We start from the raw sequence: 72089 nt of genomic DNA on the forward strand, positions 1-72089 counted from the left end.
AAGTGAAAATAAGACATAAAATTTGCTCTAGGGATTGCTGATATTGACTTAGCATTGCGTGAGAATAAATCTGATAATCTAAATAAAAAGAATATTATTTTATCAAATAGAAAAAATCTAATAGGCTTAGCTTGATTGCTATTAAGAGATCTATTTTTGAGTATTTTCTGAGTGGCCTGTCAGAGACCAATAATGCTAAAAAACTTTTGATGCTATAGGATAGAGATACCTTATGTCTAGAAATGCTGAGTCTGGATGCCTAATGAAAGAATTGACCTACATAAGAAATGATAATTTTGGGGGTGTCAGAAAATATATTCTAAAAATGGTTCATCTCCAAACCAAGCTTAAGGGTCTCAAAATTGAACTGCATAATTCTTTTCTTATGCCTCATGCTTTGAATTCCTTACCTGTTGAATTCTCCCAAATCAAAACTACCTATAGCACTCTAAATAAAATTTGGAGTGTTAAAGACTTGATCATCAAATGTGTTGCTGAGGAAGAAAAGCTTAAGAAAGAAAAAAGTGAGAGTGCCATTTTTTCCTTCCAATCCAGACCTCATTCTGACAAGGATTTTATAAATCAGAAAAGACGTAAACCTATTGCTTCTAGATAGTCTCAGGATACTAGAGGATATTGTAACAATTCTGATCAGAATTATTCTATAGGAGGCCCCAAAGCTACCATTAGAAAAAATGTTAAATATTTTTATTGTAAGAAGAAAGGCCACATAAAAGTCAATGCGATAAGTTTAAGTCTTGGATAGAGAAGAAAGAAATACTAGAAGGTAAGCCCCTAGCTCTTGTTTGTTATGAGTCAAATGTAGTCAATGTCTCCATTAATTCCTGATGGATTGATAGTGGTGTCACAACTCATATTATCATTTCTTTGTCGGGGTTCATAAGCCAGTGAAAACCAAATCTGAAGGAGGCTAAGCTGAAAATAAGAGATAATCTTAAAGTTAAAGTAGAATATATAGGAGTAGTCAAATTATCTTTAGAGTTTGATTTTGAAATTTTCTTAAAGAACACCTTTTATGTACCTTTTTTTAGAAGAAATTTGATTTCTATTTCCTTTTTAGATAGGCTTGGATTTGGTTTTGATTTTCATGATGGAAAAGTTAATTTGATGTTTAATTCTCAAATTATTGGTTATGGTATTTTGAATGATGGATTATATAAATTATATTTAGCTTGTGATAATCCTTATGCTTCTTTAAATATTGAGAATGTAATTGTAAAATATTCTAGAATTAAAAATAGATCTTCTATATTGTGGAACAAGTGCTTAGGGCACATATCTAAGGAAAGAATTGATAGATTGATTAAGGATGATATTCTATCTACCTTAGATTTTGGAGACATAGAGACTTATATTGATTGTATTAAAAAAAAATTAACAAAGATGAAAAAAGGGGTGATTAGTAGTTCAGACCTTTTGGAAATAATTCACACTGATATTGGTGGATCTTATTCCTCTATATATAATCTATATGTTTTATCTTATTTATTGATGATTTTTTCGATACGATTATTTTTATTTAATTAAAGAAAAATTAGATGCTCTTAAAAAATTTAAAATCTTCAAAATAGAAGTTAAAAAATAATTAGAAAAGATCATTAAGATTGTGAGATCTAATCGTGGGGATGAGTATTATGGCAAACATGATGTAGCAGGATAGCATATGGGTCTATTTATCAAATACTTATAGGATTGTAGTATTGTTGCCTAATATACCATGTCTGATAGCCTTAAGTAGAATGGTATAATTGAAAGGCATAATCGCATCCTTAAAGATATGATAAGGAGCATGATGAGTAGGTCTAACTTTTCAAAATATTTATAGGGTGAGGCTCTTAAAATTATCTTATACATCCTTAATAGAGTCCTCATTAAATCTATGCCTAAAACATCTTTCAAACTTTGGACTGATAGAAAATAAAGTTTAAACCATTTTCGGATTTGGATATCCTACAGAAGTAAAAATATATAATCTGATATAGAAAAAGACTGATCGTAGAATCAGTCATTGTTATTTTAATTAGGTATCCAAAATATGCTAAAGGATACAGATTCTATAGTCTTGGAAGATGTAACAGAATTGTAGAGTCACTGACTATAAATTTTTAGAACTTGATATGACTGGTGTTGAATTTTTTTAGATTGTTAATATTGACAGTAGTCAGACTGAGACTGTCTCCATTTTTAGGGTTGTTCATAATTTGGTTTCAGATCGAAAATCAATGCAAATCGAACCAAAAAATCAAATCGAATATAGTTCGGTTCGATTTTCATTTTCAGGAATTTCAATTTTTGATTTGGTTTGGTTAAAAATCGAGAAGCCCAAAAATTGAATCAAAAACTAAAGTCAACCTTGTTCAACTTTATGAAATGATTACTAATTCTTATTTAAATTTATGTTGTTTATTATGTTGAGAATTTGTTAGTTATATAGATGCATGATTGGATATTTAGATTTGGTCTATTATTACAATTTACTGTGATGCTTAATTACTTGTTTGTATTGTAGATGATGTGATTTTTGATATGTTATATTTTACTTATTATTAATTTATTATTTATCAATTATCAATATACCATTACTCATCAATTATTAATTTTTAATGTAAAAAATTATCAATCAACAAATTCAACAGATCTTGAATTTAATTAAATATAATATAACAAACTAATAATGAATCCACAATAATTATTTGAACATGTTGTATCAAAAAAAGATAATTAAAAAAATTATAAAAAAAATTGAATAATTGAATCGAATTGAATCGAAATTCTCGATTCAGTTTCGATTTGGTTCCTCTCTTATTCGGGTTAGTTTTTGATTTTTATTTTTTTGTTATTCAATTTTTAGATCGGATTGATTCGGATCGGATTGGGTCGATTAAAATCAAATGAACAGCCCTATCTATTCCTATATCCATATCACATGAAAATGTAGTTCCTACACCCATTAATAGGGTGTATGTTTAGGTCCCTGATTCTCCTGCTCCTATTGAGAATCTTCAACCAGTTTAGCCTATTGAGGAGGTGCTATTAAGGACATCTGTCAGACAAAAGAGGTATGCCATTCTCGAAGATTTCATTATCTACTTTAGGGAAGCTGACTATAATATTGGGCATGCAGTTGATCCAGTAATATATCATGATACTGTGAGGTGTCTCCAGTCAGATTTGTGGATAGATACTATGAAAGAGAAAATACAGTCTATGGCCAATAATGAAGTGTAAGTGCTTATTGAGCCTTCTGAGAATTGTAAATCTATTGAGTGCAAGTTGGTGTATAAGACTACGAAAGATTCTAAAGAAAGAATTGAATATTTCAAGGCTAGGTTGGATGCTAAAGATTTTACTCAGAGAGAAGGAATTGACTACACTGAAACTTTCTCTCCAGTATGCTTAAAGGATTCTTTCAGAATTATTATGTCTTTTAGTGGCTTGTTATGATCTCAAGCTTCATCAGATGGACGTTAAAATTACTTTTCTTAATGGTAATCTCAATGAGAAAGTATATATAAAATAATTTGAGGATTTTCAAGAAAGTGAAAGAGAACATTTAGTCTACAAATTGAAGAAGTTTATCTATGGCTTGAAACAAGCATCTTGACAATGGTATTTGAAATTTGATGAGGTGGTAACCTCTCTTGGCTTTAAGAAAAATAAAGTTGATCAATGCATCTATCTCAAAATCAATGGAAGTAAGTTTATATTTCTTGTTTTATATGTTAATGAAATTTTGCTGGTCAGTAGTAATTTAGGTTTGCTTAATGAGACTAAACAAATGCCATCTAGGACTTTTGATATGAAAGATCTTGGAGAGGCAATTTTTGTCTTAGGTATTAAAATTTACAACAACAGATCACATCATCTATTGGGTTTATCACAGAAGACATACATTAACAAGATTCTTGAAAGATTTAATACACAGAATTGCAAACTATGTGATATGTCTACTGCCAAGGATGATAAGTTTAATAAAAATCAGTGCCCCAAAAATGAGCTTGAGGAAAATCAGATGAAGAATATACCTTATGCCAGTGCTTTAGGGAGTCTGATATATATTCAGATTTATAGCAAACCTGACATTGCCTATATAATGGGAGTTCTTGGTAGGTATCTGTCAAATCCAGGCTTCCAATATTGAGTTGCTGCAATAAGAGTAATGAGACACTTACAGAAAATCAAGGATTACATGATTGTGTATAGAAGATTTGATAATCTAGACTTAGTGGGATATCCAGATTCAGATCTTGTTGGGTGCCTTGATGATTGTAAATCAACTTCAGGATATATTTTTATATTAGCTGGAGGTGCAGTATCCTGAAGGAGTGTTAAACAGACTTGACTGCTTCTTCCACTTTGCAAGTTGAATTCATTGCCTATTATAGGGCGCTACTTAAGCTATTTAGCTAAAAAAATTTGTTATAGGGCTTTGGGTTGTTCATTCTATCACTAAATTACTGACAATCTATTGTGATAATAGAGCTACTGTATTCTTCATAAAGAATAATAAATCTTTTAGTAGATTTAAATATTTGAATCGAAAGTACTTGACAGTAATAGACCTTACGAAGAAAAAAGACATAACTGTTGAGCACATAGATATAGAGTCTATGTTGATTGATCCATTGACCAAGGCTTTGAAGCCCATATACTTTACAAGGCTTATTGAAAATATGGGTATATCGAGTTTTTTTGATATACTTGGTTAGTAGGAGTGACTTTGAATTTACACTTTATTGTTATGGATCTTTTTCATCTCATAAACCTAAGATGAATATTAATATACATTGTTGATATGATAAATTGATGGTACATTTATATTAATTCTTTTAGTTATGTGTACATATTTGTTTTAATACACTTATAGATATTTCTTGTTCATATAAATATTATATGAAATCTGAGATCGAGTGTCGAGTCTCAGATATATTGTGCTGTCTCGTCATTGATACTATATTGAGTATGTGAGACAGAATGACTTATTGTTGAAGTCGTTAAACTTTTTCTTACTTATTTTGTATCCAAGCATGTTGAAGAGAAACTAGAGGACTGATAATAAAAATAGCATGTATTTGGATCACTTTTGAATGCTATTTTCTTGCTACACTGCGACACCAAGACTTATGTCGATAGTGTTAGTGATGTTCGTAACTATAGATAGATCTTGTATCAAATAAAAGATACAATACAATGACTCCCATGATTCAGCATGATTGATACTATTAGATTGAGTCAATTCTAAGGTGCTATTCATGGATTATATACATATATTTTAAAAAAAATCATGGCCATATACTGTATTTTTTATTATTCAGTCTGAGAGTCATTTTTAAAAGTAAAATATTTTTAAAAATTTTAAAATTATAATTAATATTGTCTGAGTGAGAGAATGTGAGAATTTTTTTAATTATGGGTTGCTATTAATTATTTATTTTATTTTATTAAAAATAGATTGATTATATGATCTGAGTTAATCGACATGCATGTAAACCCAATATTGTTAATGATCCTTGTGCTTTTGGGCTATGTGGGGCTTATATTGGATGGTGTGGTTGAGGCAGCACAGTGTAGGCCTGAATCTGATGCAAGCCCATGATGGAAGGATCTGTTAGGATTAATTTTGGATGGCTAGATCTCCTCTCCACTTTCTATAAATATCATGAGATTAGTTCTCAGGCTTGTCCCATTGAATAGCCACTTGTTGAGAGGAAGTTGGAGAGAAGGACTTAGCTTTTGATGTTCGTCTAAGCATCTGTGATCAATTAATTATTCAAATTCATGACGAACATTGGTATGCATCCTAAATCTTAGTTTATGAATCTCTTACATGTAGAGAACTATTCTTGAATTAAGATTTTATATTATAATCTTCTGTATGAGATCTATGAAAAAAATTCAACAAATCCATGCAAATATGTATTTAGTCTCACACCAGTTATTTACTAGGAAGAACTTTGATACTTTTATAGGATCAAAGAATCTAAATATTATGTTTTGGATAGTCCTTATGTGTGTGATTTTGGCATGTTATAAATAGTATCAGAATCAATCTAGCTTATAGTCTATGTGGATTCGAAGATACTATAGTATGATTTCATTGGGATTGATCATGGGCTAATCATGGTGTCTTTGAATGGATACATCAATTTGGACCCTTAGCCTGGCTAAGACGTCGAGACTTAAATGAGAGGAGTATATAAGGAGTCGTGCGAGTGTGTATTTAATCCTATATCGATTATTCATCGAAAAGATTTTGAATATTTATATAGGACTAAGAAACTCAAATAATATCTCCAAATTAGTCTTTTTAGATGAGGTCTTGATTCATGACAAATGATATCAGAGCCGATCTAACACATAATCTATGTGGATTATGGGATATTATAGTGGATTTATTGGGATTGATCATCGATCAATCATGATATTTGTGAATGGATTTGTATGAATTTCGACCTTAACCTAGTAAGGACGTCAAGGCTTAAATGAGGGAGTATATAAAAATTTATGTGGATATGTATTTAGTTCCATATTGATTGTTTACTAAAAAAATTTTAGATACTTATCGAAATAAAAATCTTTGGATTAGTTTTTACAGTAACCCTTTTTCTAATCTCAATAGCAATGTCCTACACATAAAGGAGCAATGCCATGGTATGCTTGCAAATACTAAACCTTGGGCAAAAAGAACAATTCAGCCATACATGCAAAGCAATGTATCTTGAATTATGCTGGCTATGCTGTCTATTGTATATCTGTAATCGGTATGAACTTTGGTTTAATTTATAATTAAATATCAATAACTAAACAAAACTACAATATTAATATTTTTTATTGGCAAGGTACAACATTCCATCAATAATAAATTACATCTCAATTATTTCCTCACCAGTGTAGTATTACATTGATATATTACATTGATATGTGCCACAGCAGGGAGTTATTATACATGTATGATTATTGTATAATACATGTTAGTTAGTATTGTTGCTTTGATGTTTATAGTGAATCGATAAACCAAGTCAGTTTTTAATTCCGCTTATTAGTTGCTTCACCATGGATTAATTAGTAAAACTATTTCAATACTAATTATGTGTTTCTAGCCACCATAGTCTCGTTCCTCATTTACCCACATGGGTCTTATATTGCTCAGGAAATTTAGATATGAATTCATATATATTTCTCTTTTTTGCAGTTATAGATTAAGATTATAGTTAGCAACATATATCATTGAGACGAATTACTATTTGAAGAAGTATGCCAAGACTTATAACAAAATTTTTAATAATAAGCCATCCTCCTACCTGTCATCGTCCCCACCTCCTAGGCCCCCTCCTCTTTTTTCTCTATACAAAGATTACTTTTTTACAATTTTATTATTTTTAAAGTAATTTAATTTAAATTTGACTCTTTGTAAATAAAAAAGAAATGCAAATTTCACTCTAATGTTATACATTTTCCATATTATATGGAAAGTGAAGTGATCTTAGTTATTTGAATAAGTATTATTTTGAGCAATTTATTTTTGACATTCATTTATTTAGAGCACGTAAAAATCGATTATGAGACTATGCTCAAATGTTAGATATAACTAGGGTACAATCAAGTCAAATCGAGTCAAATTACTGGAAGCTCGAGTTTGATTCGACTGAAAATAGTCGGATTCGAGAATCACCTCGAGATCAACCGAGCTTTGATATCTCAAACTCAAACTTAGCTCAATAAAAAATAGATAAAATTCGAGATCAATTCGACTCAACTCGAATATCAATCGAACCATACTCGAGTTTAAAATCGAATCTTAGTCTACTAATAATATATATATATATTAATATATATTATAAATAAAAATAATATTATTAAATTGTATATAAATTTGAATAGACTTGTAAGTTTTCGAGTTGAATATTTTACTACTCGAGTTTAATTTGAAAAATTATTCGAGCTATTCGAACTTAATAATAACCGAATGGAGTCGAATTCGAGTAGCTTGTGAACGATTTGACTCATTTATATTCCTAAGCATAATATTGCCAAGTTATCATATAGTTCAATGAAGGTATTTACATAAACCACAGCTACGACACAATAGGAGTAGATGGGGTGACATTCATTTTATCCTATAATTTTTTTAATAAAAAAGAAACAGAGCAATATATGGCAAAACATGCTTTAAAGAGCATATGTGAAAAGAAAAGGAGGAGGCCATATCCCAGTGTCCCACATCCGTGGTATAAAATATATTGCATTAAAATTCTAATGATGGATAAACAACTTGCTTATATAAATGTTATGGACATAAAATAAATTTTTTTTTATATATGTAAGATATTATATATTTCTATATTTGTTTGTATTTTGAGATATAAGGATGTTAGTTTGGCATTTTTTAAGAAAATGAAAGTTTAAATAAATAAGTAATTTTGGCATGTTTGATATTGTTGTTATTTTTGCATGTTTATTTCCATATAAATCAGAAAAATATGGCATAGAATTTAGTGTTGAAAGTAATAGTAAGATGAAATTTTTACTATATTTTTCTTTTTTTTTTTTTACACCATACAAAAATAATAAATATTTATTTTTATGAAATTAAAAAGCTTTACGAACAATTTGAGAGAATAAAAAATTTTCAGCGTATACATCCTTCAATCTAATATTCATTCTTAAATTTTGAGAATAAAAATAAAAGATATAAAAAATATCAAATGGATTACTCTCCCATTTTTGCTACACATGAAAGTGGCAACTTTCAACCTGTCCTATTTTCATCCCCCAATTTTTTTAAATCAAACTGTACGCAAGTGGAATAGGCATGATTTATCTTCAAGTTCAATCATTATTACCATAGTGCTGAATTTCAAAAAAAATTTAATCATATATGATTTTTTTTTGGATGAATTGTTTCTGATTAATTTAGGAAACTCCGTGCATTATTAACTAATAATATCATAAATTGTTTCTAATAATATATATATATATATATATATATATTTTTTGCCTCTCCCACGGTCCTACACTTATTTTTAAATAAATATATATTAAATAATTTAAAAACCCATATTGCTCAACTGCCCCCAACGCCAGGTTCGTGCCTCGCCGCATAATCGTCTGCTTATTTTTTTCAGTGAAAATATGGATTGCAATAATAATTCAAGAGAGGGTTTATATATAAAAAATGCATTTTTGACATTTTTCTTCGCCCGGTAATGTTTCTTGCAGCGCAAACTAGCTTTCGGGAGCTCTCTCTTTACAAGCCAGCGACGCTCGCTCACCCGCCCGCAGAGAAAACCCTAGCCCTAGTCTCGATCGAAGGTATCGCACGATGAGTCGCGGAACCGGAGCCGGCTACGATCGCCATATCACTATCTTCTCTCCCGAGGGCCGCCTCTACCAAGTTGGTGAGTTCTAGGATTTTGAATTTCCGTCCCATGTTTCTCCGACTAGATCGATCTCCTTCAGATCCTTTTCTCTAGGTCGTACTTAGATCAGTCGTGGGAGTTTCGAGGGTATTTATCTAAAACGTTGTTTCCGTTGGGGGAAAAAATTGGGTTTTTGATCGTTATGTATGTGTTTCTGGGTGATTGAAACAGAGTATGCGTTTAAAGCCGTGAAGGCCGCCGGGATCACGTCGATTGGAGTCCGAGGGAAGGATTCTGTGTGTGTCGTCACTCAGAAGAAGGTCCCGGTGAGTATTTCTCGATCTGATTGCGCATAATATGGTTCAAAAGATGATCTTTGGTGCTGTAATTTTGTGTGATTTGGGTTTGGCGATGAAAAATCGAATGTAGGACAAGCTGTTGGATCAGACGAGCGTCACACACCTCTTTCCCATCACAAAGTACCTTGGACTGTTAGCTACTGGGATGACAGGTTTTTCTTGTGATGCCCCTTCTTTTGATTTATTGCCTTGATTTATACGATGTGTATTCCAATTTGTGTTTTTTGGTCTTCCGAATTACTTGTAAATTCTGCTATTTTAAAGACATTAAACAAGTATACTATCAAATCATCGAATGAAACTACTAATTTTTCCTTGGCTTAATTTTATTATTATCATTTCTTTAGTTTTTGCATCACACCGTGACTCTTGCATACATAGCATCTTTTTTCCCTGGATACTCTCATCCAGCATTTTATCTGCACCGCAATATATAGATAGTAATTTAGCAATCGACCTAACAATGAACCAGTCTCTTTAAGTCATCACATCCTTAGCCTTTATATCTTAGAAAGTAAGATTTGTTGTACAGACCACAATTGTGTTGCCTAAAAGAATAATGTATGGAAGAAGGAGAAGTTTAAAGAGGAAGAGGAACGTGAGGCAGAGAAAGAGTAATGGCTTAAGACTATGATCTTGCTGAAAGATAGGTGGTTGAAAGAAAGTTGGATAAGTTTACTTCCATGAATTAGTAAATGTCTATAATTTTGATTTAAGTATTAAAAAAAAGGATAAGACATCCGGGATCAGTGAAATGTGAGTTCTGTTACAAAAATAGAATTAATTGTTACAATTGGGTTAATTTAGTAAACTAACTTGTTTGGTTATATATTGAAATTGAGAAAATGCTGAAAATGCTATACAATTGAAGGCAAAATATTCAATATTAACCAAGTTCATCTATGTAATAAAGATGGTATAGAAAACTGGACCAACTGTCATGGAATTAATCTTAACAGTCACTTTATAATATTATGGAAGAGGGTGATGAAGATGTGTTAAGGAAGTGATATCTGTTATCATAGCAAGATGAGTTCATACCTTCTGACATTAATAGGTAGATCCATGTTTTGATGTCTGCTAAGTTGATTGTCAAACCAATTCTTACATTTACATCTTTCTGTTCATTTTGATTTCTGTGGCAGTTGATGGAAAGTTATGTCATGAAGATGTATGTTAAGAACATCCCATATGTGCATTGATGTGTGATTATTTTAGAGTCAGATATGTGTGACTAACATTCTTAGTGGCTTTATACATACCCTTTTCTATTTAGCAGTACCAAATCTGAGTTCTTTGGTTATTCCAGCTGATGCAAGGTCTTTGGTCCATCAAGCAAGGAATGAGGCAGCTGAGTTTCGTTTCAAATGGGGATATGAGATGCCTGTCGATGTATTAGCCAAGTGGTATGTGTTTTGGTGCATGATGTTAAATATTTCTGCTGGTGATTGTCACTCAATTTAGAATAGCATGACCTTTTCTTTTGTTCTGTGCTATATGCTGTGGGCATACTGTTTGTGCATCGCCATTAGGATTGCACCTAAAAGTATTTGCTAGTTTCAAGAGATTTTTTTGCAAAGCTATATAATGGGTATATAAGTGTTTTTATCTGTGGAACATGCTTGGATTATATGCTTGTATCTGGGAACACCTTTCTTGTGAAAATTGTGCAATCATGCTTGTTGACTTATGCAGTTAACTTGCCTGCCAATTTCAAAGCCCATATATTCTACAAGGCTTACTGGGAGCTTAAATGCTAGTGTCATCATATAGTAAGAGGTGAACTGTGGGCTGTGAATCAATTTCTATTCAAATATGTGTAACTGAGAAATTCTTTTCTACCTATCCAGAACAATCTGGAGGCACTTCGCATAAATATTGATATATAATATGCTTGATAAAACCTGAGTTTGTGATCCTTCTAGAAGAGGCTAAGGAAATGGAGATTTGGGTGTACCAACTGATCTTTCTTATTTCACGGAACCCTGTGGGTGAATAAATGTGGGTTGGGGCTTTCTATTGGGAGAAGCTTGTGAGTCACTTACCACAAAGCTGACATTCCATGAGATAGTCAGAGCAACTCGTTAGCCTCTTTTTCTCTATCAAATTTTCTTTCTTGGAGCTTATGTAGAGTGAATGGTAAGGTTTTCAATGCCTCTGCATTGTTCCAATCATGTGTTCCCATGCTCACCTGCTGTTCTTTTACTCAAGATGTGCATCTCCAACATCATTCAGTGTCTTTCGGATAAACCAGTTTGCCATGTAGTTTTGACCTAGTGTCTTGTATAAAATAATAGGAAGGTTTGATTATTTCCAAGAATTATAATATTGGTTGCTGCATGTGGGGGTTCATGAGTTGTGCTTACTGAGGGCAAATTCTTAGTTTTGCACATGCCGTGGTGCAACTTATCATACTAAGTGCAAATTCTTCGATAGCTGGCCAACACATTATAGAAGTACTAACCTTTCCGTTTATCATTGTTGGGCTCACTATATGCATTCGTGAATCCTCCTCCTTCACGAACTCTCTCTTCTATGAAGAATACAAGCCTTATGAGTAGCATGTACAGGATCTTTAACCCCCCTCAGAAGGTTTGTTTCCTCCCAGACCCTCGAGGTAGAATCAGTATCAGCAACACAATGGCACCACCAACATGATTACCCTCTCTAAGAACATGCAAAACAAAATCCAGGGAGCGGAGTTTGAGTTTGATATCAAGCAAATAGGGATGGTAAGAAGTTGGAGCGGCAGCCTGATGAAGGATCCATCATGAGTTCCTCTTCTTTGCCATGGAATATTTTGTGTGCAATTGTACTTCATCCTTTTCTTCAAAAACCATTTCACCAATAATAACTGCTTTCATATATTTTCACATTTTGTGGTCGATTCTAATTTTGAATTGAATATATGTATTTTTTTAAAATATAATGAGTTTGAATTAAAATCCTTTTATACCATGTTAAAACTATAGAATCTGAGAAAGCTGCTGAAGGTGAAGCTTAAGCAATGTCTTTGCTTCCAGATGTTGTTTTTTTATGTCATTTGGTTTCTGATTAGAGTACTCAGCTATTAAGAATGAAATATTGATAATAATGAAACTCTTTTTTCTTCTCTGGAATCTTGTATGGTATTTCATTTTTCTGAAGACAGTTATCAATAGTCTTTTATCTTATATACTTTAATATATGTGCAGGATAGCTGACAAATCTCAAATATATACACAGCATGCCTATATGAGGCCCCTCGGAGTAGGTCAGTTTCTGAAATATTATTATTGACATTGTAAAGCTTCAATGTGTTCAAAGAAATTTGATCCAGACATCTGGAGTAGGATGTTTTCCCTCAGATCTGTCTAGATTGTTGTTTTTTCTTGCTATTTCTTTTTATTTGTTTGTTCCTCTTATCTTATTATTATTATTATTATTATTATTATTATTGTTATTCTTTTTTACTTTTTCACTTTTTGCTTTTTTTCCTTCTTATCTTCTTCTCTCTCATTTTTTGCTTGCTACGTCTCTTTGGATTATGAAGCTGCTATGATCTTGGGCATTGATGAAGAGAAAGGGCCTCAACTCTTCAAATGTGACCCAGCTGGACATTTCTTTGGACACAAGGTATGCAAGTTTTGTGAGCTGCATCTTTTGGCTTGACATTTTCATGCAGGAGAAGTCTTTTAGGGAATGCTTGTAAGACTTTTAAAAAAGTATTGGCTTCAAGCCTTAAAGATGGTCACTGGAATAGGGGACATGTTTAGGATTGGAATGAATGGAGGGATTACGATTCAGACGTATGAATGGAGGGATTATGATTCAGAACTCAAACCTGTCACCGTTGATTAGGCTCGTTAGTTTGTAGTCATAAACATGAGTCGCAGCTTTGGTAATTATTTCTGTCATTCCAGTCATTCCATCAATAACTGACTTCTGTACCCATGGGAAAACATCATTCAGCTATTATCTTTTGGAACTTCTAACTGATTATATATTATAGTTTACCCTGATCATGCCATCTTCTGGCATCTGCATAGTATAGAAAATTTGAGAGTTTATGGTTTTCTTGAATTATCAGACAATTGAACTAAGTTAACTGATTGCTATAGGAGATTTATTTAATACATACATATGCACAGCCTGTTTTCTGGGTTCTAATGAGACATGGGGCTTTCTTTGTAATTAATTTTCTAGATGCATTTTGACAATGATTGCAAGCATTCTTCAGATCTTATACTTTAGTTAGCCTGGTAGCATGGTCATAAGCGTATGAAGAAGAAGATGTAATTTGTTATACTACTATCAGGGGTAGAAGTTGATGGACAAAATAATGACAAATGCAACATGGGATTTATAAGGGCCTTCTGATGATTTTCAGGTATCTGGGGCTGTAAGTAGTCCTGTTAGGCTCGAGGAGCTCTAGCCATAGGGCAAGTTTAGAACTTCCATGAAGAAACTAATGTTATCAGTACCCTTATCACCCGATCTAACTTAACTGCCTATTAAATGCTAGTACATCATATTTGTATTAGATTATTACTGAATTAATTCTTGATTTGATTCGTAATGTTCCAACTTTGTTAGATGTCATTTATTTTCATAGAGAAACACTGGCCCTTTCTTATGAATTTGCTAATTGATCTATTAATTAATATGCTTGTTGTTAACTGGCTTTTTCCTCTGACCTTTATACAGGCATTTAATTAATACTTTTTGAGGTGCTGTCTATTTTTAACCAGTTATTCTTATCTGTTGATGAGAGTGCTTGATTCATGTCCTGATATTCTGCAGTTAATTGTTTATATTTCAGCTGCAATTTTAAACGCAATTCTTGAACACTTTCCTACATTTTATTCCCAGGCTACAAGTTCTGGCCTGAAAGAGCAAGAAGCGATCAACTTTTTGGAGAAGAAAATGAAGAATGATCCTAAATTCTCATATGAGGAGACTGTGCAGGTAAATAAATTTGTATGTATGAGTATTCACATGTATTAAGCATTTGATGCATGTACTAGATATGTACGTTCAGATTAACCATAGTTTTGACGAAAAGATCCTGCTAAGGAACAATCAGTATGATTTTCCTGGCTAGATATTCTTTTTCTGATTGTGTGGAACCTTACTCCATTTGCTTGATCTCTAGGAGTAATAATCCATGGGATCATACAATGTCTTTGTGAAATTACACTTGACCTTTTCCTGTAAGTAGACTGGTAGTTGTTGTTTTTAGCTGTTATTAATTTGAAAAATATTCTTTCTGGAGTTTAATTGTGCGGTAAGTCTGTTTGCTTGAAATCCAGAAGCAATGATCCATGGGATCATGCCATGTCTTTGTGAAATTACGGTTGGCCTTTTCCCATAAGCAGATGGACAAATGCTGTTTTTACCTGTTACTAATTTGCAAATATTCTTTAAGGAGCTGAATTGTGAGGTTGTATTATTTCTTTTTCTTAAAAAATATGATTTACATAGCTCAAGTTTTCCCCTTAAGTTACCATATTGTCAATGGTTCTCTCTCTCTCTCTCTCTCTCTCTCTCTCTGAATTGCATCCTATGATTCCTTTTCTAATTATTTTCTAGTATAATCACATATTGTTAATCAATTCAAAGCATTCTTGCTTATAAAACACTTATCTCTATATTATCTACTTGCCTTTTGATTATTGTAGACTGCAATATCTGCTCTGCAATCAGTTCTGCAGGAGGATTTCAAGGCTACTGAAATTGAGGTAATGCTTCTTACTTTCCAAAGGATCATAACTTTTCATTATTAACAAACTTTTAGCATGCATAAGGTTTGGAAATGTTTAGGCACCATCAAACCTGACCACAATTGCAAACAGATTGGATCTACCTGAGATCCAACTTGGATCCCTACCCAAGCTATGTGAATGTTTTGGATTGGATTTGGCTCTGAACTTAGACATATTTGTACTTGGGTCACGTTTGGGTCTTCCATGTTGTGACTCTAGCCAGGAGCTGGAACAAAAATGGACCGAAAAAAATGGGTTAACCACCAGATCTAAGGCAACCTAATTATATATGATACCATGCTTTTTTTAATGAAAATAACAATTTTAGTATCAACAAACTTTATACTTCATTAGATCTGCCAAATTATTTCATAAAGAGAGGTGGCAGTGGCAAGGGTTAAGCTCCATTCAAGCTATCATACTTGAAATTAGAAAATAAATACCTCAAAGGGCAATTCTGGTTGCTTAACTATCCAACCACATGACATATCTCTTGCATTTGAGGGTTGTTAATATCTTGCAAATTTCTATATTAACAAGATGCCCATATCTCTCTAGATTACAAGATCATGTCACCCTCCAAATCCTCTAATCCTTCTCTTGGCTTGTCTCCTTGCCCTTGCACCCACGTGGAGATATTAGATGGATAACATGCTGAAATACCCATATGCTATTTTGTCTTAATTTAGAAGCATGAGGTATCCAAACGCAGAGTGAAGCGAATTGGGAGATTAAACTTCTTGAGTCTTAGGTGAGCAGAATATGATTCGGCCCACCAATCCGATCCGTGTTCGGTTTGCCATAAATATGTTTGGATATAGGCTAAATGGGTTTGGGTCATAAACAGGTTGGTCCATTTAACCTGTTTAATATTTGGGTCGGATTTGGATTTGAGATATCTGATCTATTTAATTCGTTTAATATTCAACTTGAATTAAGTCAGATAATCTATTTCACCCATTTAACTTGTTTAATTCGTTTAAGATCTATTTAACCTGTTTAAAATTTGTTTAACCTGTTTCTGACCTATTTAATCCGATTTGTTTAACTCGTTTAACCTATTTAGTAAATGGATTAAATGGGTCGGGTTGGATTACCTATTTAATAAATAGGTTGGATTCAGATTTGAATATTTGACCTATTTAATAAACATGTCGGATTTGGATTGACGATATTTTGACCCGACCTGCATTGACGCGATCCATATCCGACCCGACCCCATTGCCACCCCTATTTGTGATCTTAAATTTTTGATGCTATGTGCTATAACTCTTTGGTAGTTGTTGCAAGAGAATTAGTTTGTGTCAGATCTTGGCTATTTGTTGAACCTGAGCTTGACTTGGACTGGAATTTGGATAGTGTCGACTGTTCTAAACTGAACACATTTCCATTTGGTCAACTGCAACTTGGGGGTGGGAGGGGAGGGAGTGGCAGTGGAGAGAGAGAGAGAGAGAGAGCACTGTGGTGTTCGTTCATTGAGAGGAATGTCAGAGTTTGGGTAGTTTGCTGGTGAGAGAGGTAGAGTCTAGGGGTGGCAATCGGGTCGGGTCAGGTCATAAACAGGTCGGGTCAGAAAATCGTCAACTCAAACCCGACCTGTTCATTAAACGAGTCAAAAATTCAAATCTGAATCTGACCTGTTTATTAAACAGGTAACCTGATCCGACCCGTTTAATCCTTTTATTAAATAAGTCAAATTAGGTAAACGGGTTAAATGGGTCAGAAACAGGTTAAACGGGTCTTAAATGGATTAAACAGGTTAAACAGGTCGGGTTAAATGTGTCAGAAATAGGTTAAACAGGTTAAATGGGTTATCTGATTCAACCTGACCTGAATATTAAACGGATTAAACGGATCAGATATCTAAAATTCATATCCGATCTAATTATTAAACGGGTTAAACGGATCGACTCGTTTATGATCCAAATCCGTTTAGTCTAAACCCTAACCTGTTTATGACGGGTCGAATACGGGTCGGGTTGGCGGGTCGGGTCATATTTTGCCAGTCCTAGGTAGAGAGAGCCTAGTATCAGCTGTTGGCCATAGACTCAGACTGGGGTAGGCCATTGTTTCTCAAAGGAAGGTGGTGGAAGTCCTTTTTTTCTTGGGCGGGTGGGTTGGGGGGCCCTCTCTTATGATCAGACTTGCTCTCGCATCCAGACCAGCTCTCTTAAAATTTAGAACCCCAAATAAAATTTTGATCGATTTGAGGAAATACCTGGCTCTATGTTACCCCATTCCGAAAGCTCTGATAGACAGACCTTAACCAGGACCTCGTTGTAAATTGGTCAAAGATTTTTGGCCAGACCTGGTTCTTGATGAGGTTCCTCTCGTCCAAACTAGATTTTCTCTGGGTCAGGTTGGACAATTTTTTGCTGCCTCTACTCTATGATGCCCAAATCTTCTATCAAAAAACCAGTATCTTTTAGCAGTCAAGTTTGCTTAATTTCTTTAATACCTCACCATGTAATTTATCCAACCAAAAAGTTTTCAAAGATACAGGGCATGGTTTGCTTCTAGCCAGCCCTACTTAAACCAATACCACTATTGGAAAGTTAATCCTATCCAGTGCGATCCAATTTGGAAGTTGGTTGGGCTGCAACTAGATTTGGGACCCAAATATAAATGGGATGGATCAGGGATTAGTGAATCCTTTATCCTATCTGACCCAATTAAATTTACGGCCCCAGAGTTTTCTTACCATCAGCACGGTGGTTAAGCTTATACAATAATCATTCTCATTCGCAAGCCTTCGAATTGTTCCTTGCTAAGCATTTCTATTTAGCCATGGCATGTATAGAATGTAATCTCCATGTTTAACTACCCCTATATTCATATGGCAGCCTAATTGAGAATTGGTGATTTTCTAGGTTGGAGTCGTGAGGACGGATGATCCGGTTTTTAGAGTGTTATCCACAGAAGAGATTGATGAGCACCTGACAGCAATCAGTGAACGAGATTGAGAGTGGCGGATTTCCAGTTAGCTGCTTCCTGTGGTTTCTGTAGCTTCAGAGGACCTCTTTCTTTAGCCTTTGGTCACAGCTGTGTTTGAGATTATGATGTGAAGATAACGGTGAATCACTAACTGTGTTCCTTGAGACTTCCTCATTAAAATGTACTCTTGAATTACATGCTTGTGCGCTGCCCATATTTGATTCAAATCTATGCATTCTATTTAAGAACTGGATATGAATTAGCTTTAATTTTAGTCGTTATCATTTCTTCGTATGCCTTCGTGCAAACATGGGTTATCAAGCCAAAATATGTTTTTTGACACTTTGCTATCTTTCAGAAAATAATGATTCATTGTCCCATCATTTGACATGAATTGTTATGGGTTTTCTTGACCGCAGGGAAGAGTGGGCAACATGTAGAATAGAATTGGCTGGGCCTCGTGTAATTTTGCAATTTAAAGTAGGATTAAGACATGAAAGTTTCATTCACGTGCATCTTTAGGAACTGGATTGTGCTTAAGGTTAGAAATTAAGCGCAGAGTTTATTTTTACAGCTTCTAGGAAGGCCTCTCAGGTTTAATTATGTGGATTTAGTACCGGAATTTAGCTCACAAAATAAGATAATCACACTAGTGATATAAGATAATAAATTGAAATAAGTGATGGTATAGCTTGGTTTTTTACTAATCTTTAATTAATATCAGTAAATGTGGACCATACACATTGATGTTCATTGTGTTGCTTCTTCGCCCAAAACTTTTCCTTTTTTGGTTTTTTGGTGTGCCGCAGCGCAACTTTAAGCAGCTCTAGCATAAATACATACGTAAACATCTAACAAAATCAAAACGTGGAGTTGATGGAGGATTTCAACTATAGACGTCCAAAGCACATTTCCGGTATGCCCCGATATAGGATGCCATCGAATCAACTGCACTATTCCTCTTTTGTAAGTATATTTAATCAAGCAATATGAGTCTTTGAGATGGTGGCCTTCTAAGAGTTCAGGGCTAAAAGACGATCATGAAATCCTCGGAGTCCCCTTCCACAAAATCACTCTATCAGCAGCACACAAGGTAGTACCGGTATATGCCCTCCCACGCAACCCTCAACTCAACCTGTGGGACCGAGTTGTCAAAAGAGTAAAGGAGGAGTCTTTAGTGGCACCCAAACGTGATCTCAGAATCTCGGATAACAAAATCGTCTTCATCACGCTGCCTTTTGTCCTTCATATTGCCATCTAAATTGATCTTGAAGAAACCGAGGAGTGAGGGTTCCCATGGAAAATGGACCTTCTGGGATGCGATAATTGCTATGGTGGATCCCAATTTTCCTCAGCTATCAAGAACCTCTCTGAACTTTTAGCCCTAAAGTTAGTGGCTTCAACTATGGCTCTTATCACCATTCCAATAGGGCTATCTTTGATATTTTCAAAGATCCTCCAAGCGAGTCACCAATTTGGATCTCCTGAATAATTAAGTGGATAAATGTCTTGCTATCCCAAGATTGGGTGTTGAACGTCAACTAAATAAACATGCGGCTCCAAATAAAGTGGGGCTATAGGAGAAGAAGAAGAAGATAGTATGATCAACTATTTCCTTCGCCTTCTCATGTCGATCATGATAGGGAGGCCCAGCACCCCGATCGCGCAAAAAACTCCTGCGAGGTAATTGGTCTCATTCAACTTTTCAGATGAGTAAAACCACTTTTTGTGATGAATCCACCACAATCTTCACACCCAGCTCAAGTCTCTTAGCTGGACCAGCAGCCCCAAGCAACAAGTACAACTTACTGACATTGACTCTCTGAAAGCTAGTCCCATCCCAAACTAATCGATTTGGACAATCATCCGAAGGAACTGTCACGAAGAGAACTTTAGAGCTGAGCTCGCCAGCAAGCCACGCCTCAATGACTCCTCTATCACATTGTCGGGGATTCTGCTATTAAAGAACATGACATATAAGTAGAGACATGTAAATTTTCTTTTTAAAAAAATTTATGCTAAATTAATACTGTAGAACCATCAAACAAACAATTGATAAATGATTCTTGAAAGAATAATTCAAAATTAAATACTCTCATTTAGCAAATAGTGTAGATCCCTACATTTTTTTTTTAAAAAAAAAAGTTTGGAATGATGTGAAAGAAAAGAACATGAACATATATGATGAAAAACTATCGAACGAATACTAATTTAAAAGGTGATGCTTTCGCCCTCTTATGCTGTCACCAATTCTCAGCCACGACTACCACCTTGCCGTAAAAAAACAATGCCACTTTCCAAAGAAATTTAAATAAATAACGCACCGGGCTAGAATGTTCACTCCTGAAGCCATTCCATCTCTTATGTGATCATGCATCGAATAATTCGGGGGACAAAGTAATCACCCTCGCATCAGCCTACCATGGAAAAACAAAATTGAATGGGGACTACTTTAATGGAGGGTAAAAACCAAACATTTCAGAACGTAAGTTAATGGAGGGTAAAAACCGCACATTTCAGAACGTAAGCATCTTCAGGGCCACCTGTTGAAAACTGGAAACGATTTTGAGCAAGGCCACGTCCAAGCAATTTGCACAAAGCATCAGCTTCCAACATACAAGGCTTACAATTTCTAGGATAAAGAAAACAGATTTTATGAATGGGCAAGTTCTTTTTCGCTACGCAATTGGCAATTTATTCACCAACGTTAACGATACAAGCTTCGGAGTAAGTTCACCACACCTTCATTCAATAAAGATATCAAAGAAACCAATGACCCGAGAAAAATATAGGGGGGCAATGGAAATCAAAGAACCAGCATGTTTGTCGCCTTCCTTCAAGTTATGTGACAGGAGAGAAAAAAGAGAGAATAAAATGAACATACTAAAAGAATTTGGAAGCACAACAAAAACCAAAGAACCATGTGAAGCAAGTATTGCGGAATTCCGCTAGAGAACTAACAAAATGTGACATGGATGCCACCAGTGCTATTAATATTACAGCTGCTGTTGCCAGAGACTATGCTTCTCTTCCTCCGATGTACACAGATACAAGAATCTAGGTGTGTGATCCTTTCTTTTTTCTTCAATTTTTTTTTTTTTACCTTCGTGTGGTATACCTTACAGGGTGTCAATATATCACAACACGGAGAAGACCTGGCCGAGGCTGCGTGTACGGAAGACCTTCCTCCACCAGGTACTGCTCGACTGCTGCAGGGAGCCTTGCAGGAGTTCGGGTGCCCTTGGCATAGTGACCAGTGCCTACACATACCATGACCGACAGTCGCTTCCCAGTGGACCTTGCGCTGCTCCTCAGGATGCTCAGTTCACAATTTAGAACATGTATGGCTTCCGTCACATGAAGTCCATGTAGGTCAATCACATGGTCTTGCCCCAGGCTGTAGCCCTGGATCTCAGGTGAGAGTGGATTTCTGGAAATTGTAGCGGATAAAGCTCAGGTGAGAGTGAATTCCTGGAAAATTCTAGCAGATAAAAACAAGGACTCAAATTTGCAGGCATGATAACTTTTGCAGTCCTAGGAACTTCCAGCCACTTCTGTGAAGATTACGACCAGTCAAACTGACAGGCAGAATGCCTAAGCAGTCGATGATATTTTACAACGACAACATTCTAAGCATCCAAAACAGGGCCAATACAACTTATCCAAGCTCATCAATAGACTATTATGAACCTGGGTTCAAATGGCACAAATGATCATCAACGCAGATAATCCTTCATACTGCAAGCATGAGGGTGAGCATAAAGATATACTGAATGGTATAAAATTATCAAAAGCTGAAGCATACTAAGGCGTCAAGGTCTGTTGGCGCCCAGGCACAAGGTGCAATGAAAGACGCACAACTTCACGAAGTGAGGCGCAAACATATTAATATACCTATAAATAATAATAATAAACACATGATTCCAGACATGAATGATCAGTTTTGGAAGACAAATACAAATGAAAGAAGTATTAGACTTCAATTTTATATGCCAATTAAAATAACTTCTAATAAGCAGAGGAATGTAGGCCACTATCCTCTGCTTTGTTTCTGATGGACAGAAGCAACAGAAACATTAGGAGGAAGAGGAGGAAGAACCACTAAAGTCCTTTCAAAACCCTTTTTTCCTCTTTTTTTTTTTTTTTTTGGTGGGGGTGGATGTTTAAGTGGGGCGCACACGCCTTAGATGACCTTTCAAAACACTGGACTAGTGCTTTTCAAACATACATTCAAAATTATCCATCATATCACAATAAAAGCAGAACCACTAAAGTCCATCCCAACCACAAATCAAAAAGGTGGTGTCACAATCCACGGCCTCACCCCTTAAAAGCGACCCGGAAGATGCTATTTAGGTTTCTTCGCTCTATACAAGTACACAAGATCTATCCAGTGTATAACCAAAATAGGACTAAATACATATTTGCATAGATGCTCACATACTCCCCTCATTTTAAGTCCTAATGTCCTCGCCAACCATGGGTCGAAATCTATTCAATTCTAATCACAAGCACCACGATCAGCCCATGATCAGCCTCCATGAACTCGTGTTGCATTATCCCCCCCATTCCAGATAGGCTCTGGGCCAAGTCCACTCTAATACCATTTTATCACAACTCAGAGTCTCATCTCAAAAAGACTAGCCTTTTATTTGGATTCTTTGGCCCCATATAATTACCCACGATCTACTTAGTGCATAGCTAATGTGGGACTAAACACATGCTCACACATGTCCTCACAGGTGGAGAGCAACTGTTGCATTGACAATGAAACATCGAAAATTATCATATAAATCATAAATTACTTATTGATGCATAGAATGAGGTAGGCCTTTATAGGATATGTTGGTTAAAAAACATTTCAGAAAGCCTACCCCAAAATGTTGAGGCAATAATTGATGGTTATGGTTATTCAATTAGTTTTGACTCTTGATAAATATACAGTTACGGTTATATGACTTTGATAAACCTGGCTTTGTCAGCTGTCTCAGCAGTTGGCATGTAACATCCTTGATATCATAAATAGATCAAAACCCATGGAGAAACGAGTCTTAACATTTAAGAAATACAGAGGATGTCCCGTACTAAAAATTATTATTTTAGTTTTGATGTGTTGCAAGATTTATTGCTAAGTCCTTGTGCTTTGAGGGAAAAAACAAGGCTTCTTTTTGTCCCTAAGATAGATAAGCTAGTAATTAGCACGTGCAATGCTAATGGAAATGATTCTGTATGCACATGTAAGTACAGACAAATAGATATGTGTGAACATAGATGCATCCACGGTGTACCTGTACGCATGCAACTTGTGTACGCTTGTGTTAGTACATCTGGGCATATGCTGTACATATTTACTTTCAAAACCATATCCACGCTAACATGATATTCAAAACACAGTAGAACAAAAGTTAAGTAACCTATTGAACCAGAACTATTATGGGGGATAATTGGATCTATCAGACTATCACCAAATAATAATTAATAATTTGGCATTGGATATTTGATTCAGATCTTAGCTGTACTGAGCATAAAAGTAACAGGAGCTAGAAACCAGAATACTTCAAAGATATCTATACGTATTCTAGAGCAATAAAGACCGACCTATGTCGATAAATTGTTTCTTTAGCTTTTTCATGAGTTGCTTTCATCTGCATATTGCACAACTGCCCCTTCAGACTCAGTTCCTTTGCTAAAGCCTTGTTGCCAATTAGAAAGGCTTGTCTTGCCTGCATAAACTAATAAAGGTTAACTAAAGGTCCAACCTGAATAGCTTGTATTCCCAGCTAGAATAAATGTGAGGTATATGATCATTCCATACAATTTCAAAATAACTGCCGTACACTCCAGGATAGGCATACCAAGAAGAAATCAAACCACATAGCTCGAAGCAATTTAGCAACCAAAGGCAGAGTTTATAGCCAAAAATAGTGATATACCGCCCTAATAGAAAACATGTGATGAAAATGACCTGAACAAGCTGAGCCGACATGTCTAAGCTTAAGTTTCATAAAATTACAAACTCTCGCCTGGTTGTCTAATCCTTCCAATGCTCAACAATTTTCCTTGTGGACAATACTATGTAGAAGCATCAGGTTTAGAAACTTTGAGGTAAATCAAAGGGTCCAGGTAAAAGAACATTCATCTACCAAAAAAGTATTGGATTCTTCAGGGCCCATCAGACTGGGTTGATGCTACTTTGTCCTTTTTCTTTCTTTCCTACATGCCTTTATTTCCAGTTACTTTTGTTTTATTGCTATTTTTCTTGAAAACAGAAAACCTATTTCATAGTCAGAACTGTTCTTCAATTTGAAAATAGGAAAAAAAAAAAAAATCTTAGGGCCATACATGTTTTGTTTATCTTTGCATTAATTTTTTACAAGCAAAACAAAATCTACTATCTGAAATTTCTGAAATTTCAGGAACTGTTTTTAAAAACAGAGAATGAAAAATGTGTTCCCAACATACTTTCCTACCCTGATATTCTGACCATAAAGACAGAAATAAGAAACAGATATTGCAACCATGAACATTCATATGCATCCTTAACCTTCTTATATTACCAAGAAAAGACAAAAACATTTAAGGTATGTTGCTTCCATAGAGAAACATCAAACATTATACCTATTTAGCCAATGATAGCAATCAATTACTGAAGATCCATATAAGCATGTTTTATATGATCATAAATACTGTGATGTTTACTTCTCCAGCACAGAAATGATCAACAAGAACGCATCTACCTGTTCAAGGTACGTATTTCGAAGGTGCGCAAAATCATGGCCATCCTCCCTTGACTCTGAATATGTATTTGCTGTCATCTCAACATTGATTGATATACATATATAAGGAAAAACCCCTATTAAATGAATATTTTAGAGCAATTCTTGATCAGCTACAATAAAACAACACAAGAATATTACCCACTGCTTCTCCAGTTTCGAGCCAAACTGGAGCTGCCCGAGTTGCACTGAGACCTTGCAGTTTATCACCATAAGCCATTTTACCATGACCATATGAGCCAGCTAAAAGTTGAGAGCTTCTACTTGAGCCCACACCACCATCAGCAGAACCATTAATCTCATGTCTCCAATGACCACTATCCTGGGATGCAAGTTTTCTAACAGTCGAACCAAAATCTATATCACCTCTAAAGATAGTGGAAGGAGATCTATATGTACTGGAAGTCTGCTGTATATCTTCTCTGGAATACTTTGACAGCCCATTTTGAGCACCAGCCACCGGCAGAGCAGGAAAATCCAGCATGCTAAGGCTTGAAGCTGCCAATGACTTCTGATTAAAACCACCATCTACCTGAAGATGTCATCGTGAGTAAACTAATGTTATCTTAATGCCCCTAAACAGTTTTTCCAAAAAATTACTCAAAAATAGCAATAAATCAATATGACAGTTATTGTAGCATATCATGCAACTGGAAAAAAGAAAAAGAAACAATTACACTCTTGGCATTTTTGCCCACAAGTATAGCAGGATATGAATGTAAAAACCTGACCAGAAAACTTTAAGTATTGCACTGCAAGAACTTCAGTAGTCCACTAAACCAGGAGAGATCCCAAAATCATTACCAAACCACTTCCTATCTGATACATATCAAAAACCAACCAAGGTCTTAGAAGAATAGAACATGTGAAAATATCAGATTTCTTACCACGAACTAGAAGCCCAAGTTCTGTATGGTTTTCCATTTAAAAAACAAAAAAGAGAAGAATGTTTTAGCATTCAGTGATTGCTTTACATTAGTAAGGAAAATCGATCAAACCATAGTTATGCTGACAAATTGAAAAGCAATTAGGTCCTACAGGCAAACTCTCTCCTATCATATATTCCTGGTTTAGAAATTGACCCCATCTTGATGAATCTAAATAAAAGCATTTTACATATTCCCTTTGACATGCAGCTAAAACTTAATGATACAGCAGTCAGTATGCTCACCAGAACCTTAGCCAATCCCCTACACCATCTTAAGAAATCCTCTGATCCACATTTGTCCTGAAAAGTGCTCTTCTTGGTAAACCGACCATAGAAACCATCCATAAATAGCAAACTCAATCAAAACTTTTGCTGACAAAAGGTGAGGTTATCCCTATTCTCTAGTTGCCTAGTGAAAAAGAATATAAATCTATGTACTCTTGGGAATGATATTTGTGGGCAAAAAAACTATAATTTGTCACAATTAACAGCAATTAATGGAATATCCTGCTTTCTTAAATTCCACAGTAAACAATAGAAAAAAAATTGTCCTCTTCAATAAAGAGCAGAAATACTTCTTTTGAACTGTTTGAAAAGATGCAAAATTTTACTTTCAGAAACCACCTGTAATTTCAGAAAAAGGATCCAGCTCCGAAATTAAAAAAAAAAGCACATGCAATGTTTTTAGTATGCTTCATAAGAAATAATAATATTCATATGCTTCATTTCTTGTTCATTAATTAAAACCTATAGAAGAGTAATCCATTCACTTAGTACTTTGGTAAACAAGTTTTAATCAAGTAAAATATGTATACTTTCACAGTAAGAATGAAATGGATTGTCCAATCAAAATCAATCTGAAGATTCTACCTACGAACATGCTAATGCATACATAATATAAGCAAAATCTCATTTTGAATGGTTTCTTGTAGGTCATCAAAGAACCTCTTTGGTATCATAATTACATATATTAGAGCTAGGTTAGCATTCTCAAAGAATCTCCCATCAAAAACTTCATTGCAGTCAACATGCTACAATTGTCAACTAGTTTTCTGGTCCCACTGATTCTTGTAACAAAGCGCCAGAACATACTATTCTCATGTGCAGGCAATGTATAGGACAGCCAAACCTAAAGAGACAGTAGAAGTTCTGATTTCTTGAAATCCAAGATTAGAAGTTCTGGAAGGGAACACCTATAGTCTTTGTCCAAAAGCATAATAATTTGACTAGACACAAACTGTACCTCAAGTTGAGTGAGAATCTCGATCGTCGAGTTCAAATCACATCCACTTCCATAATAAACATCAGAAAGGCTCTGCACTGCACAATCAGGAAACTTTGATGACAGAAGCTCTAGGGGATTGATGGCAGCATCCTTGATCACTACACTATCACCTATTAAATTGTTTACTGAAACAGCACCAGAATCACCATTGTAGTAATGCCCATCCCTTCCATTGGTATGATGCTGTTCAGCATTGATGAATGGTTTACCCCAGGAATTGTCAGCAGATGTCATGAAATCAGTTGACAAACGTTCGTCAGCATAAACCGAGCTAGAATATCCCATGCTTTCACCCAGGTTGAGACCATCGCTAGAAAGTGAAGATAAATTTTGTCGCATGCGCAATGTCTGGCTGGCAGTGGATGCTGAGAATCTTGATATCCCAACACTATCCTGTATTGATATACCTTCAAGTGAGAGATGCCCAGGTCCATGCAGCTCTTCTCCTCCCATGACCGTGAAGTCAGGAGTAATATCATCAGGAAGCTGACGACGCCAGTACTGATGTGCTTCATCATCTGAATTATTTGAAATATTAGATCCTGAACGATCTAAGGCTGCTTTTCTAGAAGAGCCCGGAACATCCCGCCTGGTTGCATCTGAGCTTTCAGTGTTTCCATATGTATTTCTGAGGGCTGAAGGAACAAATTCAGCTGCATTGGGATTTAATGTGGTAACTTTGTTCGATGAGTTTAACTTGGCATCCTTGTTTGCCAGACCTTTGATGGACAAATTCATCTTTGTTTGAAGTACAATAAATGTTGATATCTACACTGCCTTTTTGTGAGAAAAAGATTTTCCAGGAAGGATTTATCCCAATCCTGCCAATCATATACATAGAAACTTACAAAACCAGAATAATCTACAAAGTAATAATCATGTATGTAGAAAGTTACAAAATCAAAACGATCTACAGAGAAACGTCTAATTCTAAATGTAGCATTACCATTCACAGGGCAAAGATGTAGATATCAAATTGTACAACAAAGTTGGAGCAAAAGAAGTTTGGTTATCCAAAGATAATAGCTGTATAATAAAAACAGCGTTACTAGCTCGTACAGCAGCTAATTCCACTAAAAGTTTTGTTATAAACAGAGACACATGCTGCTCTTAAATCATCCGCAGATGAATGCTATCAGATACTTATTTCCTACTGGGTGTCCATTTGTGGTGTGTCGTGTAGTTGGGTGGGCCTTGTTTCCTCCTTTATTCCCCCTTTGAGGAAGGTGCATAAAGGAACATCTCAGATTTCAGCTTCATCGTTGTCATCATTTATCAATCAAAACTCAAATTGAAATAGTAAAGGCCACTAGATATAAAGCAACATTTTCTTCCTATAAAATCCCGAAAAGAAAGGGCAAAGCTCTCAACAACACTACCAACCACTATACATCAGCTAAGGAATGCTTTGGATAACTTGCATTCTTTTCTGTTCATGTGGAAACCCCACATTTTTTTCTGAGAATATATAGAGTTGTAGATTTAGAATTTAATAGGCATCTTGGATCAACAGGGGAACAATGCTTGCTATACTTTCAATTTTCCTTTGGATATACTTACAGTTGCAGTCAGGGGCTACAAATTACCACTCAGGAGCCTTTTTTATTTATATCATATATGATATTGAATGCCTTACCAGGACACATCTTTTAGATGTGTTGGGTGCACTGAACAGACTCATTCAGACCAAGGTACCATGTCCTGTAAGCTCTAGTGGGTCCAGGATTTAAGTCTCTCTCTATTCTTTTTACAAATATAGATCTAATTAATGGGCTAGCATTTGTATGGATAGACTGATGGTTAGGATTAAGCTAAGTGCAGGGGAAAAGTGACCTTTAGTCCTTGGCTTTCCTTTCTTTTATATTCTTCTTGCCTTTTCTTCTAACTAGGGCTACAGAATTTGCTTGGAGAAGTTCATACTTCCATATGTATTTGTTCCCAGATAATTCTGTGCAAAATCTAAAGCAAAATCCAGGAAAATGAACCTGAATCACAACAATGTTCATTTTGTTCTCTTGATCATCTCTACACTATAGTTCTCTTGCCATGACACCATTTTTTATTGTCTACAGTTGTTAGATAACACCTGACCCAGAAAGTCACAGATATGCTGGTCAAAAATCTTTCGGCATGGTCTTAACTCGTGTCCTAAGTTATACGAGTTGTTTCCTTCAGAAAGCTATACAACTTTTCTTAGGAAATTTCAACCAAAGCAACACAAAAATCACATATGCACTAAATCTCACCCATGAATTATATGTCTAGGTCAGGTTTTCCAGATCTTGACCTGCAGCTATATTTATATTCCAATTCCATCCATTGTTCACAAAATGAGAAAAAGAAGAGTAAACACATACCAATAGCTTAAAGAACTCAAAAACCTCTTTATTGCTGTATATACATTAGGTATTCAAGATACAAAGATATTGCCCAAACTTATCAAGCATCACCACAGATCTTCCAAGCTTCATATCATGACCACCCCTGTCGGTTCATCTGATCTCTATAATCCAAGTGTTCAACAAAACCCCAAAACTTTAATGTCATCCATCCTCAAAATCAAATTTTCTGATAAGCGAACAGGTGGCCAGTTACAGTTGTTAACTTCTTTAACCAATTTGATGATGATCCTTTCCCCCCTCACCTTTTCTTGCTGCCTTATCTCAACTGCCTCATACGACAAAACACTATATCAGAAAACAACCAGACCGCTTTATAAGTAAAAATCCCACCAGACCTCTAAAACCAAGGAAATTGACCAAAGGAGACACGGAAACAACACGAAACAATGGAACTTTCCAGATCTCAGACCCAAGAATGCTAAAATCCGGCAGCTTTAGCCCACAAAAGAAAAGACGAACATCAAGAAAGCTATTTTCATGAATCCTCGCCAAGAAAAAACACAATCCAAATCAAGATTCACAGATTCCAGCATCAAATACTGATCTAACGCAATACTCCCAAAAATTCAAGAAAAGGCCTGGAAAAGAGCAAGAAAACAAGATCTAGAGAGAGAAAGAGAGAGAGCATACCTTTCCCGAGATCGATTAGAGGATAAATGGAAGGAAACCGACCCATGGATGAAAGAAGAGAGAGGCGCGAGAGGAATCAAAAAACGAGAGAAGAGGAGCTCCGCCTTGTTGCTCTCCGATTTCTCCTACAAAATTCTCCTTCGAGCCTCGAACAGAGACGCGGATCCCCTTCAGATTCGTCTCTCCGAGCTGCCTCAGCCACGGATTCGGTGGGAGATCCCTCAAATCCTAGTCGCCTCCGCGTGGGTCCCGACCTCCGCCACCACCGCCACCGCCATGGAAAGAAGCAGCTTCGTATAAGAAATAAGATAAAAAGAAGTAGGAAAAAGAAAAAAAAAAAGGAACCCCACCCAGCCTCTCGCTTCTCTCCTCTCCTCTCGATTACAATCACCTATGTTTCTCTCTCTACTCTCTCTCTCTCTCTCTCTCTCTCTCTCTATTTCTTTGTTGACCCCGGGCCTTGTATTGTTGTGAGATGATAGGACGCGGACGCCTTTTAAGAAAGGGAGGGGATCCGCTGTTCGGGTCCAAACAGCAGGGACGCCACTGGACAGCCGTCAGTTTGTCTGATATCGGGCAGGTTGACCTGTCCCTGCGGCACCGGTTAGGACAAAGTGCGAGGCCGTCGGCTCCGGGTCCGGGCTGTAACTTTCGCGCGAAACGATTATTAATCTTATTTCGCGACCTGAACCGTTGGATCGCGCCTCGCACACATGTCAAAGCAATGCAACATTGCGAGAGAAGGGCATCATCCCTTTGCGTCAAACATTCGACCCGAACCGTGGGCCCACCGCGGATTCCAGTGGTACTTTGGTAATTATAAGGGGTGGGGATGGACGGTTGAGATTTGGGGGCAGGGTTTGGTTTAGGCACGAGTGGTGCGGGTGCGCAGAGATGTAGGTGCCGCATTTGTGGGTCTCAAGTCTCCCCGAAGACATGATCGAGGCATCGGTTGAAATGGAGCTTCAAGTGAATGGGTGGCTGGAAAGTAGAAGGTAAACAGCCAGCGGGAATATCCTGTAGAAGGTTCGAGATTATGCCCCATGAGAGGATGATCATACCTCGTCCCCACCTCCCTCCACCCCAACCACACGCGCGCGCACGCACAAAAGAGTGAGAGAGACAGAGGGAGAGAAGTCTGAGCTTTTGATTTTTTTTTTTTTTTTCAAGTCAATTTATGGAACGTGAATTAATTCGGAAATATTCTTAAATGAAATTAAATGTCACACGATTTTCTTAACTAATTACCATTGAGTGAAAGAGTGTACCTGCCATTTATGCCATGGAAGAGCTCATTAATGCAATTTATTCTTGTAGATCAAATCCAATTATCTAAACATCAGTTTACTTGGCTTTGTCTTTTGGTGAAAGCTCATTTCAAACATGGTGTACTATCGCTATATAAGGTGTTTATTTATCTGTAAAAGATTAAAAAAAATTAACAAATATTTGGAGCTATCTTTTCTCATGCCAACATGCAAGTGGGAAAATGGAACTGCAAGCAATCATCATCCAACTACCTGTTGCATGCTAAAGCTTTCAACAATATCACGAACCACAACGGTCACCAAAATCTTTCCTTTTCCTTTTGTACACAGTCATCTTTCTTCTTCAGAGTATCCTTGCTTTGGAAAAGCTTCGTCAATCTGATCCTGAAAAAAGGAGATGTTTTTGAGCGAGACCACTGCAAACTAATCAACCTATGCAAAACTTTGTACAAAGTTTGTATTAGAATTATAGTTGATAGGATGCAGTCCATCCCCTCTCGAGTCATCAGTCTAGTGCAGGAGGATTTTGTGAGAGATCGTAATATTTCTAATGATATTTTGATTGTGTGGAGTTTTCTCTCGGCCTAGCTCCTAGCCGTCACAGTTATATGGTGAACAACTCGATATACGGAGAGCTTATATCCAGATTAGCTAGGACTTCCTTCAAATCACTATGGAGAGCTTTGGTTTTCATCATTGGTGGATTAGATAGGTATTAGGATGCATCGACACCCTATCCTCTACCATCATAATCAATGGCACTCCGACAGCTTTCTTTCACTCCACATTGGACTTCGTCAAGGTTGTTCTTTATTCCTTTATCTCTTCATTATTTATGCTCATTCCTTCTCATGTGCACTTCAGACTGCAACCTATAGCTAGGCTCTTAGCACCTTACTTGTCGACTCCTAAAACTCAATAAATATCTTATTTACTTTTTGCAGATGATTGTCTTCTACTACGTCGAGCCACGATGTGAAAAGTTACGATTTTTGCAAGGATCTTGATGGAGTAGAAGTATGCTGTGTCAAGGTAGATGATAAATTTTCAAAAATTTTCCATTAGCTTCAGTCTGAAGGTCAAATCTCAAATGAGGCAGGCGATTAGGGCGTGCTTAGGAATGGTAGAGCAAGATGGAGTGTGGCATTATTTAGGAGTCCCAATCATTGGTTGAAGGTTGTGAAGATCTAAGTGCATCGCAATGGAGTAGAGCATTGAGGAGAGATTGGATGGCTGGCAGGCCAAGGTGTTGTCTATTGATAGGCAAAGTGAGTTGGTGTAGTTAATTCTTAACTCCATGCCGATATACTTGCTTTCCATACCATTCTATCGAGATCCTCTGTGTTTAGGCTTGGGTAGCTATTTTCGAAGCTTCTTGTGGGGTTCACACGGACCTAGAGGTGGGGTTCACCTTATCGCTTAGGACGTCATATGCTAGTTGATCAGTGAGGGGAGACTGGGCATCTAGTCTTTGTTGGATAGGTGGAAGACTTTGATTGCCAGGCATACGATGGGGTTTTTTTTAGACCTTGGGTGCTCGTGGAGCTAAGTGATGAGGGCTAAGTATGGGTCATGGACTACTGCTGCAGATGTCCATGCTCTTCATAGCAGCTCTTTCTTTTGGAGGGAGATTTGTGCTTATCACCGAAGATCTTTTCCTAGACAAGATAGTTGAGTGATGGTGATGGATGAACAATGGATATCTCATCTGATGCTTGGTTATCCGACCTTCCATTGGATTGTTAGCTAATCCTCATCAACATGGAGGCACTATCGACTGGTCGGATATGCAACTTGCTATACCTTAAGGAGCGGAGATGGAATACACCATGGTAACCATCTATTTAGAGACCACTTAGTGAAGTAGGTTCTATCTCTACTGTTCTCTACTGAAGATTGCCAGGATGTACAGATTTGGAGGTCCTCATGTGCCACTAGAGCACCTACCAAGATCTTTACAACCTTTATAGAGGGAAGCCGATCAGGAGACTGGAGTTAGCTTGGATTTGGAGACTCGAGGTGAATCCACGAGTCAGCATCTTCCTTTTGAAGTTAGCATGGGGCTGGCAAAATTAGAGATATCTTGAGGGTGTGAGGGATGGACATCCCTTTGACTTGTCTATGCCGTGAGGGTGACACAGAGACAATTGCGCACGTACTTTTCTAGTGCCTAAACATACTGCAGGTGCAGCGCCTCTTTGGTACCAGTCTTGTATTTGTCTGGGGGGATGCGTCTGTCTAGACTTTCATTCTGACTTTGCATGTAGGGATGAGTAGTGCCCCCCCCCCCAGATCTTGGGGTATCAAAGAGGCCTACATTGCTTACTCGATCTGTCTGGCCAAGAACAACTAAGTTTTTGAGGGTTGAAGGCAATCCACCACATTCACTTTGGAAAGAGTTCTAGTACAAGTTGTTGAGATCACCAAATATGTTACTGATAGGATAACTTTGATAGCTCAATACACCTACAACTTCCAATTTGCTCATTAAGTGCATCGATTGATCTTTATCTCCTAAGAGCCCCCATCCTTGAGTTTCTTTAAGATCAACTTTAATAATAGTATGACTAGAGCCAGTGGTGGCATTGGCTACATCATTTGTGGGCTCAATGTGAGACTCATGGCAGTGGTTGGTAGTCACCCATTCAACACTTGGCTCCTAGAGCAGAGCTGAGGGCTGTTTGGGCAAGCATCATCTATGAGAGGCAGACTGGTTGATCATTGAGGGTGATTCCATCACAATAATTGGATGGATTCAAGATCGAGTTAGAAGGACCCAAACCCACCCTCTCCTGTGTGATATTCGGAGGATATTGATGGGATGCACATTTCTAATAGTCAGGCATATCTATCGAAAGACAAACGGTGCAGCTGATTGAGTCGCCTCCTTCGTGGCTCAACACTTAGGAGATATCTTGTGGACCGATGTAGCAAATACTCCTTTTGATTTTAGGGATATTTTATTTTCTAATTTTGCTGGGTATACTCATACTAAACTAATATGATTTATCTGATTTATCAAAAAAATATTAATATATTAAAATAATAATTTTTAAGAAAAAAAATTCATATGAGATTGGGCGTATATTTGAACATTGGCTTTGATAAATTTATCTTTAAATAATATATGCCAAGTATAGAAAAGCCACTACAAAATTTGGCTCATGGATGGCCACAACGAAGCTTAGTTGTTTTCATACTATATGTCGCTGATATAATGTTTGAACCACCCAACCTTAGCCCACAAATCCCTCTCTCTCTCTCTCTCCCCCCTCCTCACATACACTCTCCCTCCTCCTCCCCTTCCCATGCTTTTTCTTCCTTTATACTACCCGTAAATAGAGCGCAGCTCATATCTATTTCAAAGAGGAAGCAAGGTTTCCACTTGAAACCGATTAGGATCTGATCTAACATTTTTCTCAATGAGCAGGATTGGTTGATGTAGTCCTGAAAATTCTTAGTCCACGTCAACTCATGCTAGATTTTAGCCAATATAGGTAGAAATTTGCATCTAGTAAGAGTACCTAGCCTCCATCTATTGGTCCAATCTTAGTTTTTGGTATGTGATGTCAGTCCATTCAACTATAAGTTCACATGTATCTGTCAATAGTTGATTCGAAGCTTTCATGCCTCAGTATAGATCAGTTGATGAGCTCATGATGCATTTTAATAGAGGTAGGCAAAAGTGCCCACTACCAAACCAGTCTAAGTCTGACCAAGGTAAAGTAATATCGTGCTATAGATCGAAGTCTTGTGGCCGGCTCACCCCTCAGGCTTCTACAATGGATACCATGCTCATGGTCTCCAAGCAGCTCTCTTGTTCCTTCCTTCTCCTTGATTGGTTCTGGAGGGACGCGTGGGTGGACAAGTCATTGGACCTTGGCTTTGCCGCAATCATTCCTTCTTGTTACCCACCCCCCCCCCCCCAACCCCAAAAAAAAAAATAAAGAAAAGAAAAGAAAAACCAATTCCTTCTCATTTACCTGATAGGTGGCAATGGAAATATATAACGTGATAAAGCCGTCTGTAAGAATAATAGATAGTAAATCTGACCCATCAACTTTCCATGATAGGATAGAGTTCTACCAATAGTGGTGATAGGGGACAGAGAATTGGGGTTCAACTCCAGAAAGAAAGCCAGAGAAATGGCTATCACATCCAAGGAAGGCAGATTGCGTGCAAATTACCCAACCTTGACATGAGAAAGGTAGTGACAATAAATAACAATATTATTTCTATCCCCCCTGGACACGAACAGGTGACAAATGTAGCATCCACCCAATTTAGTCATCTTTGTCAAAGCATATTTTACTCAACTTTGGTTGCAAACCATTTAATCTTTTATCTTGTCACTAAATTGCCGCAAGGGATGCCAGGAATTCAAGCTACACTTCTTGGCATGCCTTGCAATTGCACAAATGGTTTAGACAACGGTGGTGTTATATCAGCAACCTTTCTTCTAATGTCCCATGGATTCAAAAAGGTCCAGCCCAGCCTAAATTGGGCCGTTGACTTTGATTCATCCCAGTGTAGTCTCATTTAACCCGAGATGATTGCGCCATCTCAGCTGATTTGAATTGGTTCTTCAACCTCAATTGAACAAACACAGCTCTTGCCGGTAGTTGGAAAGGAGATCAATCTGTTACATCATGCAAGGGAGACTGAGCCATGTGATCGCGCAGAAGGAGACCGGGAGGAAAGGATGGGTTTTGAAGACATTGAGACAAAGATGGATAGAATTAGCCTCTAAATAATTGGAAGTTGAAGGTTTTAGAATGAAAGAAATATAAATTGGGACCACAAATAAGATCGGGGAGGGGATGATCAGTAGGTGTGGGGGGGGAACTAGTAGCTATTGGACGTGCCTTAAAGAATTTCTGATGTGATTTTGAAGATTAAACAAAATTAATAAAATTTTATTTTAAAAAATTATAAATAATTTATAAAATAATAAGAAATAAAAATAACCAATTCAGAAGCACATGAGATGTTGTTCTAAGATATATTTTCATTCTTCATGCAAAAAAATTAAAAAAAATCATCCCAATATATGACCGAAATCCTCCGTCTCGAGCACGACTGTGGAGGAGATTGATGAAAATTTTTTCAACATCCAGAAAATAATCATAAAGAAAAGATTTGAAAAGAAAAAATTAGAGAAAGAGAGAAAGAGGTTTATATGGGATGTCTAAAATTGGATCTCAAGATGGTCCTTTTATAGACATCCAATATAACTGTTTATGATTGTTTGGACTTCTATTGACCTATCAAGATTTTTAATAAGAAGTCCAACGGCCAGAAAATAAAAATTAAATTAAATACATATGATCGTTTAGGCTTTTTTTGATCCATTAAGGCCTATAATTAGGAGCTCAACAGTTAAAAATAAAAAATATGATAATAAATATTTAAATAATAAAATTAAAAGATTAGATTAAAATATTTGGAAGAAAATTTTAGAAAAAATTTGAGTTACTAGATGCTTATACTATGTAATAAGTAAGGTGTCTTTACAAGATTTAACCTCACTTAGTCTGAATAATTTTCATATCAAAGAATCGGAATGAATCAGATCTTAAATTTTATTCTTTTGACCAAACTTCAATTACTACATACATGGTATAGAATTCTCCATCGCGAGTTTGTGCATTAGTAGTTTTACACATGTATCTTAATTTTCATGAGAGTTACTAGACATAGCCCATGTTTCATATCTACGTTCATGTATAGAGATAAACTCTTCCTAACCACTACATAGGAGCACTAATCACTATAGAGATGAGATGGAGTTTATAACTCTTATATTAGATAAATCACATATGCTCCCTGACCAACCAATCAGTTTGTTATTATCATATTGAATCTTTTCAAAAGATCTCCTATCACCGAAATTGGGTTTCCACTATTGAAAAATTTGTTATAGACTAAGCCCCATCTCCCTTGATGACTCTAAAATCTTGATTTTATTTAAATTTTTTGTGAGGCAGATAGATAAAAAAAAAAAAAAAACTCTAAAATCTTGATTTTATTTAAATTTTTTGTGAGGCAGATAGATAAAAAAAAAAAAAAAAATCTCCCCTCCATAATTTTTGAACATATGACAATAAATCACATAGGATATGAAAACATATTTTTATAGACCCACTCTAGATTTTTACAGGAACTAGAAGCCACTATTCACTTCACTGCAGGGATTTTAGGATTTACCAACATTATTCAAATAAATAACAATGATGATGAAAACATATGAGAAAATTTCACTTTCACTTTTCTAACAAATAAAGCCATAGCATTAAACTCAGGGTCTAGATGCAGAGAGCATTACATTTCTTAAGATGCTCGCTGCTCATGACAAGCTGAACCTTATCCAAATGGTGTTTAAATTTGATTTTGCTTCTAGGATATATACAGTGGCTATTTGAATCGATATTTTATAATATTTAATATAAAAAAAAATACACAAACAACAACAACAACAACAACAACAATAATAATAATAAATTCTTCAAAAAAAATATCAAAACTTAAATGCAATAATAGTAGCCCTAAAGTTTAAGGACAGTGAAAATATCTTAACAATATAATGAATTTGGATTTGTCCGGTGGTCGTACCCTTATATTCAGCAAATTGAGATTTTAGGTTTGAATCTTGAGTGATGCAACCCCCAGTAATGGAATCTAAAAATTTATAGTACCAAAGACCTCCCCCATCAATTTGGTACATAAAAAATAAATAGCTGAACTTTTTGAATAAGAGTAGTTGGTGTATCGGACCTTATAGATATCAGAAGGCAACTCGATAACATGTCACTAAATACTTGGATCAGGTAAAAGTATCTTTTTAGTGTGTGCATTTTTGCAAACATGTGTGTGTATTTAACTATGTTTAATAGGGGAATGTGCTAACTAGTTATGAACATTGTGAATCATCAAGCTTTCTTATTGCTTATTACTGGATAGCCAGTTAGGCTTAAGCAATGTTTGAAAATTGGTTCCTATTGGTTTAGCAGTCAATGCTGTCCAGCTAAGGCAAATTATGGATTTTCTCCTCCGAATAAAAACTTGTGATCACAACGAGACTTGGTTGCCCATGATGGTGACTTCAAAGATATGAGCAAATTGCAGAGTTTTGTTTTCTGCTACCCTACCCAAGTCATTTAGAGCGTTGATTCATATATCTTGTATAACGACTTGAAGCTACAAATTGGGTTATTGAAATCCTAATAGTACAAGCCAGCATACGGCAGAAGGACTACATGAATGCATTGGCCTCAATTTTTCATGGAGATGCTAAAACCATCATACTGTATATGTTAAGCATGGAACCTAATTGAACAGGCGCTAAATTAAAAGCATATAGTATATTATATAAAGTTAAACTGTTGTGTAACCTATTTCTTTAATATATATATATATGTCTTAGATTGTAAAATTTTTGATGTGATCTAAAAGATTAAACAAAACTAACAAAATTTTATTTTATAAAAATTATAAATTATTGACAGAATAATAAAAAATAAAAACGATCAAATTCGGAAACATGTTAGTCACTGTCCTAAGGTATATTCTCATATCTCGTGTAGTAAAATCCGAAAAAATCATTCCAAGATACAATCGAAATCCTCCATCTCGAGCACGATCGTAAAGAAAATTGATGAAGATTCTTTTGGTATTTAAAAAAATAATAACAAAGAAAAGATTTGATGAAAAAAATTTAAAAAAGAGAGGGAGAGATTTGATAAGATGTCTAAAATCGAATCTCAAGACGATCATTTTATAGCTATCCAATATGATTATTTATGACCGTTTGAATTTTTATTAAGATATTTAGTAAGAAGATCAATGGTGAAAAAATAAAAATAAGAATAAATACATATGATCGTTTGGATTTTTACTAACCCATTAAGATCTATAATTAAAAATCTAATAATCAAAAATTAAAAATATAGTAATATACATTTAAATGATAAAATTAAAAAATTGGATTAAAATATTTGAAAAAAAAATTTAAAAAAAATAAATTTTCTTTTTAAATTCTCTCCAATAATAGCATGATCTCCAACAGTAGCATGATCTGGTGCTATCATTCTCTTGTAGGTATTTGATGACTACATTTATTGATACTTGTCTAATAAAAATTTAAGAAGCTAATTAATAGTTATTATGTACAAAAATTCATGTCACTCATGGAAAACATCTTATCCAAAACAAATACACAACGCGGATGACAGTGCATCATATTAATGGTCTTGATGTGAATCTAAACCACATTTGAAGTAAGAGAAAGGAGATGGGTAAACGATTGAATGGTTATCATTGAAACTCATGGCACTATCCTGATCATTGTATCTTGAAAACAAAATTACTTTGGTTGAAATCAATATTGACATATCCATGACATATCATTTTACGAAATTATATGAGAAAACCACGTTCCATCTCTATCTGAACAATCTATATATTTGTAACAACATAAAGTGAAGTACATTTTTGTTATGGAGCACAAATAATTTAAAACCTTAGTAATGGGAAACTCCTGAGTCCTGGATATAAAAGTATTAATGTGAGATGAGTGCCATTTTTAATCATCAATCAATTAGACATGGATGGTATCAATTCAGCAACCTTTTGCGTGCATGAACGGGGTCACCTACCGTCACCCATCGCACCATGCCAACTAACGAAGACGCAAACTTATCAATCGATAAACAAAGTGTGTGTCTGATTGGAGACAGACGAGCAGACCCCACCTGCCAGGCCTACTTCACCAAATCAAAACCGGACACATTACCAACCGCCTTCCATCAGCTGACGTGGCATCCACCCATTCGCCCGCAACCAAGAAACCCTACCCCACCTCGCAAGCTGCGACTTGTCTACACCCAACTGGCGACAGCTGTCATCCTCCTTGCCAGCATCTAATGCCAGCGATCCTCGATGACGTGGCACCACCTCTCGATGTCCCCTCCCGGGCCCCACTCTCTCCGCCAATTAAGCCCTTAAAATGAGTAGAATGGAACGGGAAAGATTAGAACTGGGAGGGAGTCGGAGAAGAGGAGGACGCGATCGATTCGAATCGAAATCGAAATTGGAGAATATTCTCCCAAATTTCATCTCGATTCGTTTTTATAATCCGATCGATCGAAAAATAATCCGAACTTGAGATGGAGAATTCCCTTCTCGAAGACGAGACCACGAAGGCGGCGCCGGCGGTGGCCGGACAAGAGGACCAAAACGAAGACTCCGCCGTCTGTGAGAAGGAGAGATAGCCGAAGGATCAAGACCGAATCTCCAGTGGATCTCGTACCATTTATCGAAGAAATCGCAAGGAAAAGCTTCGGAAATCGGTACGATTCTGTCACTTGGGATTGATCAAGGTGTAGATCGATATAGATCGGGAGATTTTTCTTAGTTTTTGTTTGATTTGAGTTTCTTTTTTGGATTTGGGATCAGAAAGGATGTCGGCGACGGTGATGAGCGGGGAGGCGGCGGCGGGGGAAGAGAAGATGGAGGTGGTCGAAGCGGCGGCGTGCGAGTGCTGCGGGCTGACGGAGGAGTGCACACCGGGGTACATCGCGCGGGTGCGGGAGCGATACGCGGGGCGGTGGGTGTGCGGGCTTTGCGGGGAGGCGGTGGAGGACGAGATCGGACGGTCGGGGCGGCGGATCACGACGGAAGAGGCGATGACCCGGCAAGTGAGCTTCTGTCGGAACTTTCGAGCCGCCGCAGCATCGCCAGTCGATCCCGCGGAGCACTTCATCGCTGCCGTGCGGCACCTCCTCCGCCGGAGCCTCGACTCGCCGCGGGTGGGGCGATCCACCCCCGATAGTCCCCTTCGGAAGGGAGGGGCCGTCATCGCCGCCACCACCGCCAGCGCTCGGTCTCCACTGGTCCGGACCGAGAGCTGCTTCTCGACCCTGGCTAGTTGAAGACAGCGAAATAAGCCTTCGAGGCAAGGGGAAAAAAAAAAAGATCGTCGAGACGATTGGATTCGAGTGGGATAGACTCTCAAATAAGAAAGTTTCTCCAAAAACCTCTGGTTAAATCTAGGCTTAATTAAGGTTAGAATGTTAGTTTTAAAACTCAGTTTTTCTGGCACTCAAATTTCTACTAGTTTCCTTAGTGTCAAGGTTCTTGTAAGATTTGATCAATGCATGGAACTTGAAAAATGGAAGAATTCCATTTTCCAAATGTTATATTTCTGCTCTCAAAAACGTTCCTGGATTTTAAATATCTATGATTATTTATAATGTATATAAACTGGCCGTTTTGAAATTACGCCATGTCATCTCACGATATCTATGATTATCTATGCTATATATAAAATGGCAATTTTGAAATTACGCCATATCCTCTCACCCTCCATTCCATCTGCCATTTTTTTATACCAAGAAAATCCTTGTTCATTACCCCATGCCCATGTACTCCCATGGCACGCTCTCTCTCCTTTTTTTTTTTTAAATAGATTAGAATAAAAATTAAAATTATCATAGTTTATGATACATTAAGAATCAATTAAATAAAAGAATATTTTTAAAAAATTAATTTTTAAAATAAATTTAGTAGAATGAAATTTGAATGTTGGGGATAGAGTCAAAATTGCATTTTGAAAGATTGAGGCATTTTTGTTCCCTTAGAATGAAAATAGGAATGAGACTCTATCAACTAAACGACTGTAGTGAAAGACACTCATTTTTATTTTCATTTTAAATCCCAACTCTCCCAACCAAACACGCTAATAAATTCTCTCATTTATCGAAGAATGACTTCTATCGATGTTGGCAATCATTCAGAGATTTCTTGAATGTATTAAGTTTAGATGTGCCTATTGTTGTTGACGATGATCAACTTAGCAGGGGAAGATTGAGTGGCTTTGATGTTAAGTATGGCAAAGTGATTTTACATATAGGATATCAAGCTTGATATTTTGAGGGTGGTTGGCTTCAATATTTATTAGACTAATGGCATATAAATCAAAATGCATAAGATGTGTGTGGCCTCATGCGCATCACATGAAAGAAGTGAAGTTTGAAAATGCAATGGAAGAAGTGATGGCTGCAAAAATAGTATTTAATCTACATTCATAAGATGGTGGGAGAACGGTGACTTTACAAAAACACTAATTTTCTATGAAAGGCGATTCCTCTATAGTCGTCACCTAATCAAGGTAAGGAATTACTGATAACGTTTTCCATTAAAGTTTTACATTCTAATTCAATAAAAAAATTACACACACACTCGCATATATATAAAAGAAATGAGAGATTTTTCAAGAGAAGCTATAAGCTACAACAAGATTATGTATGGCTTCCATTAGATTTGGTAATAGTGATGCTATTATTTATCTTCTAAAGAGGCATAACCTTCCTTCTCCTACCAAAACAAAACGGTTTGCTGCAGTTAAACATCCATTGCTTCCTTAAGCCAAGGATAATTGATATTAGAATAAATTACTGGACTGTTATATTTGGATTCATTTTTATTTTAGAATGAATGTTCTAGCAAGGACTTTTATCTTTGCATCCAAAGGAAGCTGCCAGAATACCAAGCCTCGACAACCTTTGTATTAAAATTGCCTTAGCAAACCTAATCGTATACTCTATGTTCTCTTCTCTTCTCCAAGTATATTCGCATTCCATTAAGGTTAATTTAATCAAAAATAAAGTAACCTTGTGATTCATCATTCAATCATTACTTATTAAACAATCCAGTCATTCTAGCTCATGCTACTTAAATATCTTTTAAGTCAATCTCTACTTTCCAATATTCATCCTCCATTAATTAAAAATTGTCACAAACCACAACCATGGTAGTATTCCCCTATAAATTGATGGAGCAAGCTGGTCGCAACTTGCAATGAAGAGATTTCCTCAGAACGTGCCATTGATGCATCCACATCAGCATTCGGCCCACTTGATGTAGATATGAAAACCTTCCATTGGACATGTATTGGCACAATCCATTGTTATCGACAACAAATTATCATATGGGGAATCTACAAATATCTGAATATAATATTCAATATTACCAGCCTATTAATGTGGATGTATTTTATTGGAAAATGGAGTTCAAACCTTCTAAATAAACTGACATTTAAAAAACAATATCCAGCATTTTTAATCATATTCGTTATTGTCGTTGTTGAATAATTGAGTTTCTAAATACGAGCTACAGACAATTCCATGAAACCAGTGCGAAGTTTCCCAAACTTTTGTCAGAAGTCTCATTAAGTTCCTAGATATTTATTGTATTTTGCCATTTTTTCTTGCAAGTCTCTCTCAGTATGTTACTGATGGTGCGTGCGAAGCATATCATCTGTCAATCTTATATAAATCAAACAAAAATTTTGATATAAAATTATTAAGCTAACGGAGAGGATACTTCTTTCTTTACTCCACGCAACACAAATTACATACGCTTGAACCGAAGACAAGCAACGCATTGACCCAGAACATGCCTTTCAAGTTGGAAGCAAGACAACTGAAGGGATAATGGAACTTAAGAGATCATTGGTTGGCACTGTGTTGAAGGACACAAGTAGCAATATTAAAAGTTTCAGGGAGAACTATGATTGAACCCACCAAACTATTTTTTATTGACTTCGGGCTTGCATGACTTGATTCCTTCATTATGTCTACCTGGAAATGTCTGTTCAGGATTTAGTTCTTATAAATAAACATCAAAGAAAATGCAAAAGATAATTATGAATTTGCTATTAGCATAAATAACAAAGTTCTGTTTAAGGGGAAAAACACTTGTTTACAGGCAGTTCGGAAATGAACTCTAAGTAAAGTTGTAAAATGAAAACAATGAGAGCCATATAAACGTGCCAAAAAAGATTGATGTAGCTGCATACCATTCCATGGAATAGTATGTGCAAGGAAAAAAAAACACAACCTTTACGATATCAGCAAATTTTGATGGATAGATTATAGATTGTTTGAAAGTATAATCTGTGAGTTAATCAGTTATCGTAGAATGATTACAAGAATCTCTAGAAGTTGGTCCATTTGAGACATAAATTAGTATCAGGGGTAGCTGAATTCGAGAATTTCATTTGTGGCCTTATACTTTTCAGAGGTGGAGGGAGGTAATAATTGATAGTCTATGCCTGATTGATGTACATGGAGTTCAATTCGGATGTCATGATTTTAGACCAACTATCAGAATCCCTACTTATGATAATTTTCGAATAGATCAAGAAAATATTATTCACAATATGTATGGTGTATTGTCATTCTCAATGACAAATCTATATTTGAGTGGTACATGACGCACTCAAATTGATCTTCGGTGAAGAGATGTGTTTCATAATTATACCTTATCAATGAGTACATTTGGTTGAGGATCAACTTGTGGACACTCCATATGTTAGGATAGTTCATAGGTCTTGAACTTCTCAAGTTCAATTATCCCCCCATTATCTCCTTAGAAAAAAATTTTTTCCTAAAAGATGGCATACCTACTGGCAAAATACCTTTTGTCTAGTAGGATGGTAGAAACAGTATCTCATACTATTCTTTAGAATAATCTATAAATATATATGAACTTATTTTGGCACAAATTTATATACATCAACTCTTTTCACATAAGTTGGGCAACTTGCCTTTTGTCCTTTCTATATCTTATATGGAGTGTTAGTTACAGACTTTGTTGGTATCTAAAATCAGGACAGCAATTTTTAAGACATATTCCCAGAATGAGACAATAAAATTTGTGAAGCATATTAGAGAACACACCATATCTGATATGAAGTGTTCATCTCTGGGTCGAGATATTATTAATCTTTGAACATCCATATGTTCAAGACCTAATAATTTATTCGCATCTTTTTTTCATATCTAGTAAATAGGATCTTGGTCATTTTATCCATGAGACAAGATTTACAAGTTCTATATAATTCAAAATTATATAGACAAAGAACTCTTCTTTGTATTACTTGTTTATTTTTGGCTTACAAAAATGGCCAACTTGGCAATACCAGAGATATGTGACCATCACATATTCATTACTTATTCCCATCAACATGAAGAATAACATCATTGAGTAACAAAAATATGAGATCATAGTCCTAAAATTTATCGGAATGAGAGTAACTTTTACTCTTTACATTAATTTCAAAATCATGCTACAAAAGCAAATATTTGAAATAATATTTTTGATAAATTCAGGCATATTACAATGATTTACTAGTTTCTAAACCTTGCTAGAAGGTTATATTGGTTCTCCAACCTCAGCATAAATGGACTATTTATTAGTGCCAAAAGGTAGGTAGCCACCTCACTTCAGCTTCATAGGTTCAGCAATACTTTACCTAAGAGGAACCTATATAAGGTATCGCATACCCAATATTTTAAAGCTAAAGCACTCAATGATAATTAATTTATATTACATATAAATTTTTAGCGGATGCAACTTTTGCATTCTACTCCTGCTACTATGATAAAAGGCACCATGCCTACAAAATTTTATGAATTCCAAAGGACCTTAACAAGCATTAATCCCTTGACTTCCTCCAAGTTAAATAATTTATAATTGCCTAAACTAAACTTTAGTTGGACCTACATGTTTAAGGCTTATTTAGTAGGCCTGATTCGGGATCTTGCTGTACTTCATATTCAGAGAAAAGCCACAGAGCTCAATGCAGGTCTCCATTTTGTTTCCATTTGAACATGACTCTGGAATGGCACTTTAAGAAGGGCCAGCAACCAACTCCATGCGCATTGCACCAAACCTCTCCCCATACCATGCCATGTTGAGAATCTGTGGTGGAGGAAATATGTTGGTCCACATAACAATATTTTTCTAGAAGTAAACACACTTCATTCATCACATGCCCAGATAATGGTACTTAAATTTTCTTTGCTATGTAAGTATTGAAGACAATGAAAATCACACACCGAATCATAGGGTTGATCGGCGGAAGCTCGAGTCATGCATATTCTTATCAATATAAACACAAAAAGACCACAAAAAAAAAAAAAAAGGGGTGCTTTATGTTGTTCTAGCTTTACATGATTCACAAGGAATGGCAATGGTTGAAGTTATAGTGCGTATGATTACAAGCATGAGTTGAAAAGCTTCCAAGGAATAATGAAATAAGAGTGGATTAAACATGCAGTAGCAACAATGATGCTTAGGCTTCTCTGATGTTGAAGTTATAATTATGAGCATGAGTTGAAAAGCATTCCAAGGTATGATGAAATGAGTGTATTGCATATGCAGCAGCAACAATGATGCTTGGGCATGTCATTTGTTGCTTCTGCTTTATAAAAAGAGAAAACAGGGAAGCCAGATTTCTCTAGCTCCTCCTAAAAACTACTTTTAAGTTTTTTCTTGTATAATTTTTTTTTAGATAATATTATAAAATAAATAATTTTTAGAGTGCTTGTTTGCTTTAAAAGTCATAAAAAATACTATTTTTAGGCAATATGCCAAACGCACCCATGTTTTTTGTGAACGTTAGCCTGTTGCCATATATACCATCTCTAATTCACCACATGTTTTATATGACTTTAGAAGAGATTAGCAATTAGCTTCTTAAATTTAAAGAAATTGCATTCATGATCTAAACCTTTATATATGGACAATGAGATGTGAATCACCATGGGATAGCAGAATGATTTTTTGGCCTAATTGTAGGGCTGGCAATTTACGACATGATCCGTTGATACAGACACGATACTACATGTACTTAGGCAGATTCAGATTTGGAATAGATGGATTCAGATTATAAATGAGTCAACCTGTTTATGACAAGATAAATTCATATCTTAAACGGGTTGACCTACGTAATTCATTTTGATCTATTTAACTAAATGAGTTAAAACAAGTTAACGGATTACACAACACGTTTAAATATGTTTAACATATTTATATTAAAATTACTTGAGGATAAATGAAAAAAATTAATAAATTATAATCCTAACCTAAAACAAACAATGATGAAATTCAGAACCATGAATTAGCATAGCAGGTAACTAAATTAATTTTATATTATTTTAATTTTTTGATTAAATTTTTATTATTTTAATTAAATTTTATAAATAAGTCAAATAGTTAAACGGATCATTAGATGGGTCGTATATTGATCCGTCAATATGATTATTAATCGTGTCAGATAAATTGTATCATGTCAATCCATGTATATTCGTATCGTATTCATATTCTACAAATCGACCTATTTAATTAAACAGACCGTATTTGCATTGAGCTAAGCTATGTTATATCTCAAGATCGATATAGTGTGTTTACGATTCGTGAATATGAATTGCTAGTTTTATCTAATTGTTTATAAAACTCATCTGAATGGGACATGATAAAGGAAGAGATATAAAGATTTAATTATTTTTTTAATAAAAATAAAGATTTAATTGTTATTAAATCAATCTCAACCACGTTTTCAAGCGGTTGATTTTTTTAATAAAACAAAATCTCACTCAAAATTTTTGGCTACATCTGCAAGTTCCCAACAGACTTGGATGTCTTCCATATGCCCGGCTCATATGGACCTACGAAAAATGTTCTGCGTACCGGGAAGTAATTATACCATCCTCGCCTTCGGGGTCTTGCACGCAAAACGCGCCGGGGAAGAGGCAACACGTTTCCGCTTCGTCCCCTTCGCGTGAGAAGCTTCGCTGCTCGTCGCCTAGGTACGCTTCTCTGGAAACCTAATTCCGTGCCAAACCCCACCTTTTTTAGTTCCTAAAACTCTAAATTTCCCATCGAACCTAGTCTCTCCCCATTTCCCAACTCTCCCGCATCGCTGGATCCTCCAATTCGAATACCCAGGGTTTGAATTCTCTAGGATTCTCATGCATCCAAACCCTAGATATCTGATTTAGGGTTATTATAGAATCGGCTGGAGATATAGGAATGGAGATGATCACCAGGCCTCCTGGTAGATTTCGTGCGGTATTCAATGGATTATGTGCTCTGGTACTGCTTTTCTTCTTCTACAGCAAAGAGGACGTTCTCAGGAACCCTTTCCTCCACCAAAAGTCCGATTTTTCCTCTCCTTGGGTTTCAAAATCCAATCGTTTTCCTCATCGCCGGATCTCGGAGGTTCCTCTCACCAACTCAACCAATGGGGCCACCCAAATTGATGAGATGAATGAGAATTTTGAATCCTTTGAGAATCCCACGGAATCGTGCGATGGACTAGCCCAGCACGATGGATTTGTCACCCAATGTGACTTCTTGAAGGCCCATTGGCAGTGCCATTCCGGTGGATTCATTGATTACCTCACTTTTTTCTACTGCAATTGCGATAAATTTCGTGTTTTGGGCTTCGCCATGCTTGGCCTATGGCTAGCAGCTCTGTTTTATATGCTGGGAAATACGGCTGCTGATTACTTCTGTTGCAATCTAGAGAAGCTCTCCAGCTTACTGAAGCTTCCTGCGACCGTTGCTGGGGTCACCCTCCTCCCACTTGGAAATGGCGCTCCCGATGTCTTTGCTAGCATAGCATCTTTCTTGGGGACCGGCACCGGAGATGTTGGTCTCAATAGTGTATTGGGTGGAGCAGTCTTTGTTACTTGCATAGTTGTCGGGGCCGTTTCCTTATGTGTTGCGGAGAAGAATGTTCAGATTGATAGGAAATGTTTCATCCGAGATATTGCCTTCTTCCTGTTGACATTGGTGTCTTTGTCCATGATCTTGATTGTTGGGAGGGTGCCTGTTTGGGGAGCATTCATGTTTGTTTCAATTTATGTGGTTTATGCATTCACCGTGGCGGCAAATGAGATTTTGAGGAAGCATGCTCGGATATTGAAGTTGGATATTGTGACTCCATTGCTTCCGGTTAGAGGGAGCATCTTTTCTCATAGTATTGAAGAGAATGAATCTATTTACGGTTCTCTTCTGGAAGAAGATATTAATGATGAGATGCCACGATGGCATAATTCATTACCTCAGTGGATGTGGGCTTCGCATGTGGCTATTTATTCGAATCAGGTCAGTAGGGCTAATTCATTTGAGAATGCTAGGCCTTTATGGGGTTGGAGTGATGAAGGACAGGTGGAAACCTCGTTTGTCTCTTGTTCCAAGTTAATTTTCTGGATGGAGATGCCTTTGTCGGTTCCAAGAAGATTAACAATTCCGATTGTTGAGGAAGAAAGGTGGTCAAAAGGATATGCGGTTGCTAGTGCTTTTTTAGCACCTCTTCTGTTGGCATTTCTATGGAGCAATCGTGACAGTGAGGGATCCAAAGGTAGTATAGCTGCTTATGTTGTAGGTGGTATCATTGGTGTTGCGCTCGCATCCCTTGCCTTCCTATACACGGACACTGATCGCCCACCCCGAAGGTTTTTGTTTCCATGGGTAGTAGGAGGTTTTATAATGAGCATAACATGGTTCTATATTGTTGCTAATGAGTTAGTTGCGCTTTTGGTGGCCTTTGGTATAATCTTGGGCATTAATCCATCTATTCTTGGACTGACAGTATTGGCATGGGGTAATTCAATGGGTGATTTGATGTCAAATGTTGCTTTAGCTATGAGTGGACGAGATGGAGTGCAGCTTGCCATGTCGGGATGCTATGCTGGGCCTATGTTCAACACGCTTGCTGGTTTGGGGATGTCTATGCTGCTTAAGGCATCATCGATGGTGCCTGCTTCCTATGAGCTCCCACATGATAGGTCCTTGGTTTGTACAATAGGTTTTCTTATGTCAGGACTCATCTGGGCTCTTGTTGTGTTACGACGGAGCGACATGTGCCCAAACAAGATGCTGGGTTTTGGCCTAATATCTCTGTATCTAATATTTCTCTCTGTTAGGGTGAGCCATGCAATGGGAATCTTTTAATTGGTTGGTTTATATTGATACTCTATAGCTCTATCAGGGAAAGGAGTATGGATTCCTTTAGGGAACATGCAGGATGCACTTGTCAACATGAACGGGAAAGTCATGATTTGATGGAGCTTTGTGTGTGATGATCGTGTTGTATTGAAACCATTGATCAAACAATTGCTGTAGCTAGCACACTGCATATACATAAGAAAATTGAGAGAGATTGCACAGATTTATTTGAATCACATTCCATTTCAGCTATTCTCCCCTCTACACTTTTGTCATGGGCTCACTTGCTGGTTGTTCTAATTGCTGCACTTGTTCTGGAATGTTGAGTTTGTTCTACGGTTTGCAGATAAACAACTCTTTCAGTGCTGACCTATGAGGCCTGGTGTATGTCTTTTTCTCCAATACAGTTCTCATGTAAATGGTAGTTTTCTTTGATGGCTTTTAGTTCAGTGGCTTTTGTTTTGTTGTATGGATGATCTTCTAAGGACTAAGTCAATATTTTGTCTGTCAAATTGGATAAGTGCAAACCATTTTTCAGCAAAGAATCAAGATAGATGATGCTCATTGCTTTGTTCACCTTTTAACAGCTTCAACCTTTTTGCCGATTAAAGCAATTTTCATTTTCAAGAAACTTCACGTTTACATGAATCATTAATTAATGAAGCATCATGCATCATTTTTATATTTTCCAAGAAAGTTATATTGTCTGTGACTTTCATCTTATAAACAAGGCCTTAAACTGGAATGTGGAAGTAGTGTCTATTGCTAACGTTGATAGTACTTTGTGGGTAATTTTTTCATACTTATACCTGGAAGGTAAAACAAGGTCTACCCTGTACACTTTTTGGTAATACCACTTGCTGGCATTGACGACCTTCTTCTTGTTGAGGGCAAGATATGAAATTCATTTGAACTGCATTTTATAGTGATTCTAATTCTGTTTTTAATAAGTTCTATGGCATCTGAAACTTCAGTGGAGAGCTAAAATGTTCTTTCATTGGTTGCAACAAAAGTGAATGTTTGCTGGAAGTATATACTCCTTTGAAGGTTCCAAATCATTTTGGAGGCTAATGATCTTCATGAAGATTCATTGTCTAGAAGGCAAAGATGGACTTGTAACTTATCCTAGTAGTTTTCTTCATGCAAAGAGGTCCAACATGGCCAAAAAAAAGTTACATGCAAGGATTCAAGTCCAATTGAAAAAGGACAATCTCATCAGTACCATATCGTCTAGACAGGAAACGGAGACTCAGGACATCGATTCTCTTGAACCGAGATGTCGTGATTGTCTCCGTCCCTCCCAATTGTCCTACTGGCATCCAACACTAGGGATTGTGCTGGACCGAGATGGATCAGCATGCAATTCTTTTATTTATTTTTATTTTTCTTCTTGCTATTATTGGCTATTTTAGTATGTCTCGGTCATACTTCTCCTTCCTGAGACTGTATTGTCCAAGAAGCATAGTGGGTGGTGCCTAATACTGAGATTTAAACCCTTGGTCATGTTATATATATAGCTTGTTTTCAAACATTTTTTATTTTTTGTCCCAAAAGAAAGAAAAAAAAAATGCGTTGAAAGTTTTGCAGGATCAAAAAGTGAAGGCCTTCCTAGAAGAGTTCGGAGAACTGTAGCAACATCGATGAATGAATCTGTCTTTTAGTATATATGCAAAAACAAGATGAACATAATTATGCAAAGGCAAAATGATTGATGGAGAAAATTAGTCTGCTTCATATGATGTTCTCCTTAATGGAAATTAGAAAGGATGGAATCCTAAAGTTGATGTTTTGCTCAACTGCAATGACAATTAGCTCGAGCAGATTGGCGGAAGATATCAAATTGAAGACAAGTTCTCTTGTTCACTAAATTAAGCATTGAGCGAAGCAAGTCTTAAGAGACCACTGGTAAAATGAGCATGCATGCTATAAATAATTAGTTGGAATATCGGTTTGCTATAGTGAGGTCGAAGGCTTGTCATGCATATTATACCTTCAATGAGCTGCAACAATAATATCATACCAGAGGCTGGTTGATTTTATTAAATAGCTTGTTTAGGAGGAAAACTTTGGTGAACTAGCTTCTCAATCAGATTTTTACGGTGAGGAAATTGAATGATGATTGGAAGAATAAGTATGATGGTGGAATCTTTTACAAGCATGAAGTGGTAAGTATGCTTGATTATATAACCTGTCATGAAGTTGATCTTGTATATTGCATCCCATGTGCCATGAAGGTAAGGCATGGATACTGTTCTCTTGCTTAGGCTTAATGAAGGATCTAGAGAGATGAATAGAATCAAAACCTGGTTTTATTGAGAGTGAGCCTTTTACTCATCTATTTTAACTTTATCTAGATGGTCGATTGTCTGAGACCAAAATGATAGAGACAGGTATCTTGCTTGGTGTGAGACTATGTCAGTGTTGCAGCAAGCATTGGCTTCATTAACCTTGGACATCCTTCTCTTACCCAGAAACGAGTAAAAAGGTTCAGTCATGATACATCACTGCCTTTTTGCCACAAGTGGAACAACATAGTTCCTACCAAGATGGATTCTACAGGATGATAGTTGAATAACCTATATAAAGGCCTCTCAGAAAGATGATGCCTAAGCTATCAAGAATACATTTTTCATCCTACCCTTCTTAGTTTTTACAGGGCAAGTTTTTTTTGGCTTTTACCCAGATTGAGAGCATTTTGTTGTGCGGCTGGCCAATCCAAATTATAGGAGACTTTTGTAGCGGTTGGGATATATAATATGTCTCATTCTCCTTGCTGGTGGAATATCTGATGTTGAAGTACAACTCGCAACATTGTATGGGATTAGAAATGAGGCATGGCGTACTCCCAGGACAATTGGAATGACATTTTGTTTCTGAGTTTGAATGGGAATAGGTTGAAAGATTGCCAATGTTCAACAAAACTATGGAATGGAAGTTACTGTTAATCGTCATCTTGCCTCGTCGTCTAGTTCTTCCTCGTGAGTTCTCGCGTCTCCATCTTTGATAAAGCAAAGGATCCATGTGCTTCCACAGTTCTGCATGCTCTTCTAATATGCTACACTGTGATGGTAGAGCTTGTCAGCAAAATCTTAGATGCTGACCGACCTTAGGATGAGAAATATGATATTGATCAATGATATGGGCATCATGCTACTCAAAATATACTCATCACAACCAATGTTTGTCATGGCTTGTATAACCCCTATTATGGGGGGGGTTACTGCCCGACCTCAATCTTTTCTCTTTGGACCACCACCGAGCACCCACCTCAAGAGAAGGAGAATAGGATGGATCCATGGAACCGACGTCTCATATACAAGCACGAAGCATTGGATTATTTCAAAAGAGAAACATGGACTAACCAAAATGCCCAAAAATCCTGGGCAGTTATTAGAGAACGTGGAACATGAATCAATACTACTTATAGCTAATTACAGCCCGCTACCCACGATCATATGGTGGGACTTTATTCTCCATGATAAATAATCAGATAACGCACTCCTCCTCTCTATAAAGGAGGGCATAGGAGATCCACGATCATATAGTGGGACTTTATTCTCCATGATAGTTACCGAATAATCAGATAACGCACTAACTTAAGTTCTTGTTCATTCACTCTCTTTATTATTTTCAATTCTTCGATTAACTCAAACATTGGAGGAGCTCTGTCGGAGTGTTTAGATTTTTTTTTTTTACTTAATAAATTTCCATGGACGCTGTTTAAATGCCCACTAAATCTTAATCAATTTAACAGACTGCATTACTACTGGAAAGTGTTCAAGTCAATCTCCGGTACCATCTACATAATTACATTCTAGTCCTTCCATCAAAAAAAAAAAAACACTCGTCCTTCAGCCAGTTGTAATTACATTATTGTCCTTCTTAAGGAGTATAATAATGAAATAAAAAGAACCCCTCTGCTGGCCAAAATTAATAAGGAAAAAAAAAAATCGTAGTTCCAGTCACCACCCCCAAAGTCTAAATGGAGACGCTGTTGGGCACGCCGCGGCAGGTGACGCCGGGGCCGGAGCTGGGAGCGAGCAGCTCGTAGGGCAGCACCCCGGCCCCGCACCGGTTGCGCCGCCTCGGGTCGGCGTTCCTCCGGCGGATCTCCTCCTCGACCCGCCCCATCTCCGCCGCAAACTCCCGGAACCCCTCAACCGCCGCCTCGTCGGCCGTCCACGTCCCAGGTTGCTGCCTCTCCCCCAAATACGCCTCGTCCGGCGAGTGCGTCGACAACGTATCCACCACCGCCATGAACTTGGTCGCCTGCAATATAGACGGCGTCGCCGAGAGGAAAAACCGGTGGGGGTCGGCGAGGAACGCCGCGTACTCGTCCGGGTCTCGCTCCGGATCGGGAACTAATCGGCGCATCAAGGGGGGCCGGCTCGGGACGTAGCCGCCGAGCGGGTACTGGCCGAAGTTCAGCGCGGCGTGCTGAGCCGACGCGAGCCAGATGAGGGTGGTGAGCACGCCGATGAGATCGGCGGGGGAGTCGAGTGGGGGCCACCAGGAGGCGTGGCGCTTTTCGGCGTGGCCCACGTGGATGCACTCGTGATACCAGGCCTGGAGCTCCGAGTCGGACCGGACGCGGGCCGGGTCGGGGTAGTAGCGCTCGACGTAGGACCGGACCCAATTCTGGATTGCGGCCCAGAGGAGGAGGCCGTCGTTGGCGTAGGGGTAGTCCTCGATTAGGAGACGGAGGCCGTGGGGTTGCGTGGGGTCCTCGACAGCGATGCCCCTGAGGTCAAAGTTGATATTTATTACATGACCTTCTTAACGTTGCCATGCAAAACTTTATATTTGTTGGGGACTTGGAACCGTATAAAAAGTGCCGAGCGAGAGGGGAAATGGCATGTACCTGCGGATGAGATCAGCCGGGAGACCTTCCAAGTCGAATCTCCATAAATCCCGGTAGTAGGCCGCACTCATCTCCATGCAGTAGGGGCCAGGAGTGAAGCACGACTCGATCACACCCTCGGCGTTGATAAGGCTCTGCCTCGCCAACGCGTTGATCTCCAGCGTGTATCTCATGTGGGGATCCAGCAGCTTGAACACCGGATGCATCGCGCTCAACTGCCTGTGAGCTGCCAGTATAAACGGCTCCATCACCGCATGCGTCCTCAACCTATATAATTAAAAAATATACACATCTATATATAAGATAATAAGCATTAAAAAGTTAAAATTACAGTTTGCAGCTATCGATGTTTTATTTCCAGATGAAATGGTCATTATTTTCATTCTAGTATAGAATAACTATTTTGAATTTTCTTAAATATTAAATGTTTATTTGATATACCAGTGGTTGACGAGCTGGTGGACTCCGGCGTCGTTGGAGCAGACATGGGCCTTGGCGAGCATCCATTGCCAATTAGTGGTGGCATCGCAGGGTGGAGTCAAAACCATGCTGGGCCGGGTCTCACCAGGCTGGGAGGGAGGAAGGCCCAATTCAATCGCCACGGGCTTCAATGTACCCATGGGTGTCAAGAAGAAGAGGGTCCTTGTAGCATATGCCTTCCGGCCGTCCATCTCATTGATCCGCTCGATGAACGGTAGATATATGTCGTGGTAGTCCACCATGAACAACTTCCCCTCCTCCATTGCCTTCATTAAACATAAAAGGAAATTTGGATATAGATAAGATAATGGTAATTGTGATAGAAAAAATGAGGGGTTACTATTGGGTACCTGTTGGACGGTCAGCCCATTAAGCTGCCCGGCGATGTGGGCCTCCGTTATGGCGGAGGCAGGGGGCCCGTAGACCGCAGGATCCAGTTTGCTGACCGGGGGAAAGACCTGTCGAGAACAATGCCCCTCGAATTTTGAGTTAACTACGGTTGGGCCGGTGAAAATTTGAATGACAAAAATATCCTTTGATTGCTAGTAATTACCTGAAGGCTCTCGATGTTGACGGGGTTGATGCCGGCGACCACCTGCCGGGCAAATTCGTCATCTCGGAGCCACGCGAATTTGTCCTCTGCAGGATCGTTATATCTTAAATTTAGAACCTTGGATTTATATCAAATAACACGAATGCCACTCAAGAACTTTAATTACGTAATTGACTACGTTAGCTTGACCGAGTGGCCATGCAAGTAAAATGCTGTTACATCGTATGAGAGGTTAGAATGTATTGTACAACGTGCAGTCTTTGTGGTCAATTAAGTCTTATTTTTTAATGTTTTAGTTTGCTTAATCTTTCATAGATGTGTCACCCAGTCGTAATTGAAAACTGAAATAAGAAAACAAAATGAAGCCGACAACTTTGTCCAAATTAGAACTCGACAATCCATCAATTGCTTGAGTGAATGATGGATGCAACTATTTGAGGGCAAAAACAATTTTTTTTCAAAAGAATCAGTGGATGGCTCAATCTTCCAATTGGATAAACGTTTGAAGATGAGTATTCGACCATTGGAAATTTTCTCCTCTCTCATATTATACTAGAGATTAAAAAGAACGAAGGATTTGATTGTACTTACTAGAGAGGATACTTGGAGTGTCATAGCGTAGCAAGCCCTCGCTTGACTCTTGAATCTTCTGAACGAAAGGGAGCTTCCTGAAGAGATGCTCTTGGAGGCCGAGCTTGAGGATGAGGCCCTCCTTGTAAAGGTTGTCAATGTGGTGGAACCCTTGAAAGTCATGGTTGTCGATGGAGATGGAGGCGATGAGTGAGGGGATGAGACTGTGGAGCACAGCCCTGAGCCTCCCCGCCGAGAAGGCGCCCTGCTTCGACTCTTCGAAGGCCTCATCACGGGGCACATATATTGGATGTGGCTTCTCGATTCGACTCTCAGCTAGCATGTCTGTGCCATGTTCAATATATATATATATGATCATCTATGTTAATTATCATGCATATTGTGGATAGCACCAGAAGAAAAGCATGAAAAAAATAGAGCTTGTTCAAAGAAAGATGCCAAACTACCAAGAAGTAAACATACCGATAAGGAGAAGTTTGGAAGGCGCAAGACAGAGATTAGAACAGAAAGTAAAATAAGAACAAAGATATTCAGTATATAAGACATTAGGCCTTAGCATGATCTCGGTGATGCAAGGTTATTTTTCATTTGACAATTCCATTCTTGTTTATCTGTGGTGGAAATTTTGGAAAGCTAATCACCTAAGAAATGAGGTCATAAAATTAATTTATAATGACCAATTCTACATGGATCAGAACCACAGCTGAAAGTGTCTAGTTTGGTGGAGATCGGATGGTGCTAGGAATATTCATGGTCACAGCCTTGACCTGTTGCTAGACTTTGAAAAATCAAACTTAGGGTCAAATTTCAAGAACATTATAATACTATTCAAACCCCATGTTATGGAGGTTCAATTGATAATCATGATAATATTTTATATTAAATATTATTCTCACCAATTAATCCCATGATAAGATTAAAAGAGTCTCAGAATTTTGCTTTCCAAAGATGGCCTTTCAAACCGGTTGATGCATTTGGTATTATTTTTTTTATCATACTATTTATATTTATATTTTTTATTTAATAATATATAAAAAAAAAATTTGACACGTAGTGTTGTAAGAGATTATCCTATAATCTTACGTGTCAACACGGAATGCCACCCTTAAACTTTTCAAATCAAACTTGAGATCAAATTTCAAGAACAACATAATACTACTTCAAGACGGAAGACATTGACGGTCAAAAACACCATAGTTTCAAGAATCTACATGACACCCATCACCTTTCCATTTTCACACCTATATCACAATAAAAATTCATAGTATTTGTGAACCCATGTAAGAATCTATCAATAATTTGGGACTTCTGATCAGAAAGTTGTTGTAGCATTGCAAGTTATGGTTCTCATTTACTTCCCTAACGCTATCACCTTTATCATACCAATTTTTCAATGATAGCAATGGAGAGGAAAGAAGACTCACTAGTATCTGTTGGAGGCCGACCGGTCCGGCATCTTCTCGGGTAAGGCATCTTCTCTCCCCCAAGAATTGGCCTGGCAAACTCAATTCCTTTATCAGGATTCCCCAAGTCATTGTAGGTGGCATAATCATATATCCTATCAGACAGCTTTCGAACCCCATTTCCATCACCCCTCAGCTCCTTCAGCTCCTCCTCCCTCACATTTTTCAGTCCTGCCGGCGTCTCCGATGGCAAATAAGGCTGCAAATGTTCATAACAGGGCTATTAATAACCGAATTCCAAGAGCCAGATCTGCTTCAACTTAACAAGTTGGTTCATGTTGATGACAATTTAATTAATAACAGGCACCTGAGAAAAGTTGACATTTTAAACTTGTCCATATTGATCCACAATTTTATTGGCCATGTTTACATTTATTATCCAAGCAACCCAACATAATCTATTGTGGTTCAAAACATTAGATCTATGTAACCAAAGCTGACCTCCCAGTCTTCATGACAAAATATTGTTGTTATAATACCAAGAAGCACCATATATTATACTAAAGGTCAGCATATGGGAGTTGGTGACCATGCTATCATGTGAGGACCTAGTCCTACATATGGGTGTATCATGACTCAAAGCCGTTATACTCATAGAAGTTGTTCTTAGGCTAAAAAGAAAAAAAAAAAAAAGAAAAAATTGATGCAAATCTAAGATAGATGTCTCTAGATCAGTTGCTTTGCACGACAAACATCAAGAAGGCAAAGTGGTGGAATCTAATTGCGACAAACAATGATGTGGACACTCAACAACCATGCTCCTAGCTATAATAATTCAGAGCAAAGGGGGGTGGAGATGGATTTGGACCTTGTTGCTGAAGAAGACTCTCTTAGTGGGCAGGTCCTTGGTAGATTGGACCCATGAGTTGCAGGGGAAGTGGACGGGGCCGCAGGGGAACCCCTCGACGACGATGGTCTCCAAGAAGAATTCTCTCTGGTGGCGATTGGTGAGGGTGATGGCCCCAGGCTCACCAAAGGCCGAGTCCACCACAAACTCTGCGGTGTAGACCACGCGCTCCCCCTTCACATTCTTCTTCTCAAACCAGTCCTTGATCACTGCCTCGCCGCTCTTCTTCGGCTTCTTGGTTCCTACATGATAGAATTAATCAGTACACAAGGCCAGAGATTGGTGGAATTCAAGAGAGTGAATAAATTTTGCTTCCTATTTCATTTTTTTTTTTTTTGATGAATGAATGCATCTGCTTCATATAATTCAACAAAATAAAGCAGAGAAAGACACCCTCCCTTTTTAAAATCAATTGGACCAGTAGAACAAAGTTCAATAATTGAAGTTATGAGACAGAACAAAAGCTAGATTCGAACATTTTATAGGTTAATTCCAAGATGGAGAAGGGGAGAGAGGATGGAATAAGAAGCTCTCCAAGACTTGAGATACCAGTGAGATGCCACTCATTGAAAAAGTCCAACAGGTAGGAAATAGTGGTATCATAAAAGGATCTAAATAGTGATAAGATAAAAAGGATGTCGATGATTTGAGTTCTGAAAAGGGACACCAATTCCAGTTTTCCTTTAAAAGATCTAGCGGAAAGCAGCTTAAAAAAGATGATTATTTTAGGCTTAAAAGAGCACCCAAAAGCTCAAACTTTATAGGAGAGGAAGAAGAAAAGATGATTTGATGAGGACAAACACAGGCAATAGAAGGAAAGGAGCTTACTTGGATTGATCTCCGTGCTGATGAGCTGCAAGACTACGTTCCTGCCGATCTTATCGACCAAGGCATCGAGGTGGTTGGCGATGGCCTCCTTAACATCCTCCTTGCTCTTCCTCCTCACGGTCACCGCCGCCCTCACCGTAAATTTCACCGGCTCCGGCTTGCCCACCACAAGATTTATCACATCCTCGCTGATTGCAGCCACGACCTTCGTCGACCGAGAGCTCCTTCTCCTCCTCCTCTGCTCCATGGAAACCAGAGCAGGGGAGGCTAAACAGAGCCTGTTCTGTTTACCTCGGAGCAGAACCGATCTCGGGGCAGGGACCAAAGATGATCTCTCCAGCTGGGAGAAGCCCATGATCTCGTTGCAAACAGCCATTCTCTTCCTCTCAAGGAGTTCTGAGGGAAAAGAAAAGTTGCAGCCGCCTTCTTCTGTCTTCCTGCTGCTTCGTTCTTCTTAGTGTTGGAGGAGAGTTTGGAGTCGTTTGGGTTTAGCTGATGAAGAGGGGGAGGGTGGGATGGATTTTTTTTAATAGAGGAAGGGGAAGAGGGGCAGAATGGGAAGGGGAGAAAGTGGCTGCTGGTTTCATATCACACGTTTTATATTTTGGACTCATGAAAGGCCAGAAATTCCATCTCGCTTGTTTTCTCGTCAAAGACATTAGGGAAGGAAGTCAATTGAAGAGGGGCAATGGAGATTTCTACGAAGTGGGGACTATGATTTGGCAATATAAGATATTGTTGGATGTAACCTACTATTTTAAAATTATTTATATATTAAAAATTATATAATTTAAAGATCCCTCATCTATACATCAAGTTATCAAAATATATATCTAATTTAATTTTATTTAAGCTATTCAATTTTTGATTATTTGATGCGTAAATTATGGACCTTCAAATCATGTGATTTTTTTGTATGCAAATAGTTTTGAGATAGTAGATCATATTCAATGACTTGGACGTAAGATTTTTATTATAGAATTTTAAATTGATCGGATCTGATTCTAATTTAATATTTTTTTATATATAATTTTTTAAAATAAATAATAATATTTTTTTTGATATAAATTAGGAGCTGGAAGGAAGATAAAAACTAAGCGAGTAGGGACATCTACCAACTTAAAAGATAATAATATATAAAATATAATTTATTGAATATAGTCAAAATAAATGATATAATTTAAGTGAACCTATCAAACTTAGGGTTGGAACAACCAGTTTTATAGGGTACAAAACTCAATCACATTTATTAATTTTTCAATGATGACCGAGGCATCTTTCTTTTATATATTTTAATAAATATAGTGACTCAGGTTTACCGATGTAGTACCATATTATCTATATCAAATGTCCAGTAGTATAAGAAATCTATTTTGTTATTAAATAATTAGCTTGCTTTAAGTGCTTGGTATCATTTGACATGCTTCGTATCTTTTGAAAAAACTCACCTACCATAGCTCATCCTATAGCGAAAGAGTTAGCTCAACTGACAACTGGAAAAGTATTCATTTTTTTTTAAATCTTGTGCGAATATATTCAGAGAAATAGAAGTTTAAATTATATCACAAGTATTAGACATGAGAATTATTTTCTTTATAACTTTTTTCTTTCCTCTTATTCTTTCGGATTTAGATCCTTTTCACTAATGATTTCTTCATGGGAATGACAGGCTTGAAGTATCTTATTCAATACCAGCCAGATCAATTAACATTCATACTAATAGAAAATTCTTAAATCAATATGATACACTCCTTGATCTTTTTATATTTTACTTCATATTAGTGGTAGAAAAATCATAAATTCTTTTTAAGCTAAAAAGAGCTAAACTTTGATATTTCTAGCCGGTATCTATGCCATATTTAGAGATGGATTCAACCAAAATAAAGTTTACATTTTTTTTTTCCCAAGTATAATTCAAGCAATTGTTCAATAGTAAATGACAATTTATTTTTAATTCATCTAGATAACAACCATAATTTTTTAGCTACATCTAATTCAATTAGAAATATATATATATATATATATATATATATATATATATATATATATTAAAAATTTTTATTGTATTATTTTGGTTTTGTTTGTCACGTATTGGAAGGTTAAAAGAGAAAAGAACCAGCAAAAAGAATTGGCGAGAGAGAGGCGGGGGGGGGGGGGGGGGGGTCGTAATTCTAAATTATTATCTCAGCAGAGATACAAGTTTGAAGGCATCAATGCCATTGTAATGGAGGAGCAGGGCATTTTAGACATTTCGTTCGACCTCCCTCACCGCGTTGGATTTTTCCCAAAATTCTCGGTTTTCCGGTTCCGCCTCCGCGTTGACGAAATGTCAGCCCACGTGGCAGCCCAAAGGCCGCTTGTTTTGGACAAAAAACGTGGGCCAGACTGTGCGGTCCGTGACCGACAGCTGTCTCCGGATCCCGTCCGTGATTCACTTTTAAAGATTTTCCTGCAATTCTCCTTATTAGGCAAGACTCCTGGTAATCAGCGATCAGGATGAGGCGAAAAGAATTCAAAAATCCTGAGACCTCAGAAGTTGGCAGTACGGTCCGTCCTTGCCTCTTTGGTACAATATAACCTATCGTGCTCCTCCAATAATAGACAAATTATTCTGTGGATGGTCCGCTGGAACTTTGGAATTTTATGGACGTCTCGTTTTAATTTTTAAGGTCTCCGGAGAGTGATGACAAACGTCGTTTTGAAGGGGGGCCAGTGAGCATTGGACCTATTAAATCGGACATCGATTTTGAGGACTTCAAGCCTTTGGAATCTGACTTCAGTTTCAAACCTCTAGCCGGATTGGAGGCATAGCCAATGGTTTTCTTCTTGGACTGTGAGGTTGGTGTTGTTAGCACTTGAAAAAAAAAGGCATTGCCACCTTGATGCTCTGAATTTTGATGCACTTTAATGTTCAAATAGTTGGTCTCTCATTGGGTAGACATGAATTTGGTTTCATCTTATGTATGGGGCTTCTCAACTTGAGTTGTCTCTTCCTCTCTCCCATTTTGTTATTAGTAAAAATGAGACTCATAATGCTTGCCTAACTATGTCTCAGACAAATTTGAGACCGGCTTAGTTCATTAACTAATCCAAGAAATGCTGAATAAGCAATGAATTCAATCAAATGCCTATATATATATATATATATATATATATATATATATATATATATATATATATAGGTTGTAGGTTTTTGTTGCTGTAAGGCTTCGGAGAGTTGAGCTTGAAGTGGAGCCGATCTAAATCACGAGCAAAATCTATAAAAGAAGTCCAAAATTGTGGGATACCCTCTGATTTAAGATCCTCCGATGCTTAAGTCAACTGGAATCTTGTGAACAGATGGTGGAAATGAAAAAAATAAAAAGCAAAAAATAAGAGTTTGAGAGTAGAGAGAAGAAAAGAGAACTCTGGTTCCTCAATAAGAAATTTAGCTGAGTTTTGTCTCTGTGAATTCAGACTTACCTCTCAAAGAGCATCTTATCCCCCTTTATATAGAAGGAGCTTACTTAGGCTTAAAAAAATATTTGTTAGATCGTTGGAGATCAGTTATGTCGTTAGAAATCTGTTAGATCGTTAAAGATCTGTTAAGTCGTTGAGCCGTTAAAGATCAATTAGATCGTTGAAGATCTGTTAGACTATTAGGTTGTTATAACAGAATGATCAGCTGTGCAGAGATTGTCGGACGGCCGCCCACGTAGCAATGAACTAAAATACATCTGGAAGATAGTTACTACCGAGCTAAATGACAGCTGTCAGATAACCGTTTGTACTTATAGTGGCACGTCGATAATAGACTGATGTGGAATAGTCGATATCGGTTACTATCTGATCCGAATGTTATGCCTTTAATGTTAATAATCACGTCAGATGACAACTAAAGCCAAATATAGTAGATCGGACATAAACCGAATTGAGCGTCCTGCTTATTAATAGTTTTACATTAAGCCGACTTAACAGATAGCACTGAATATGCAGGTCGGTCATAGGCTAATCTGAGAATACCGTTAACTTAAATAATAATCTCTTGCCACATATTCTCAGATGATAATGAGGTCGGATAATATATACTAACAGTTTTATTTGATAGTTTGAAGAAAACTATCCAATAAGCGAAGGCTGAATAAGTTATTCAGGTTATTACAGAGGTTTTATTCCTCTTGATTTGGAAAATGCAGCATCCATTCGATCATTCTTCTTACATATCTAAGGTAACGGTATTTGCAACTATTCCAGTTTTTCAAATAAATAAAGTTTCTGATTTACTCTTAAAAATATCATGATACATAGTATAAAAGAAGAAATCTGGTTCTTCTATTTCATCAGCAAAATAGTTGTTCTATGTCTGGGTTATTCTGGACGGCCGCCGCCATTCAAACCATTTTTAAATAGTAAAAACCGGATAGCCTTGTTCGTCCAAACTTTTCTTCGTCTGACTTCAAAGACAGGTAGAGCTTTGTCTCTTCCTCTTTCTAAAAGAATACAAAAATAAAAGTACTTCGTTCATTCCTTGGCTACAATTTGTTTTCTAATGGATTTCCACAAAACATACAAATTAGCTTTCCCGTGCAATTAAAATACTTATTTCTACTATAAAATTGAGTTGATATATGGCAAGTTGCAACAAGTATTTTTGTCACGCAGTATGTGCACGTCTAATTATTTATTGAAAGCGAACATGATTGCCTATCACGGGCAGTTGACTGAGTAACCATCACGACAATTGCTCCTTAGAATTTTTATTATTGTGGCATTCATTAACAAATCATTTATTTTATAGAGAATATAATAAATTATTTATCAACCTAATTGCTAGACAAATGTTTAATTCTAAGTAACTTCATTTCGTTGGTTTGGCCAGTGCCAAATTCTTTATTTGATAATGAACTCAATTTAATAGGAGCAGGATTAGAAATATTTTTTTTTAAAAAAATAAATATTCTAATTTTCATTCGATTCATTAGGGTGGTTGTTTGAGTGCCAACTAAAATTCAAATTAATCATGGTACAAAGGCATGTGTATTTTGTAATAGTTGAGACTCGGATAGTTTTATGTTCCTACTTGAGCATCAAAAATCATAATTTGAGTTTGATTCATCCTCTTAAACTGCTATCCATGGAAAAGAGTAACATATCAATGTAGCACTTTACAAATGAAATCGTCCCATTTTATGAAGCATCGGGAATCATCTTGTGAATTAATACATTTTCACGTCAACTCGCAAATCATATATATCCTAAGCAATTTAGGTAACTACAATCCAACTAGATGGCTAAGCATGCATGGCTTATGCTCCTCTCAAAGAGTGATTCTAAGCAAAGTTATTTTATAAAACAAGATGTATAACAAACATTTTTCGACGTTAACAGGTGTTATACATCTAAGTTTTGATAACATAATCTCTATACAATAAATGCCAGGTGGTCAATCCTCCTATTTTCATCAAAAAAAAAAAAAAAAACATAATCATCTCTTTTCAACAACATAATTACTTTTGAATGTGCATAACATCTGGTGTGTACTGTAATAGCACCCCATTATTAATATGTTATGCGGTAGAGGATCAAGATTCTATCTATATCTATACATGGGTCGATATGTGTTGGAAAATGAAGTGTATTATCCTAATTAGCTATTCTAATTAGGGATAGTGGTGACTCTGAATTATAATATATTCTCTAATTAGATTTTTTAATTAGAGAAAATCAAGATGGCAATGGGTTGTGCTATTTTCTTGTAAAAAGACTAAATATTATATATAATGGAGACTACTCTACCTCATTTAAAAATAACAAAAAATAATCTCTCTTTTCCTCCTTTCCTCCACGTTCAACATGGTATCAGAGCACCAGGTCCTGATCCATGAATTTTTTTTGATTCCTAATCCCTCCTTCTTCTAATCCTTTCCCTCATCTTCTTCCCACTCGTTCTAATCCTTTCCCACTTGTTCCTCAACTCTACCACCCAGGCATCACCCTGCCCTCATCTCCGTCCCCTCATCTCTATCCCGGTACCACCCTGTCCCCTCATCTCCACCGACCAATCCTGCCACCGCTGCCATCTCCGTCCAATCCTGTAACCACCGCCGTCGTCTTGCTGCCACCACCAACACCGTCTTCTTCTTCTCCGATCTCATCGATCCACCACCGTATTCTTCTTCGCTGTCGCCATCTCGTTGCTGACGCCGCTGCGCCTTCCGCCGCCGCCGTCGTCGCCACCTCGCCTACTGTCGCCGTCGCCGCCTCCTTCCTCTTCTTCTTCTTTGTTACCGGACGTCTTCTACTTCTTCTTCGCTGCTGCAACCGCCTCAAAGCCGCCACGGTTCCATCACCGCCATGCCATCTCACTGTGCAAACTCATCGTGCGACGTCATGAATTCCAGTGAACGGGGGAAACCCCTCTGCCGTGGTATCAAAATTTCTGCCATGGTATCAAAATTCCTTTCCATCCTTTCCACTTGATTTCTTTTTTTCTTTCCAAAAAAAAAAAGGAAGAAGTGAGGATGATTATGCTTCAGTGATTTTTTTGTGAGAAAAATGTCAGGCGGTTTCACTAAGGAGGAGTTGGAGAAGACAATAAGTGAGGTGGTGACTCGTTCCTCTACTTCTCGATCTGAGATGGATAATCCTTCTCTTCAAATCAATTCTGTTCGATTGGATGGACCCCTCACTTATCTTTTATGGGCTAGAAATGTGCGGCTGTTCATTAAAGCCCGTGGTTTGGAGGGTTTTCTTATCGGAGCTAAAACACAGCCACCAACAGGAGACACTGCTTTTGTACAGTGGGAGTCAAAGAACTCATTCGTGATGGCCTGGTTAATCAACTCCACAGTGCCCTCAGTTGCTCAGGACATGTCATTCTTTGAAACCGCTCAAGAAATTTGAGAGGCTGCTGCTCAAACTTATTCACAATATGGCAACACAACCCAAGTTTTTGAGCTCAAATGCAAGATACGTGCACTCAAACAGGACAATTTTTCTGTCACCGATTACATGGCAGAATTTCAACGTTTATGGTCAGAGCTGGATTTTTATCGTCCCTTCAAAGCTAGTTGCGCTAGTGATGCTGCTGAGTTCAAAAAATTTACAGATGAGGAGCGAATCTTTGATTTTCTTGCTGGCCTCAATGAAGAATTTGATCCAATTAAAATTCAAATTTTGGGTTGAAGTTCTGATCTGCCTTCTCTCAATCAAGTCTTCTCACTAATTCTAAGTGAGAAAATCCGTTGACGTGTGATGATTGTCTTCTCTAATGAAACAGTCCGTTCTATGATGATCGCTCAGCCCCAATCACAGCCACGCAACAGAAGTGATCGAGATACGTGGGTATGCTCTTATTGCAACAAAACTGGACACATCTGTGATACATGCTGGCAATTACATGGTCATCCTTCATCTATCCAAGGTCATGGTAGAGGAGGTCGATGAGGAGGTGGGCGCTTTGAAGGAACAAATGGTCGTGGTCAAGCCAATTTTTCTGAAGTCCTCGATACTACTTCATCTGTTTCATCATCTCTGTCTATTATGGCTTCGTCTACTTCTGCTACTCCATCTACTACTGTTGGAGGTTCTTTGTCAGTGGAGGAACTTCAGAATCTACGTCAAATTTTGATCAAGCTGAACACTTCTAGCACTACCTCTTCATCTGCTACGAGTTTGCTTAGCAATTCTTCTTCCAATTTTGCACAAATTAGTTCTTATACTAATAGTAGTGCACTTACTGCTTTAGATACTTTCAAATATTGGATCCTAGACTCAGGAGCTACTAGTCACATGACAGGGCAATCCAAATCTTTTGTGTCATATTTACTTTGCTCTGGTCAGGATAAAGTACGTATAGCTGATGGATCCTTCTCTACTGTATCAGAAAAAGGAACTGTCAACTGTACACCAACCATAACACTATCCTCAGTTTTACATGTTCCTAGTTTTCCCACTAATCTTCTCTCTATAAGCTCCATTACAGCTGCTTTAAATTGCAAAATAATTTTTTTCCTACCTATTGTGTTCTCCAAGAGCTGTTGTGGAGATGATTGGGTATGGTAGAATGCATGATGGGCTGTACTATCTGACTGAAAGAGGACAGAAAGGTAATATGAAAACTGGCTTGGTTGTATCTTGTTCTTCTGAGAATGCTGTGCATGAACTTCGGTTACAACATCGTAGGCGTAGGCATTTATCTTTCTCTGTATTAGCAAGACTCTTTCCTAATTTATATAATATTTGTGACAAGCATACATTGGTTTGTAATGCATGTGAGTTTGCTAAACACACACGAACTACTTATCCTATTTCTGGCACTCGAAGTAGTAAAATCTTTGATATTATTCATTCGGATATGTGGGGGCCGTGTAACACTATTTCTTTTTCTGGACACTGATACTTTGTAACATTTATTGACTGTCATAGTAGAGTAACCTGGGTTTACCTACTAAAGACAAAGGATGAGGTTTTCAGGTGTTTCAAAGAATTTCATAAATTTGTAAATACTCAGTTTAATACAACAATCAAAACTCTGAGATCTGATAATGGCACTGAGTATATTAATAGAGAATTTTGTGAGTATTTAGCTACTCATGGGATTGTCCATCAGACTACATGTGTTGATACGCCTGCTCAGAATGGAGTGGCTGAACGTAAGAATCGACATTTATTGGAAGTAGCTCGGTCTTTGTCTTTCACTATGAAAGTTCCTAAGTACCTGTGGGGTGAGGCAGTTCTTACTACAGCTTTTCTTATTAATCGGATGCCTCTTCGAGCTTTGAACTATCGCACATCACTTGAGTGCCTACAAGGAGTATCTTTTTTTGTTGTACCTCCTCGGGTATTTGGGTATGTATGCTTTGTCCGAGATCATCGATCTACTATTGGTAAACTTGATCCTCGAGCTCTCAAATATATTTTTGTTGGCTATTCTGCTACTCAGAAAGGATACAAATACTATTATCCTTTCGAACGGCATATATTGGTCAGTATGGATGTGACATTCCGAAAATTTGAGATATTTTTTAGCATTGATACCATGGATATGTCCACCAATCAGCCTAATATTGTATCCGACTTTCTCTTCTCTCCTCGTGTTTCATCTGATTACACCAAGCATGAGGGGGAGTCTGATCAAGAGTATGGCTCAGAGTATGGAGAGCATGAGCAATCAAATAGTAATCGACAGGGGGAGTAGCAGTCTTCTCCACTTGTCACTGAGTCTGATATGTATTCTCCTACTATCCAACAGTCTCCTTCACTTGTCATTGAGCCGGATATGCATTCTCCTACTACCCAACAGTCTCCTTCAGAGTCGGCTCCGGTATCTTCCTCCTTCCACAATAATGATGGTAATATTTCTTTAACTGATTTACTGTTGGGAAATGTGTCCCAAAAAGCCAATCGTCAAGCTGTTGACGGTTGAGCAACCAAGTATTGTAATTGATTTGTTAATAAATAAAATATATTTGGCATCTTCATCATAAGCTTTCATCTTCTAATGAACTCCATTGTTATGATGAAGTCCTTAGGACTATTTAAGTTCGATAAAGAGAGGATTTATCGATTAGTCCTTAAAACTGTTCACGATCAAATGATAGGCTGTTAATAAGGACAACAGCTTCTATCGAGCATAGGTCGCTGTAGGCCACATGGGTTGGTTGTCCTCTTAACCAAAGAGTGTGGAGATACTGGTATGGCATACAGGTGAGATGTAAGGGTACATCATCATTGAACGTGACCAACTCCAGAGCATTCTGCTGTCGAGAATGTCTCTGATGGGATATAGGTATAAGTGTCCCTTAGACTTGAGATCGCCTCAGTGACTTGCAAGCAACTCACTGTGCTTTGGTACTGGACTAACTGAATTTCTAATTCAGGGACGGAAGGCTTCTGGGCACAGTCAAGTACTTGCGAAGTCAGAGTGTGATCGAGATGGGATTGATCACTCCAAGAGTTGGAGAAGAATGAGTCACTGTATTTCAATTTAGCAAAATCTTGGCCAGGGTAATCCATTAGATGGATTTGATATTTTAAAATATAATGTGGACAACCTGATCAGAGTTGACAGTTGAACTCTGGGGTGTCCTATGATCATTTTGATCAAGGGGATGAATTATATGAAAACTATATCCACATGGGTTCTAAGGATGTTGTTCTACACATTCGACCTATCCGGTCGTCGGGTACCATTGCTAGATGGTCACTTCGATTGGTATAGAAATTTATTCCTGTGCTACCGACTTAGGTTCGGACCTATGAGGTCACACACATTAGAGTTCATGATCCGATCGGATGGTTGATCAACGATTAAGAATCGTTCTAGGATTAAATGATCAATACGATTGATATTTAACCCAGTGCAAGTGTTGCAGGAGGATCGATTAGCAATTCGATTGCTAATTGGCTTAATTTGATTAAGCCAATGGGCTGAGATTAAGTCTAATTAAATATGATTTAATTAGATTTAGTTTGGACTTGATTGGATCAAATCCAATTGGTTTATTGGATAAGCCAAGTGCAAGAAAAAACTAGTCCTAGTTCAACTAGGACTTGGGTCAATCTAATTTCTAATTTGGTTAAAAAATTAAATCAGATTTAAATCTAATTTAATTTGATTAAATTAAGTTCTTAATTGTGTTAAGACCTATTTTAATTAGATTGATCTAATTTTGGTTTGATTTAGTTTGAAAAACCAAATTAAAACAAGTCATAAGATAGAATCCTAGTAAGACTAGGATTCCATCTTGCGCCACATAAACCTTCCCCACGCCCTCTCTCTCATTCAACACCAATCTCCTCTTATTTTGTGTGACAAAAGTCCTCTCCCAGGTCTCTCCCAAGTTCACAAAAGGTTTCCTCTCTTCTTTCTTACATGGAATGTGGTTTGGATCAAATCAAAAAGGAATAAGTTTGGATTTCGAATTCTATGAGATAGAGTTTTAGAAATCCAAAACTCTTTCAATTTTGCACCGAATTTATCTAATTTTTTTTTTAAAATTTTTGTGGCTTTTAGGGTACATATTGTGCACCTTTTTCTGATGATCCATGTACGAAAATATGGAGGAGGTGCTCAAGAGTTGGGCGCCCCTTAACTTGTCATGTTTGGATAAGCCTTGACTAGGTATTTGACCTAGACAAGGACTCTATCATATCTCTCTATATAAGATAAATTTCTTCATAAAATTTTTGGAGAAGATAGAGATTTGAGAGACCTTGAGACATCCAAAAATTAGAGAGAAAGACCTTTGGGTCGTGGAGATGTAAAAGACACAAGTTAGGATATCTAGAGAGAAAAACGAGAAGAAGAAGAGGGTCTTCTTCTAGGGTTATTTGTTTTCATATCTTTCCTCCCTCCATCTTGAGTTTTCTGAGACTGTCTCAGATCTGAAACTCCTCCTTCTACTTTTCATCTTTAGAAGAGTCCAAATCAAGAAGAAGGAGGTACCTGATCAACCATCAAAGAAGGATCAGCGCAGTACTAGCATACTGTACTGATTTCCTGAAGCAGGATTTTTGATCGAGATTTGTGGGCTCGTATGGATGACTCCTAGAGGCCGGATGTGTGTGCGGCTTGCAACATCATCCTGAAGCCCGGATCAGCGAGGTTAGAACGTCTAACTTGTAAGGTAATAGATCTGATCTATTGTTTAATACATACATTAGATGTAGTATAGAAACATGTTGATATGATCAACATGTAGTTCATGCTATATTTATATATTTTAATTTTTGATTTAATGTTATGTAATAATCATGTAATAGGATCTTAGATCTAGGGATTCTCTACTTTTAGAAAATAATTTTGATTTATTTTAGTCTTCCGCTGTATGATCTTGAAAAGGTTTCAAGATCTAACCCTGAAACCCTAGATCTGGTTCCAACAATTGGTATTAGAGCTTAGGTTCTTTATTACATGATTATTTATACATGCTTAGATTATTTCTTAGATTAGATCTAATTTATAATCTGATTATTAAAT

The 72089-nt window shown here is 37.2% G+C and overlaps 5 protein-coding genes across 8 annotated transcripts; 3 read left to right on the forward strand and 2 right to left on the reverse strand.

Annotated features, from left to right (window-relative positions):
* The first annotated feature begins 9212 nt into the window (after positions 1-9212).
* LOC105056714 (proteasome subunit alpha type-6) lies at positions 9213-18612 on the forward strand. Its single transcript, XM_010939022.4, has 9 exons — positions 9213-9419; positions 9612-9706; positions 9810-9891; positions 11049-11145; positions 12934-12992; positions 13272-13354; positions 14591-14686; positions 15400-15459; positions 18354-18612. The coding sequence occupies exons 1-9, from the start codon at positions 9344-9346 to the stop codon at positions 18444-18446; spliced, it is 741 nt and encodes a 246-aa protein (XP_010937324.1). The 5' UTR covers positions 9213-9343; the 3' UTR covers positions 18447-18612.
* Positions 18613-21341: 2729 nt separating this feature from the next.
* On the reverse strand, positions 21342-30845 carry LOC105056715 (polyadenylate-binding protein-interacting protein 7). 4 transcript variants are annotated; one of them, XM_029268013.2, is made up of 7 exons: positions 30439-30845; positions 27365-28227; positions 26365-26421; positions 25335-25725; positions 25155-25270; positions 24016-24140; positions 21342-21847 (listed from the first exon to the last, which is right to left on the reverse strand). In XM_029268013.2, exons 2-7 carry the CDS (start codon positions 28142-28144, stop codon positions 21547-21549), a joined length of 1770 nt encoding a protein of 589 aa, XP_029123846.1. In that variant the 5' UTR covers positions 28145-28227; positions 30439-30845; the 3' UTR covers positions 21342-21546. The 4 variants fall into 4 exon arrangements, with proteins under 4 accessions (XP_029123846.1, XP_029123847.1, XP_029123848.1 ...); XM_029268014.2 differs by having other exon boundaries at positions 25155-25225; positions 30439-30840; XM_029268015.2 differs by lacking the exon at positions 26365-26421 and having other exon boundaries at positions 30439-30839.
* Positions 30846-40758: 9913 nt separating this feature from the next.
* On the forward strand, positions 40759-41902 carry LOC105056716 (uncharacterized). Its single transcript, XM_010939024.3, has 2 exons — positions 40759-41053; positions 41160-41902. Exon 2 carries the CDS (start codon positions 41165-41167, stop codon positions 41633-41635), a length of 471 nt encoding a protein of 156 aa, XP_010937326.1. The 5' UTR covers positions 40759-41053; positions 41160-41164; the 3' UTR covers positions 41636-41902.
* Positions 41903-48228: 6326 nt separating this feature from the next.
* Positions 48229-51016, forward strand: LOC105056717 (cation/calcium exchanger 4). Its single transcript, XM_010939025.4, has one exon. The coding sequence runs from the start codon at positions 48582-48584 to the stop codon at positions 50508-50510; it is 1929 nt and encodes a 642-aa protein (XP_010937327.1). The 5' UTR covers positions 48229-48581; the 3' UTR covers positions 50511-51016.
* Positions 51017-54229: 3213 nt separating this feature from the next.
* LOC105056718 (probable lipoxygenase 6) lies at positions 54230-60747 on the reverse strand. Its single transcript, XM_010939026.4, has 9 exons — positions 60128-60747; positions 59261-59541; positions 58414-58651; positions 56990-57313; positions 56399-56484; positions 56196-56303; positions 55807-56111; positions 55366-55632; positions 54230-55245 (listed from the first exon to the last, which is right to left on the reverse strand). The coding sequence occupies exons 1-9, from the start codon at positions 60501-60503 to the stop codon at positions 54483-54485; spliced, it is 2748 nt and encodes a 915-aa protein (XP_010937328.1). The 5' UTR covers positions 60504-60747; the 3' UTR covers positions 54230-54482.
* Between the last annotated feature and the right edge of the window lie 11342 nt (positions 60748-72089).

Source organism: Elaeis guineensis, chromosome 13, assembly GCF_000442705.2.
Source record: "Elaeis guineensis isolate ETL-2024a chromosome 13, EG11, whole genome shotgun sequence".
In the NCBI taxonomy this organism is placed as follows: domain Eukaryota; kingdom Viridiplantae; phylum Streptophyta; class Magnoliopsida; order Arecales; family Arecaceae; genus Elaeis; species Elaeis guineensis.

Excerpts from the sequence above, each read along its gene's own strand:
- LOC105056714 (XM_010939022.4), top strand. The coding sequence starts at position 9,344 with ATGAGTCGCGGAACCGGAGCCGGCTACGATCGCCATATCACTATCTTC. Across the intron at positions 12,993-13,271 it reads TATGAGGCCCCTCGGAGTAG|CTGCTATGATCTTGGGCATT; the intron begins GTCAGTTTCTGA and ends TGGATTATGAAG. Across the intron at positions 13,355-14,590 it reads GACATTTCTTTGGACACAAG|GCTACAAGTTCTGGCCTGAA; the intron begins GTATGCAAGTTT and ends TTTTATTCCCAG.
- LOC105056715 (XM_029268013.2), bottom strand. The coding sequence starts at position 28,144 with ATGAATTTGTCCATCAAAGGTCTGGCAAACAAGGATGCCAAGTTAAAC. Across the intron at positions 26,422-27,364 it reads AGATTCTCACTCAACTTGAG|GACAAATGTGGATCAGAGGA; the intron begins GTACAGTTTGTG and ends AGCACTTTTCAG. Across the intron at positions 25,726-26,364 it reads GGGGATTGGCTAAGGTTCTG|GTAGATGGTGGTTTTAATCA; the intron begins GTGAGCATACTG and ends TGACATCTTCAG.
- LOC105056716 (XM_010939024.3), top strand. The coding sequence starts at position 41,165 with ATGTCGGCGACGGTGATGAGCGGGGAGGCGGCGGCGGGGGAAGAGAAG.
- LOC105056717 (XM_010939025.4), top strand. The coding sequence starts at position 48,582 with ATGGAGATGATCACCAGGCCTCCTGGTAGATTTCGTGCGGTATTCAAT.
- LOC105056718 (XM_010939026.4), bottom strand. The coding sequence starts at position 60,503 with ATGGCTGTTTGCAACGAGATCATGGGCTTCTCCCAGCTGGAGAGATCA. Across the intron at positions 58,652-59,260 it reads GAGTCTTCTTCAGCAACAAG|CCTTATTTGCCATCGGAGAC; the intron begins GTCCAAATCCAT and ends GAACATTTGCAG. Across the intron at positions 56,304-56,398 it reads TCAACATCGAGAGCCTTCAG|GTCTTTCCCCCGGTCAGCAA; the intron begins GTAATTACTAGC and ends TGTTCTCGACAG.